Genomic DNA, 67399 nt, shown 5'->3' with positions numbered 1-67399 from the left:
CAAGTGAACTGCCAGCACGGGATTCTTTTTTGATGCATGCTTGCTATCGGCTGCCATAGTAACGGGGAGGGGAGCTTGGCATTTGGGTTGGGGAAGTGAGCTGGTGAGGTAACATCCCATGTAAACTGAAAGGGAGTTTTGTTCTCAAGAATTATTATCCCACATGTGGTGGGAATGCCCAAAAGATGCAAAATTTTGGCACCAGATAAGACAATGGATAGAGGAGATACTGACGCAAAATATAGAAACAAAACTGGAATTCTTTCTACTGGGTATCATAGAGGGCAAATACAATAAGAGCACAATTTACCTAATGTTGTATATCTGACAGCAGCAAGATTAGCTTTTGCACAAACATGGAAAAACAAAGAGACCAGAGGTGGGTTTCAGCAGGTTCTGATCAGTTCTGGAGAACCGGTAGCAGAAATTTTGAGTAGTTTGGAGAATTGATAAATACCACCTCTGGTTGGCCCCGCCCCCATCTCTGGAGGCTCCGGAGGCAGCACATAACTCCCAGATGGCCCTGGCCCCATCTCTGCCTCTGACATAGAGCCCCCATCCGAGCCTTCCCCAGACTCCAGGATTGGCCCATATTCTGTGGTGAAATCCAATTTTTTTTACTACCGGTTCTGTGGGCATGTCTTGGTGGGTGTGATCTGTCTTGGTGGGTGTGGCAGGGGAAGGATACTGCAAAATCCCCATTCCCTTCCCACTCTGGGGCCAGCCAGATGTGGTATTTGCTGGTTCTCTGAACTACTCAAAATTTTCGCTACCGGTTCTCCAGAACCTGTCAGAACCTGCTGGATTTCACCCCTGCCCATGTTCCTCCCCAGACTCCTCACTGTCCAACTCTGCTGCCAGCTCCCCAGGCCGCCAGTGGACCACAACACAACCACTCAAAACATCCACCTACACTAGACAGTCCCAGACCACCACACCTTAAGCAGACAATGCAGCGGTCAGTTTTCCTACTACCCCTGTTTTCCCAAAAATAAGACCCTGCCTTATATTTTTTTGAACCCTGAAATAAGCACTTGGCCTTATTGCCATGCGCGCAAAAACCCGATTGGGCTTATTATCAGGGGAGGTCTTATTTTGGGGGAAAACAGGGTAGTATTTGATGCTTGGAGAGAAACCAGACCAAGGAATTCCATCAAGCACTTTCTTCAACTTGTCCTACATGAGAAGAAGAGCATTACTGTCAGCCTAGCTTTGACTGTTAGTCAACTTAATTTATGTTGATTGCTTTCCTGGTTCAAGACTGGCATCTATACTATAACAGAGTCACTTGTCCATACTGTGAGCCATGGCATGTAGCTGTTTTCCTCTTGGCCACTCTGGCTCTTCATCCTTGATCGACCTGAAAGAGGCAGCAATGGAATTTTTATAGCGTAAAGATTGAAACTTCACATCAGTGGTCATTTCACAACAAGGTCTTAGCTAAACTTTGCTAGATGGGAGCTTATCCAGTGCAGGTGAGCATGTCAAGAGCACCTTTTTTCCTTCCAAAAATGGAAGCAGATGTTCAGTAATGATGCTGTGGCTAGCATTACTCACTGGCTCACACTATTCATAAACAGAAGAGAGAGAGTGTTACTTTCCAAGTTTGCAACAGCTTAGATTTTTTTTTTAATTTACTGAACACGGATGTTTTAGTGCTGTGCTTCCTATGAATAAGTAATACCAACAAATAAATCCCAGCCTCTGCATTGAATAATCCTTCCATTTCCTTTCCGGGGTTGTGCAGAAACCCCCCCAAAAAACAGCCTGCAGACAAGTGAAGTTTTTTTAAACAGATTAACAGAGTTGGAAGGGACCTTAGACTGTATCCAAGTAAATTAGGTAGAGGCAACACTTAGACGGCTTCACTTTGGCTGATCAATTATGAAATATTGCTCTGATGGTCAGATCTCATGAGGAGCTGGGTAGAAGATTGCCAAAAATCTCAGTATTGGCAAATCCAAAAGGCAGAGAAACTACTTCCAAAAGGCTATCAAGATAATGACACATATCTTATGCACAGAACTGGAAAAACGAGAACATACCATCAGGGGAAGAAGTGATAAGGAAAATTCTGGACTGTGCTGAGATGGACAAATTAACAAAGGAGATCAAAGAAAAGGAAGATACAGAATATTATATAGTATGGAATAAATTGTATAATTGGATAGAAATTAGAAATAGTAAATGACGAAAAGGGGGGAAAGATCACACAAAAAAAAAAGGTAGCGCATGAAAGAAAATGTATTGTTATAATGACAGGTATGATGGAATATATACAGAAATAAGAGATAATGGGACGAATTAAAAAAAAAGGAGAGGGGGAAAATGTAAATAATAGAGGATTACCGATATGAAGCTGATGTAATGAAGGAGTATATATTTTTTTATGTTAGTGTTTTTTATGTCTTCTTGTTTTGAAAAATAAAAAGTATTTCCAAAAAACAAAAAGGATAATGACAAAACTCTGGCCTTGAAGCCATCAAGACCCAAACTCAGTTTGAAAGTGGCTTCGCTTGTAGGTCAATTTTTTCTACCACAATCTTAAGACTTAATGGGCCAGAGAGCTGACTTACGTTCCCCAGAGTTATTAGCAACGTCCTTCTGATTCTTCAGCTCAGCCCTTTTTTTTTTTTGAAATTGCATGTCAGAAGAGATGCGCTTTTCCTTTCAAGAACCCTCCCTGTGTAACCAGCAAAATTCCCCGTAATTGAAAAATTAAGTGCCACATTATCACTGCATTTTCCCTGATTAAAAAGCCAACCTAACGCTGTTGGTGAGAGAATTTCAATCTCTTTCTTTTTGATGGATTTTCCCCCTCCCCCCATCTTCAAAACCACTTCCTAAGGGTAAAGGGGGGGGGGGAGTGAAAAAAAATGGGGAAAGAAATTAAAATGCATATTTATTAAATGAGTGGCAGTTCATTAAAGCTTGCTTGTTAATTACATGATTCATAAATTCCCCTGTATTTAACCGAGTGGCTGCATCAAACAGCTGCATGTCAGGTTTAAAAGGAGAAATGCAGAAGAGCTTCAGGGGAGCTGAGGAATGGGGGGGGGAGGAGGCTTGGGGGGGGGGCGCCTGGGGTGCTTGGAGGGGGCTGTGAGTGTTTCAAAGAAACCGAGATGCGAAGCTGACCTGAAGTCGATATTCTCCTCCTGTAAAAATAGAATGTGTTTGTCCCCACCAATTTCTTAGAGTGGATTTTATTCATTCATTCATTCATTCATTTTCCATTTTTTGAAGTGAAAGGTTCTTTTCTGTCCCCATCAATTTCTTGGAGTGGATATTTATTTATTTATTCATTCATTCATCCATTCCTGAATATCCTGGGCCCTATCTAACAAAATCAAATTCAATTTAGAGAAAAATAAAGTCCTACACTTAGGCAAGAAAAACCAAAACTACACATACAGACTGGGTGAAACTAGGCTTAATAGCAGGAACTATGAGAGGGATCTTGGAGTCTTAGTGGACAACTAGTTAAATACGAGCCAGCCATGTGCAGCGGCAGCCCAAAAAGCCAATGCAATCCTAAATTGCATAACAGAGTGATACAATCAAGATCAAGATCAAGGGAGGTACTAATACTACTCTATAAAGCCTTAGTAAGACCACACCTAGAGTTCTGCATCCAGTTTTGGTCACCACACTATAAAAAATATGTTGAGACTCTAGAAAAAGTGCAGAGAAGATCAACCAGGATGATTAGGGGCTTGGAGGCTAAAACATACAATGAAACGTTGCAGGAACTGGGCATAGTTAGTCTAGGGAAGAGAAGGACCAGGGGAGACATGATAGCATCTTCCAATATTTGAGGGGCTGCCACAGAGAGGAAGGGGGTCAACCTATTTTCCAAGGCACCTGAAAGCCAGACAAGGAATAATGGATGGAAACCGATCAAGAAGAGATTCAATCTGGAAATATTTATTTATTATTATTTTATTTATTTTGTCAAGCATGTATTTTATGGCAGATACAAGTGTAAACATACTTAGATCATTTGAGATGAGTACTCCAAGATCTTTGACAGAGTGAGGGTTGTCTGTTAGGTCGGAATTTTCTTTTCCTTTTTTTATTAATTTTCCTTTAGGTTAGGAATTTTCTGACAGTGAGAGCAATCGACCGACTTCTGGAAGGGGTGGGGAGGGGAGTGGCCAGCAATTTAACAACTGGTTTGGCTGAAGTGGTGCGAACTGGTTGAATCTCGCCACTGACTGAAGAGAGGTGGAAAGAATGAGAGGAGAAAGCTTCCCCCAAAATCCCTGCAGCCTTCTCACAAGAGATAGCTTCCTGACTGGCAACAGCTCTTAGGTTTATGCAGGCAGTCCTTGACTTACAACCAGGGGTGAAATCCAGTAGGTTCTGACAGGTTCTGGAGAATTGGTAGCGGAAATTTTGAGCAGTTCGGAGAACCGGTAAATACCGCCTGTGGCTGGCCCCAGAGTGGGGTGGGAATGGGGATTTTGCAGTATCCTTCCCCAAGGAGTGGGGAGGGAATGGGGATTTTGCAGTATCCTTCCCCAAGGAGTGGGGAGGGAATGGGGATTTTGCAGTATCCTTCCCCAAGGAGTGGGGAGGGAATGGGGATTTTGCAGTATCCTTCCCCAAGGAGTGGGGAGTATCCTTCCCCTTGGAGTGGGGTGGGAATGGGGATTTTGCAGTATCCTTCCCCTGCCATGCCCACCAAGCCACGCCCATGGAACCGGTAGTAAAAAAAAATGGATTTCACCACTGCTTACAACAGCTCATGTATGGACCATTCGCAGTGACAACGGCATTGAAAAAAGTGAGTTAGGACCATTTTTCACACTTAGGACCGTTGCATCCCCACGGACACGTGATTTACATTTGGATGCTTGGCAACGGACTCACATTTATGACGGCTGCAACATCCTGGGTTATGTGACATGGAGAGTCCAGGGGAAGCCCAGTTCATTTAGCAACCGTATTCCTAATTTGAATCACTGCAGCGATTCTCTTAACAAAGGTGGAGGAAAAAAGTCATAAAATGAGGAAAAACTCACTTAAATGTCTCACTTAGCAATGCAAATTCTGGGCTCAGTTGTGGTCGTAAGTTGAGGACTACCTATATAGCTCTTCCGTAAGTCCTTTTCTGTGTCCAGAGAGTGTTATTTGTGTGTGCAAGGAGAGAGAAAGAAAGAGGGAGAGATATGGAGGGAGGGAGAGACAGAGACAGAAAGAGAGAGAGAGAAAGAAAGAGAGGGAGGGAGGGAGGGAGAAATAGAGAGAGAGAGACCGCAAATGGAGGAGTTTGAAAAGGTGCCTTTTTCATCCCAACATATATATATATATATTTGCATTCTTTGCCGTAGAAGTTCACCAACTGGTAAAATAGCATTTTTCATTTTTTTCAGAATTTTGCTGCTGAAGCACTTTTATCGTCTCTTTTTCTTTTTTTCCCCTTGCTACTCATGAGTTATTCTGGGATACTTCTCTACATGTTTATTGCAGGAAATATCTTTTCGTTCCTGCTTTCCTGTCTGCCCCCAACAAAGACGCACTAAATGTGGGCCTGCCTATCCATAACATTAATTAAAAGCTATAAAAACAAGCCAGAAAGCGCACGAAAATGGAATTTGATTGCAATTTGAAGCCGATACATTATGCAGCATTAATTATTAACTCACAGGCTACATAATTTTAATGAAAATTATTATTAATATTGATTGCTTCCACTGTTTTACTAAAGCAAGTGTTTATTTCCAATAGGTTTTTTTTCTGTTTTTCGTGAAGGGCCTTGTAATACATTAGAACCCGAAATATACACCACAGCAGAAGCTTCCCAATAGATTTTTTCTGCTCACAGAAACCCAGGGAAAAGATTTGTTAAATTTGAGGATAGCCTGTGCCAACCAGGCAGAGATAGAAGCCATCGGTTTGGACTACATCTCCCATAATCCCTTGCCAATGGCTAAACTGACTGCTGCTATTAGACGTTATCTATCCACAGGAGCATTGTGACAAAAATACTATTCCTCAGCCTTCTGTTTTTAACTTGTAAATGAAGGTTCAATGATCCAAGCCCAGTTGCCTCTTGAAAAAGCACCTTTGGGACAACCAGGACCTGGAGGACTGAGAATCTCCGTAGACTTCAGTACCTTCCTTCCTTCCTTCTCTTTCTCACTTCCTTTGTTCCTTCTCCACTACAGTCAAAGGTGAAGAAGCTTCTTGGAGGAGAAATGAAATGTCTTCAAAGAAAAACCAGGAAGTCCAGTTGCCTCTTGAAAAAAAAAAACACTTTTGGGATGATCTCCATAAGTAGGTTCCCTATTTAAGACAGGAGCATCTGTCAGATCACATTGTTCTAGATTAGTGTTTCTCAAAGTTGGGAACGTTAAGACAGATGGACTTAAAGGCACATCCACCTGTCTTAAAGTTGTCAAGTTTGAGAAACACTGATCTAGATCAGGGGTCTCCAACCTTGGTCCCTTTAAGACTTGTGGACTTCAACTCCCTCTTAAAAGGACCAAGGTTGGAGACCCCTGATCTAGATGAAAGTTGGAGAAGACAGGCCATTTGTCCAAATATTTCAGCCTGGATGGACCTCTTGAATAAACCTTGTGATAATGTAACCTTTTAGAAAACATTTTATTGTTAGGTGGGTGGTGAGTTTACACTGCAGAAACATCATCAAAGAGCCTTGTAGCCCTGGAAATAAGGAGAAATTTTCTGACCATGAGAGCAACCAACCCATGGAACAGAAGTTGCCTTCGGAAGTTGTGGGAGCTTCATCACTGGAGGCTTTCAAGGAGAGTCTGGACCACCATCTGTCAGAAATGGTGTAGGGTCTCCTGCTTGGGTGGGAGGTTGGACTAGATGACCTACAAGGTCCCTTCCAACTCTATTAGTCTGGAGATCTGATCCCCTCTCATCACTACTGTAGATTCCCTTCGCAATCACTTCATCTGTTTTTCCTCACTTTCCTTTGATCACCACCATCCACATCTGGACTTTCTTAGGGCAAAGGTCTACTTAGACAGATGTCATTGGGAAAGTATTGTGTTCATGGATATCTTGCTCACTTAATTGAAATAAATACAGTCATAATCTCTCTAGGAGCTAGAAACAAGTTGCTTTATTCTATCAAGTCAGACAAAGCCACCCTCAAGTGGTCCATTGCAGGCAAGGTGAGACCAATTTGAGGCTATCTAAGAACCTCTTTGAACCTTCTGCCACCTGTTTCTTGGGAAAGGATTGAGACATCAAGTGTGAAAGACCAACAACAGGCTAATCTTTGTACCATCTGGAAAAGAACCAGAGCAATTAGATAGCCTTTTGTAGACGTCCACTGATTAGGATTACATGCGAGCCAAAAAATTAATTCCTTCCACAAACACTGGAAAATGGCAAATCCTTTCCTGCCCAGGAAAGTGGAAATGTCAAATTTGTGGAGAGCTGAAGAGGCAGGTGAAACATCTTGTTCTTACCAGCTGTCTGGTTCAGGTTTTGTTTGAGTCTAAATAAATGCACTCCACCCTACAAATCAATTTGCCACCCTCTTAATTAAAAGATTCAAACGCCATGGGTGTCAAGGCGCTTTGTTGTCTTCTTGCAATAAAAGCAAAGGACACGTTACCCCTTTCCTGCCTAGCCACTCCTGGGGGGCTCACTGACTTGGCTCCAAAGAGAGACAGGCCAGCCAAGGGACCCAGGAGGTGATTCAGCCTTCAGAGGCAACAGGAAGAAAGCCGAAAGATTTGGGCACCATATATATTATAAAGTCATAGCTCCCAGTCAAGGCTGACTCTTGAACTTTTGATCCCCCCCCCCCCCGCTCTTCTGAGAAAGGTTTTGGCAATAGATGGGTCTGCAAAACCATCTATTGACAAAATCAGCCATCCACAAAGAAGAGGGAGTCAAGCTATTCTCCAAAGCACCAGAAGGCAGGACAAGAAGCACTGGGTGGAAACTGATCAAGGAGAGAAGCAACTTAGAACTAAGGAGAAATTTCCTGACAGTGAGAACAATTAATCAGTGGAACAACTTGCCTCCAGAAGTTGTGGGTGCTTCAACACTGGAGGTTTTTCAGAAGAGATTGGACAGCCATTTGTCTGAAATGATATAGGGTTTTCTACCAGAACAAGGGACTAGAAAACCCCCAAGGTCCCTTCCAATTCTCTTATTCTATTAAAACTTTCCCAGTTCTCCAGGTGGTGGGCACACTATTCTCAGAACTTTTCAAAACTCTTAAATGAAGACCTTTCAATATTTCTCAAAGGAAATGAGGATGTGTCTATAGCTTTCTTGAATTTGCCACACAGCAACCCCTCTCCAGATTTGCTATGGGAAAAGAATCTAAGTAGGGCAGCCTAGAGAAAGGTTTGAGTTTCTGAATTCACAGAAAGCACTTAATTCTTGGTTACCCAATTAATATGGGTTTGTGCAATATACTGAATTATTGTTCGGTCAAACTGCCTGGATTTGTGCATCATCTAAGCCATGGTTTTAATGCAGTTTGAAACTGGTTAAGCCTGCGGTTGGCCTATTCCCATAACAGACACAGTTCAGCCAGCCTACTAACTAATCTAATCTCCTTATTCATAGTTTTGGCAGCACGCAATAACTCTTAGAGTCAAAAATCAATTATTTTGGAGAGTCCTCACTGAATACTTGTACCAGGAATGTCATGATAAAGCTTTGAAGTATCTTTGGCCCTTCTCAATTTCCAGGGAAACGCAGAGGGCATGGCTTCTCTGTTGCACTTCACCAGGATTTGAGAGAAGTTTCTTGGTGGCCATCTCAGTCCCACCTTCTCTAAGGTGGCTTTGGAGGTGCTTGTTCTGTCCAGATTTTTTCTTGGGAAACTGGGAAATGTAGGTGATCCCACAACACAAATGATTGGGTGGAGTTGACTTGATTCTGGCCATGCCTGAGGCATTTGCTTTTGAAAGTAACAACCTGCCGTAGAACTACCTGGCTGGATCCAACAAACCATATTTTGTGACCGCGCTACTCAGAAGTGGTCTAGCCCATCGAGACCATTACGTATAATGGAGGAACTGTTGGTACAAAGAGGTTCCGAAAGTCAAAGATAACCTAGGAGAGAGAGCCAGTGAGGAAGGTGAACCACAGCTTGAATTCTAAGTTATATGAGAAAAGTATCCTGGAAAATGGAGAAGGTTGCACAAGAACCTTCAAGTTTGTTCTTCCTAAGAGAGACAGCTATGGCTAGACTCCACTCTTACTCACCCCTCAAGTCCACAAATGAACTCCCAGAAAAAAACCCATTTCCATGTCATTTTATTAGTTTGCTTGTACAGTTTCTGCAGCATCTTACAAAAATACTGTGAATTTGGTAGAGGGTAACAATAACAGCATTGTCCGCAGATGGGCTGACCATTCTCGCTGATGACTTGACGATGGTTTATTTGTCCTAGAGGGAGACGTTGACAAGGTTTCAGCAGTAAGTGGTTCTCCCACCATCCCAACCAGAGCTAACTGACCAGAGACTATCTGGAATTACTCACGTCACCATTTTTGTAGAGAAAAGGTAAGACATTTAAGGAGACCTGGCTATCACATGAGCATTCAAGATAGAAATACAAGGAAGATGATCTATGTGGACTTTATTTGGTTTCCCTAAGAAATTGCCAGAAGTATATTTCAGGAAAGTCAAAGAAGGATGTCAATACCTTTTAAAATTTAACAGAAGATCTGGGAGAGAGAGAGCGAGAAAACAAAAACAAAATAAAATTCCTTCAACCTGGAACTGTGTTATATAGATTTTGCTGCCCTGAAGAAAATGAGTCTCTTTTTTTTTTCCCTGAAAAGCTTCTTGAAAAGACCAAGGCCCAGATGTTCTGCTTTAAGGGAAATACAATCTTGACAGGAGTGAAGGCAGCACGCCAGACAAAAATCATGTCTGATGCAGCTTCATCAAAATAACCTTTCCAATGACTTTTTTCTCCTGCGTGGGTTGACTTGCAAAGCTGCACTTGTTTCTGTTGGGAACAACACAGATGGAATCCGGAAACACACCGGTCTGTGTCACCTGTCTCAACAGGGGTGCCCACCAAGCAGCGCAGATGATGCAAGCTGGAGCTTTTCTGATCACCCAAGAGATGTAGGGTACATTACAACATTGAGGACCAGGGCTCTCCATCTGTGTCACCCCTTCTAGTCTTCCTTCCTACAGATGCCCCAGGACATCTAGGATAGTCTGGAATAGTCTAGAACAAGGGGGGGTCAAAGTCAAACTCAATTTCCTTGAGGGCCGCATCAGGGTTGTGTTTGACCTCGGGGAGGGCTGGGTTGGCGTGGCCAGGGTTGGCGTGGCCAGCTCAACATCACTCGTGTCAGGGGCACCTGTGGTGGGGGTCTTGGATCCTCCTGCAGCCCTCTGCCAGAGAAAACAGAGCTCGGGAGGGCCACACGCAGCCAATGGCCTCCTCTGTCACAGTCGGAAACAGTCCTTTGTTGCTTCCAGGGTGGCCCCACGGGCCAGATCTAAGCACCCCACGGGCTGGATTCGACCCACGGGCTTTGAGTTTGACACCCCTGGCCTAGAACAAAGAGAACCATATATGGTTTGTAAAAGAAAAAAGAAAAACACCACCAGGAAACTCTCTTTATTGTCTTCTAGTGGGTTTTTACAGCCCAGATAAGGTAAGCCTAAGCCAGGAGAGTGAGGAAAGACCATCCTTTGCATGCCTTCTAATCACAGGTCATTCAAAAGATGGCTTGTTGTCTTAACAGATCTACCTTACACTTAAAGAGCCAAGATCTCCTCCTCTTACTGGGAGGAATTTTCTTGGAATTTCAGAGAGACAATTTTCTTCTCCATGTGTTAATGGATTCTTTTAAGTCCATGGGGTTTTAACTTGGGGTTAACATGGATCTTCTGCATGTATGCAAACCACATAGTCTACCTTTGAGCTAACACTTTGGCTTGGTTGAGATTTCTCCAGACATCAGTTCCGTATGAAGTGCCTGACAAGGACCTTGTAGTCCATATCTTTCCATCCATCCATCCTTCCTTCCTTCCTTCCTTCCCTGTCAGATCTGATTAGTTCTCCACAAAATGCATTCCTGGCATCGGAGACGTTGCTGTCAACCACATATGCTGGTGTACGTGAGCAGCGATGGCTTTTTAATTACAATGCATTCCATGCAAAACGAGATCGATTGGTTATCACTTCTTTTTTTTTGGCTTGGGCTTCTGCTCAGTTCATTCTGTTTAATTGTATGTACATTGGCATCGCATAAATAAACATTCTCGCTTCTCCTCCCCTCCACCCTGAGATTTCATTCTCTCACAACCTCCTCCCCTTCCCTTTCACATGTCTGGTGGCAATGGTGTGGCAACTACTCTAAGCCTTGACAGCAGCAGCATGATTTAGCCTCAGCAGTTTGATGGACCCCACAGTGTCCCTGAAGTCTGAAGGCAACGCCAACGGAGACGATTCCTGGGAAAGCTGTTTCTTCCTCGAAGAAGGAGTCCTCCTCCTGGTGCGAAGCAGACAAGAACGGGTGTATCTTTGGTGAGAAATGGACCATAAGAGCAAGGCGTGAGCAAGTCATGGTCTCTCCTTCTTGAGCTCAGCTAAAATCGGTGATGGCTCCCATGGAGATCGTCTTGATCCCATGCAACCGTTGGTGGTCAGACTTGGCTTGCTGGCTTCTTCCTTTCAGCAGAAGGTTGCATTTGAAGCAAACTCTCCCATCCGAGTTTCAATGCTTCCCTGAGCACAAGGCAACCTTGGACCATGACAGCTGCGGTATTCCAGTTGTAAAAATATATTGGCATGGCACTCTCAAACTGGGTGCTCCAACACACAGCCTTAATCTGGCCAGGAGATTCAGACAACTGACTCCTCAGGCAGAGGTTAGCAATGAAGGATCTTCATAAAAGCTTTCCGGAACTCAATGTTGAAGGTGGTGTAAATGATGGGATTGACTGCGCTGTTCACGTATCCGAGCCACGTGAAGGCACTGTACATGACTTGTGGGATTTTACAGTTGCAGTGCATGTTCAGAATGTGGGTGATGAAGAAAGGGAGCCAACAGATGATGAAAACACCTGCAGGAGGACCAAGAAAAGAGGCCATGTTAGCAGTGCAACCTGTCAGGTCTGCCATCGTAATCACCTGAGCCTGTTTCATTTCGCTGGCATCCTGACATAAAATGCCAGGAGGGGGGTTGGCTGGATGACAGGAACCAGAGGTGTCGATGCAAAAGTCTACCAAAGGGGGCCAAACCTTAAGACTGTTACCAAAACACCTACTTTGAATACAATTGGACCCTTAGAAACTGGCCAAGGGGAGAGGATCTGGGAGAAGAGGAAAAAGCATGGTTTATATGGGAATAGTCAGATCCAGCCTTTTTTACATTGTAACCACTTAGTTTTAGTAAAATTATACCTTTCACTACAAATGGAATCAAGGGTCTTTCTTTCCTAAGGAGCCAGGCTGGGACAAGCCTGACACAACTGTTGAATACATGCATCTCCTACTTGGAGTCATCACAGCTACAACAGGCAACAGTAGCCAATGATCTGGGATTGGCAATTGGCACTTTTGTTGAACAAATACCCCATGTAACAACTAGCAATGAAGTTCTTTGTTTATGTGATGGAGTAGGAAACTCTTCCTCTTCCCTTTCCCAAATTCTAATGTGCCAGTCTATAAATCCAGTGAAATGCTGAAGCTGTAGCTTCCATAAGGGAGGTTGGACCAAACTCTTACCAAGCACAATGGCAAGCATTTGAGTGGCTTTCTTTTCCTTCTGTTGTGAAAATTTCCTTCTGCTCATAGTTTTGAGAGAAGTCCTGGTTTTGCCATTGGGCATCGTCTGAATCTCAAAGACCTTGGCTGTTTTGGAATTGTCTATGGTGTGCCCGTTCTTCTGCACGCTGAGGGGGCTGTTTTCAGGGGATGGTGGAGTTAAATTGGCACAGGGGATGGAAGCAGCTGGCTCAGCTGGTTCCATGTCACTTGGCTGACGTGGTTGAACATTGTTCTTTGGTGGGCTGGTACTGGTGGCCATCTCCATCTCTTCCATGTGATCCATGGCCTCCTGCATAATGATCAGAAACATCAGGCTCTTTAATCAAACAACCAAACAAATACAGAGACACGGAAAAAAAAATGTGTTCAAAGAAAATCAAGTTAGCCAATGAGCTGAACCTCTTTTTTTTAACCAAGGTGCAAAGTGGAACATGGCTAATAGCGCCCAAGGAGATGCTGATCTAGTTCTACAGAGGAATGATGGAGTCTGTCATCTGAACCTCTAGAACTGTCTGGTTTGGTTCTGCAACCCAACAAGACAGACACAGACTTCAGAGGATAATCAGAACTGCATAATAATAATAATAATAATAATAATAATAATAATAATAATAATAATAATAATAATAATAATAATAATAATAATAATAATAATAATAATAATAATAATAATAATAATAATAATAATAATAATAATAATAATATTTTAATTTGTATACTGCCCTTCTCCCGAAGGACTCAGGGCGGTTTACAGCCACAATAAAATACAGAAACAACGCATACAATACTACAATACTAAATACTAAAAACAAACATTAAAAAACTTATTCAATTTAAGTTTATGAATTTATTCAATTCATTGAACTTATTCAATGGCTACCAACCTGCCTTCCACTGAGGACCTGTATACTGCACGAGTCAAAAAGAGGGCTGTGGAAATAGTCACTTTCCCCTGCATTCAGGCAAAAAAGGAGACTGGAGCAGGGGTGAAATGTAAAATTTGCTACTACCAGTTCTGTGGGCGTGGCTTGGAGGTAATGTGACTGGGTGGGTGTGGCCAATTTTTTTTAACTTTTAAAAGCATTTTTCCTAGAACCTCTTCCGTCGAAGATGTTGTAAAAAAATGCTTTTAAAAGCCTCTGATGATCAGGCAACTCAGCTGGGATCACCAGAGGAAAAAATGCTTTTAAAGAGTTCAGACGATCCCAGCTGAGTTGCCTGATCGCCAGGACCTTTTAAAAGCATTTTTTCTACAACCTCTTGGTTGTAGAAAAAAATGCTTTTAAAAGACTCTGACGATCCCAACTGAGCAGCACAATCATCAGAGGCTTTTTTTTTTACTTTTAAAAGCATTTTTTCGGCTGAAGAAAAAATGCTTTTAAAAGTAAAAAAACCCAAACCTCTGATGATCGTGTGGCTCAGCTGAGGTGGGGACAGGGATTTTTGCTACCGATTCTCCAAACCACCCACTGCCATCGCTACTGGATCGAGTGATCCGGTCCAAACTGGGAGCATTTCACCCCTGGATTGGAGGCAACACAATAGTCTGAGCTTTGGGGTAATCTCCATGGGGTCTTTCTATGGGATCTCTCCCTGAAGGAAAGAAAGCCATCAAAGGACACAGCAGGGAGAAAGATTGACTATCTTCTTTTCTGTATTGGGGCTCCAGAAAAGCAAACAGATTTTGGGGAACATGAGGGAAATCACCCATGATTGTGGGAAGAAACTGAGGTTTGTCATGCGTAGGGCACAAAGTTCTAATACAAGTTGAAGGCTTGTTACATTGTTGTATACACATGGATATGCAACAAGCACAGGGGTGAAATGCTACCGTTTCGCACCAGTTTGGGAGAATCGGAAGTAATAAAAGCTACCAGTTCGGGCGAACCGGTAGTTTAAAAAAAGCTACTATTTCATCCGAACCGGTATTTCCAACAATCAGCTGTGCCGCGTGATTTATATTCACTAGAAAACAGGAAATCCTGCTTTCTAGAGAATCTAAATAGTGCAGCACAGCTGTTCCCCCCCTCTCCTGCTGTTCTACTTACCTTCCAATGGCTCCCTTTTCCATGCGAAGTGTGTGTTTGGCACGCACTGCACTTGAGCGCACATGCAGCACGCATTTGGTGCACACTGCGCATGTACACGCACACAGCATGCGTTTGGCACACACCACGAACTGGTGGCAACCCACGGAGGATTTCACCACTGCACCAGCTTCTATTTTGTGGTTGGTGCTTCAAGACTCTTATAAAACATTCAAAGCCAAGGGTGCCTATAATTCATCGTTTGTGTAGACATGGACACTCACCACTTTGCCCTTGTGGATAGGGAAGCTCCCGTTGCTCTTCACAAGGAGCGTGCAGAGCCTGACATCTCCTGGGTGAGTGCATTTCTCCTGAAGAAGGAGAGGAAGGAGAAAGAGAGAAGAAGAAAGTAGAAGGAGGATGGTTGGCATAAGACATCAACTATTCAGAATAGAACCAAAGACAAAGATCCGAAGATCAGGACAGGAGGCCATGAAGAAATCTGTAGAGATTTTCAGTCATCCAGGTCATGGTTGTCCCAAAGAGGCTTTTTCAGGAGTCAAATGGACTTACCATATTTTTTGGAGTATAAGACACACTCCCCCCCCCCAAAAAGAGAGTGAAAATTTGGGTGCATCTCATACACTGAATGTAGCCCTGCCCACCCGCCGGCCTCCACCCTTTGGCCTCTGCCTCCCAGGAATTTGCCTCCTTGCAGCAAACAGCCCGTTTCAGCTTCAGCACAGCCTGATTTGCACAAGCAGCTGATTGTCGGTTGGATCGGCCCCTCGACCCTCAACTGTTTCAGGCTGCAGGGATTGCCATTGCTATTGCCGTCTGGGCCTCCACTATTTGCTACAAGGAGGCAAATTGCTGGGAGGCAGGGGTTTTTTTCTTGTGCTAATCAGGCTGTGCTGAAAATGAAAATGGAACTAAAGAAGGCTGTTTGCTGTTTGCTGCAAGAAGGCAAATTCCTGGGAGGCAGATTTTTTTTTCTTGTTTTCTTCCCCCTAAAAAGGTAGGTGCGTCTTATAGTCCGGAGCATCTTATCCTCCGAAAAATACGGTACTTTCTTTCTTCTTCTTCTTCTTCTTCTTCTTCTTCTTCTTCTTCTTCTTCTTCTTCTTCTTCTTCTTCTTCTTCTTCTTCTTCTTCTTCTTCTTCTTCTTCTGAAGATGTTTCTGAAGACGAAGGAATGGATTTGCAGAGGAAAAAAATTTGCAGACTACAGGAACCAGGAGCATCACTCATGTGACCCTGAGGACACAGATCAGGGGTGAAATCCAGCAGGTTCTGACAGGTTCTGGAGAACCGATAGCAGAAATTTTGAGTAGTTCTGAGAACCAGCAAATACCACCTCTGGCTGGCCCGAGAGTGGGGAGGGAATGGAGATTTTGCAATATCCTTCCCCCAGAAGTGGGGAGGAAATGGGGATTTTGCAGTATCCTTCCCCTGCCACACCCACCAAGCCACACCATGCCCACCAAGCCACACCCACAGAACCGGTAGTAAAAAAAATTGGATTTCACCACTGACACAGATTAAACCCCCAAATGCTTCTACGACCCTCAAAAAGGATGCAAATGACCAGCTGACTGCAAGGAGTATAAATCCTTCCATTCCCCACCATCCAGTTAGAGCTGAAGAAACTTCTTGGATGAGAAGCGAAACGTTTTCAAAAGAAAAAAAACAAGGAAGTCCAGTTGCCTCCTGAAAAAGCACCTTTGGGACAAGGCCATGGGCGGGGAAGAGTTCTATCTCCCCCCACAAGGGAGAAACAATGCTAGAGATAAGTCTGGCAAAATACCCCATTGATTTCTGAAGCCAATATTTCCATGCATGACTGCTGCCTGTTGCTGTGCCCTGGAGCAGGGGTCTCCAACCTTGGCAACTTTAAGCCTGGCGGACTTCAACTCCCAGAATTCCCCAGACAGCCAGCTGGCTGGGGAATTCTGGGAGTTGAAGTCCACCAGGCTTAAAGTTGCCAAGGTTGGAGACCCCCTGCTTTGGAGAACGAACCCCGTGTAGCCACCTTCGCGTGAAACACCGTTAATTGGGGAAAAGACTGAGGAGTGAGGAAATCTTAGGGGGTAAACCCTAACTGGGGAAATGGGGCAGAGAAGACGGAGATTGGGAAGAGACAGCCGGGGTTACCTTCAACGGGGCCTGCGTGTCGGCGTCCAGGCCCACGTGGCTGGAGATGCGTTTGGTGTTGACCCGTTTTCTGCGTTTCCGCAACACTATATAGATCTGCACGTACACCAGCAGGGTGACAATGAAAGGAACGTAGAAGGAGACGATAGAAGAATACACAACAAAGGCAGGGTTGGCAATGATACACTCATTCTTCTCTGGAAGACACAAGAGAGGGCAGGAATGTTGCCCCAGCCATTAGGAGCTACAGTCAGCCTGGGTGTCCAGAGAACTGTGGGTGCAAGAAGGGCAACAGTTTCCTTTTGAGATGGAATCTCATCTTCACCCTTTCGTTCTGAGGAACGGACCTTCTAAGGGTGAGATTTTTCCATTTGAGGGAGAGAACTGAGGAACAGCTTTTATTCAGATTTAAATAAAGAGCAATGGTGAATTAGGGGAAGGGGCGAAAACTTCCTCAATTCACAAATAAGGCTTTTTAAGGGGTAGCAAGATACTCCAGGTTTTGAGCCCATCACCTTCTGTCAGATGCAAGCAACCAGGGCCACTTGTGGACAATAAAAGTAAAATCAGCAACTTTATTGTCTACCACCTATATTACAAGAACCCCACCAGCCTGCTTGCTTTCCCCTGGGAACATCCAGATAAGGTTTCATGAATTTTGGGAAGAAGAAGCCTATGTCACTTGCAGCTACGCAAGTGTTGTGGTCCGCCAGCAGCCTGCGGAGCTGGCAGCAGAGTCGGACAGTGGGAAGGCTGGGGAGGAACATGGGCCAGTCCTGGAGTCTGGTGAAGGCCCAGACGAGGGCTCTGCGTTGGAGGCAGAGATGGGGCCAGGGCCATCTGAGAGCGATGCACGGACTCCAGAGCCTCCAGAGTCAGACAGCAGAGAGGCAGAAGAACAGGAGGAGCCTGTTCCTAGTGCACACATGCACAGAACTGCCAGAAGGCAAGCAAAAGGGACGACTCGGGAGTAAGGTCAGGAGATGATTGGCCCCTCCCATAAGGCTTAAAAGTGAAATAAAGGCACTTGGGCCTTTTTGCAGAAAAGCAACATTGCTAACTCTGTTTCCAGTCGGCATCTCTTGTTTGTTTCTGAACTTCATGGGGCTTTGCCAAGTAAGGCCTTTGGCAGGATGTCAAAGAAGATAAAGGTTGGTGATTATCCCGAAGGACTTCTACCGAAGGACTTGTTTTGCAACTAATTTGGGACTCAGCTGGGAATTAACATAATTCTCAGCTGTTGCAATAAAATAGGTTTATTTGGGACTAATCGCGTCTTGTAATGACTCAATAAGCCTAGGTCACAAGAGCAAGGCCTCCAAACTACATCCTTGTTTGACTCCTCCTTCCAACCTGGCTGGCAGTTTCCCAAAACTTTCATGGATGGACAAGGGAAAGTGTCCCTTCCACACCCCACCCCATCATTTACATTGATATGAACCAAACGTAAACCTAGACTAAGAACATCTTAGATTGGATCAAGCTGCGTTTTCAACTTGAGAGGGTTAGAGCGAGTGGTGGAACCAGGGGCCTGGCGGGGGACACCAGGGAGTTTGGCAGTTACATCTCGGCATGACCAAAAGACTCAGAGGAAGTAGCAGGCACCCTTGCAAGGAGTCTTGATTTTTTTCCTGGCTCTGCTCTGCATGTCTGGGGATTTCCTCTCTGCGCATTTCTTTTCTCAGTTCAGTAAGAAAAGTGTGCAATATTCAGGGCAGAGACCGGAACCCCTAAAGGGGGAACTTTATTTCAACCCCGAGAGAGTATCGTGCCCTCTTGCGTACCTGTGTTGTTCAGGCCAAACATCAGAGGACAGGAGATGGCGAAGGAGAGGATCCATACCACGGCTATCATCCCAGTGACTCTGCGCTTGGAGCTGTAGCGGGTGTTGTACAGCATGGGCATGGCCACAGCAGTGTACCTGTGGGAAAGGACACAACAACAACAACAACAGGGGGGACAATGGGGAGCACATCCCATCTCTTGAAAACAAGCAAGAGAGAAGACCTTTCCTCTGAGACGTGGCTCCAGAGTTGGCGAGGTCATGGAGAGAGAGAAAAAGAATGTGGGGCCGGGGGGGGAGGGGGAAGCTGGAGGCCTGGCAGGCCCAGAGGGCAGGTCTCACCTGTCAATGCTGATGGCGCAGAGATTAAGAATGCTGGCTGTGCACATCATCACATCCAGGGTGACAAAGATGTCACAGTGGATGCGGCTGAAGCGCCACTCACCGACCACCTGGAACGAGAAGAGAGAGGAACAAAGGAGCACCGTCAGATTAGAAGCTCAAAGAGGGTGAGAGCGTAGATCAGTCGTGTGCATGGGTGTGCAAAAGTGCAAGGTTCATTCTCTTTTGCTGACTCTTTTATTCTGACTTTGGCTGCAATCTGCCAGTCGTGTCAGGCAAATATTTTATCAGCACTGGCTGGACGAAAGAATTTCTGCTGTGTGACCCTAACGGTCACTGGAAAAGAATGTGATGAGGGACCAGGACCTCCTCAGCCCCACCTCACCCCACCCACTGACCTGCCTTCTGCCCATGTCTCCAGAGAAAGGGGCATCTTGATTCATGGGATACCTTTGACTTTTAACAGCATTGCCATCTCTGGGAGCCCATCGTCCCTCGCCAGCAACGTCATGGAGGTAAGGCATCAAAAACTGTAAGCCATCCCACTCCCGGTTTAGAGCTTCAGGCTCTCATAAAAACCAATTTGCAAATATGGCTTGTAAACCCGATCTTTTGAAATGCAGAAAAACAGAATATTAATTGCTTATGGCAACGAACCCAGTGGTAGGTTTCAACATTTTTTGCTGCTGGTTCTGTGGGTGTGGCTTGGTGGGCATGGCATGGCTTGGTGGGCATGGCAGGGGAAGGATACTGTAAAATCTCCATTCCTACCCCGCTCCAAGGGAAGGATACTGCAAAATCCCCATTTCCTCCCAACCAGCCAGGACCTGGGAGGCAGAGAACAGATGGGGGTGGGGCCAGTCAGAATTTTTACTACCACTTCTCCAAACCACTCAAAATTTCCACTACCGGTTCTCCAGAACTGGTCAGAACCTGCTGGAACCCACTTCTGCAATGAACCTGTTGTTTTGTCTCCCTGCGTGTCGCCAACATCTGCATTCCTAATCATGTAACCACATCCATGTTCACTATGCTTCACGAATGCAACCAAGCGGATCTCAGCATGCATTTCCCCAACAAAGAACAACGATGGTTGAAAATGGACAGCCCCTCTGCGGAATAGTTGTGAGTGGGGTATGGATGCTTTATTAGTCTCAGCAGCTGGAGGCACCAGGAAACCTGGCCTGGGCTTGGAAGCTAAATAGGGTTAGCGTTCCGAAATCTGGTTACTGTCCCAGGGAAATCCCAGCCTGCTTGCTAGAAATCCCAAAAAATTAGATCACTTATTCCTGTCAAGAAAGATCCTGTTGTTTTCCTGAATTCACCAGAGGTTCAGCTCAGTTTGAGGGAACCTGACCTCTGGAGCTAGTCTTTCTCTCCCAAGAAGAACTTCCATGGATGCAGACCTGACATTTAATTGACAGCCTTCAAGAGACATTTTACATCAGCCTTCCATTTCTCTCTACGGTTGCCCACATTTTCTCTACGGAATTTCCTGCTTCTGAAGGAACCTCCATGGAATGCCTACCATGAACATCTCCCAGGCCTCCAGAAGACCTGAGGTTGCAACCATGGCCTTCTTACCTCCATGTAGACCACCCATGGCATCACCAGAGTAGCCACGAGCAGGTCAGCCACAGCAAGGCTAACAATCAGGTAGTTGGTGGTGGTCTGCAGGGCTTTCTCCTTGGACACGGCCATGCAGACTAGCACGTTGCCGAAGATGATGACAAAGATGAGGAGAGTGAGCAGCATGGCGTAGTAGTTGTAGTGGGTGGGCTTCTGCTCCAGGCTGGAGCCGTTGAGAGTCCTGTTTTCATAGCTGTCGTTGTACCAAGAGATATTTGGGAAATCCATGGAGAAGAAGCGCCCTCCGTTTGGACACCTGCTTGAGATGAAGGAATAAGTCAAGGTGTGTTTGGGTAACTGGACAGGTCTCTTATTCAAGACCAAACACAGCCTCCACCTTTCTCAGGTTCCAGGGTGTAATTATCGTGCACGACTACTCGGAACAGCTTACAACCTGCGATGATATCTGTAACACCGTCAAACATCCACATTTGCCTATCCCAAATCCTCAGGAAGGGCTCAATAGATGGGTTTAAAAAAAAGCCAAATCCAGTCTGAACATCTGCTGATTGTGCAACGAACCAAAATAATAATCCCCAAACATCTGGAGCACCACTTGCATACCAGCAGCATTGACAAAATCCCCATCGGTCAGTTGCAAAAGGCAGCTTGACTTGGAACAGCTGAAATCCTGTGATAGTATCTCTAACGCCATCGAAAAACAACATCTGCCTATCCTGGGTCCTTGGGAAGGTCTCAGTAGGTGGATAATGCCAAATACTGTTGTGCCTCATCCGCTTTCCCCGCAGCCGGGGCCTTCTTATCTGCTTCCGAACGCTGAGGAATGTCCTAGCATGCCTCCCGGCCCCAGCCCTGGTTCCATGCCCAGACAGGCCGAGGAAGAAGAAGCGCCTCCAGCCCCCAGCTCTGGCTCCATGCCCAGGCAAACAGAGCAACTAGACCCCTCCCCCTCCCCCCCAGCATGTGAGCCTGAGGAAGGTCAATTACCAACAGCTGCAGACTGGAGTGACCCTCGCTTCAGGAGAATTGATAAGCGGCGTCAACAGAAGGAAGGGAGGGACAGGCCTGGATAAGTGCTGAGTCATGGAGCCACACCCCATGGCCTATATAAAGGATCTGCTTTCTGGCATTCTCTGAGTCAGACAAAGTCTAACTTGGATTGCTGAAGTCACTTTCTGGTCTCCTGCCTGCCTTGAGGACTTTGCTAGGACTTTGGCAGAGCTGCAGAGGCACGCCTGATTCGGATTTCCCTGACCCGGCCGTCAGTGGAGGAGTGGGACACGACAAATACAGCCTGAACATCTGGCTGAGTGTACAACCACCCATCATAATAATCTTTATTACATGTATTTCTAAAATTTGTTGCATTCATGTAGCCCTGAAGCTAGTTACTGAATCCGTTTTCTAGATGTGTACAAGCCACTAAACCCGTGATGGCGAAACTATGGCACGTGTGCCAGAGGTGACATGCAGCACCTTCTCTGATGGCAGGTGAGACATCACCCCAGTTCAGCCCCACTGTGCATGCGCACATGCCTCCCGCTGGCCAACTGGTCTTCGGGTCTCTGCCGCGCATGCACGGGAGCGGAACACATGCAGGCTCATGGATGCATAGGTAGGGCTGTGCACACATGCATGGGGCAGGGGGCATGCAGGGGACCACACACGCATTGCATTTTGGGGGGGTTCGGGCATGCGCTTTGGGCACTTGGTCCGGAAAAGGTTAGCCATCACTTCACTAAACCATCAACACAACTGGACAGACTCAGTTCACACGACCTAAGAAAAGCTGTGTGAAAGCAGCCTTGAGCCTTTACCCAATCTTGTTAAGTTGTGAATTGTGGCTTCAATGCATTGCATTAATTTATTACTAGTGAGTGGGTGAGAGTAAGTCTCGTTAATTTCAGCTCCAAGGGACTTTTCTTTGAGTGTTGAGACCAGTGAAGTCATAGGAGACACAGATATATATATACACACACACACGCACGTCTATTATTACTATTACTATCACTCCTACTCTACTACTGTTGATGTGAGCTAGAAAATCTGTTAAATCTGTGATACTTCTTTACAAAAACAAAAACTTTTAGCTATACAATTTGGGATGTACACCCTTGGAATGGTGTGGGAGGAGGAATGGATTTCCAGAGGAAAAAATTGCAGGCTACAGGTACCTTTAGCACCACTCAGGTGGCCCTGAGGACACAGATAAACCTCCAAGTGCTTCAAGGACCCTCTAAAAGGATGCAAATGACCAGCTGCCTGCAAGGAATATCCATCCATCATTCACCATCCAGTGAAGCTGAAGAAGCTTCTTGGACGAGAAGCGAAAGGTCTTCAGAAGAAGAAAAAAACAAGAAAGTCCAGATGCCTCCTGAAAAAAGCCCCTTTGGGATAACGATGACCTGGATGACTGAGAATCTCTACAGACTTTTAGCTATAAAATTTGGGAAGGACATCCTTGGGATGGTGTGGGAGGAGGAATGGATCTCCAGAGAGAGAGAGAGAGAAATTGCAGACCACAGGAACCATTTGCACCACTCAGGTGGCCCTGAGGACACAGATAAAACCTCCAAGTGCTTCAAGGACCCTCTTAAAAGAATACAAATGACCAGCTGTCTGCAAGGAATATAAATCCCTCCATTCCCCACCGTCCAGTCAGAGCTGAAGAAGCTTCTTGGATGAGAAGTGAAACGTCTTCAAAAGAAAAAAATCAGAAAGTCCAGTTGCCTCTTGCAAAAAAAGCATCTTTGGGACTACTTTGCAAGTTTATATTGTTGCACGCAACCAGAATTTAGGGAATACTTTTGCATTTAATGAATAAATGCTCCAATCCTGTCTTATTCAGAAAGAAAGAAGTATTGAAACTTTTTTTTTAAAAAAAGTTTTCTTTCTGCTCAGAAAAGCAGATTCCCTTCCCAAAAGTTTAAGAAGCTGACATAATGGCCCAAAAATGTCGCCACCCAGGTTTGATGCTGTCTTGATCTAGTTAGCTTTGATGAGTTCAAGCACTAATTAAGCACTAGTCATTAAACAAAATTGTTTTCCAAAGGTTGACGCTATGACACTCAACGCCTTCACATAATTATAAGATGTAACCGGGGGGGGGGTTGTTGCAGGGTGGGATTATGTTTTGTTATTTGCAATTCTACGGCTTCGGTTGATGGGTGGAGAGCTGCTTTTGAGAAAGGCGTAGGATCACAGCCCCACGAAAGGTGGCAAACTCTGTTTATTTTTCTGCACCCCGGTCCAATTAATCAGGAGGCATGACAAATCTGTTAGTCTTTAGGCAAACATCCATTTGAGAATGGAAAAGCACTAACAATCAACTCTGTTTGGTACAGTGATTTTTTTTAAAAAAAACAATGCATACAGTACTTCAGGATAGGGCTAGTGGAAAAGAAAAGAAAAGAAACAGGCCTTCCAGTCCCACCGGAAGTCAGGAAATGTGCCATTTCCGGCCTCCGGAGGGCCTCTGTGGGGGTTGGGAAGGCCATTTTTGCCCTCCCCAAGCTCCAAGAAAGCCTCTTGAGCATTGGGAGGGTGCAAAACGGGCCTACCGGGCCCACCATGCCATCGTGTGCCAAAAGTGGGGGGGACTGTGGGGGGGCACGCACCTACGCGCGGGAGGCATGGCGCAATGAATTGTGGGTGTGGGCATGCGCACACGTGACCCCCCCCCATGGAACCCCCGCTTTTAGTACGCAACGGCAAAAATATTAGCCATCACTGCCCTAGATGAAGCATGTCTTGGTGTCCTTTCCTCGTCCTTGCTAAAAATGTCTTCCAGACCGTCTACGACCCCATTCCCTTCTTCAGCTGGCCTTTCAAAATATTGCATAAATAATAGACGGATGCATAATTAACCTTCCTTTGAAATATTCCCTTACCCAGACGGGTCTTAACTTTCTCTTGAATTAATAAATTGGACTGCTTTTCACATCTCCTTCGCAATCTAATTGCATCTTTGCTCCACATTTAACTGTCAAGAGAGCTGGCATATGAAGAGTCGGGCAGGCTATGAAACAAAGGATCGGATAGCCAGATAACAATTGGATGTAATTTTTATGTTTCTGAAGTTACGCTAAGCACTTAACCCTAGACCTCCTGCAAATGTACGAGGAGCTCTTCTCTTTAAAGAAATGGTTCCGTCAGTAAGGAATGGCGAATCAAACGTTTAAACTGCAGGAGATAAAATTTGTATTATTTCCTTATTTATTTGATGGAAGCGTTTGTACAGCACTTCTCATCACCAACAATACCTAAGCAATTTAAATTAATAAAGCAGTATTTTGCAATGCAAAGAGAATAAAAAACAAAGGGCTACTTTAAAAAGATCTTTGCTGACAAGATGTCGGGACGGGAGAAAGCTGTCATAAGAAGGAAGACATAAAAAGAGATCTAGAACATCTTAACATTATTAAGATCTAAATGCATTATTATTATTAATAATAATTAACATTATTATGATCTAAGTGCCAGAGCTCACTGTAACAACACTGCCAAAAAAGCACTAAAAGTTGTTAACCTAATCTTGCAAAGCTTCTTCTCCAGTAATATTGAACTGCTGACCAGGGCATACAAAACTTTTGCAAGACCAATTCTTGAATACAGCTTATCTGTCTGGAATCCGCACTGCATATCAATTGAACGAGTCCAGAGATATTTCACAAGAAGAGTCCTCCACTCCTCTGCTTGCAACAGAATACCTTATGACACCAGACTTCAAATTTTGGGATTAGATAGTTTAGAACTTTGATGTCTTCGGTCAGACCTAAGCGTAGTACATAAAATTATCTGCTACAATGTCCTACCTATTAATGACTACTTCAGCTTCAACCACAACAATACACGAGCACACAATAGATACAAACTTACGGTAAACTGCGCTAACCTTGATTGCAGAAAATATGACTTCACAAACAGAGTGATCAACGCCTGGAATGAACTACCTGACTCTGTAGTTTCTTCCCCAAACCCCCAAAACTTTAAGCTTAAACTGTCTACTGTCAACCTCACCCCATTCCTAAGAGGTCTTTAAGGGGTGTGCATAAGCGCACCCGCGTGCCTACCGTCCCTGTCCTAATGTTCCTTTTTATATGTGTCATTTCATTATTCATAATTATGTTTATACTTATATCTGTTACCTATTACATGCTTGATGAAATAAACAAACAAATAAACAAATAAATAAAATTTTTTGGGAGGAATGAATCTGGCAGGAGGGGGACAGTCTTTGCAAAGTTTATGATCTGTAGTCTGTCCTCCTAAAGAACTGAACTGCCTAGGGGAAGCCACTAAAACTGGAGGCAGATAACTTAACCACCTAGCACTGATGATATTACCTAGTTGGGTAATGAAATGTCTACAAACAAACAACCAAGCTTAGAGAACATCAAGGATCCCACAGTTCAACCTTGAGCTACAAACGTTCTCGTTAATTGGTAAGATAACCTTCTCTGAAGTCCCTTCAAACTTTAACTGCTGCTCTCTACAGCTGCTCTAAGAACTTTATGGAAGGTCTCATTGGTCCATGAAGCTACCACGAGTTGAGCTTCATTTGTGGGAATGTGCAACATCACCAATCAGGTTAGAAGCATAGATCACAAACATTTGACAGTCAACAGCTGTTCAGGATCTCTCTTCGGGTGCCTGCCAACCAGCCAACAGAAAAATGTCTCCTTCCTTCTACGTGGAGAAAAACAAATGTTTCAGTGTTGATTAGCAACTGTTAAAATGTGGACCAAATTCCAGTACTTGTAAAACTTCATTCCAGCATCAGAAAAACTGCCAAGGTGGTCTTCTGCTTTAAACCAAAACTAGACTTTGTGAGCAATTCTGACATGTCCTCACTGAACCTTATGTGAGAGTTCCGACAGATGCCCTAATGAAATCATGAGCGTCGAGCCAAGCTTCAAAAGAAATCCAGTTATTTATTAGAAGCTTCATGTTGGCCCGTTCCAAATGAAGCCAACTCTGACCCCATGTAATTTACGCTCCAATCATGATCCTCCCCCCAGGGTGTGTCATCAACCACATTCAGCAATTTCACAGGTTGTAGAGATCACTCCCCTCCGGCTGCTGTGGGTAACCCTGGGAGACAACCTTGAGAAAGATATGCCTGGAATGTGCTTCTGTTTTTGGCTGCCAGGCTGCTTCATCGGTTTCCCATCCCCCTTGTCCATGGCAACTCGAGAGCAGGCCAGGGATGTTTTTTGTGAGTTGACACCTTAAAAATAACAACAGGACAAGGACAGAGCAATGGCTACTCCATTGGCAGTAGAAATGCAAACTGGTAGGAGGTTGAGGGACACCTGCTGCACCTCCCAAACCACCAGGCAGTCTGTATGTATTGTTAGGAGCCTCAGTGGTGTAGTGGTTAGAATACAGTACTGCAGGCTATTTTTGCTGACTGTTGGCTGCTTGCAATTTGGCAGTTTGAATCTCACCAGGCTCAAGGTTGACTCAACCTTCCATCCTTCCAAGGTGGCTAAAATGAGGACCCAGATTGTTGGGGGCAAGAGGCTGTCTCTGTAAACTGCTTAGAGAGGGCTGCAAAGTGGTATATAAGACTATTGTTCTTCCTTCCTTCCTTCCTTCCTTCCTTCCTTCCTTCCTTCCTTCCTTCCTTCCTTCCTTCCTCTTAGAATACAGTATTGCAGGCTTATTCTGCCCATTGCCAGGAGTTCGATCCTGACTGGCTCAAAGTTGACTCAGCCTCCCATCCTTCCGAACTGGGTAAAATGAGGACCCAGATATTTGGGGCAAGAGGCTGACTCTGTAAACTGCTTAGAGAGGGCTTTAAAGCACTGTGAAGTGGTATATAAGTGCTAAGTTCAAAGCAATGACTATGATCACACTACTGAAGCGACACATTTTTTTACACAGGTAGCACATGTAAAAAGGGGTGTGTGTTTTATTGCATTTTGGCAAATATGATCTTATCTCATTTAAACACCTCCAGCAGATGTTCTTAGGGTCGACGTTATTCTAATGCATCCTTCTAGCATCATTATTTTTAATCTTCTGTTCGTTTTTTTCCCCCTGGCATATGCTATTCTGAACCATTGGGAACAGAACAGGACAGAAATGTTTGTGAATAAATAAGCTAGTAAAAAAATAGCACAACAGAATAAGCAAAGAATGGTTGCAAACATCAGGAGGGAAGTGTTATCGAAAGTCTTGAGGAAAGGATTTTGAATAATTTAGAACACGGCGTACTGCTTAGCATTTTCCTCCAACTTCAGCAAAATGGGAATAAGTAGAATGTATTTATCCTGCAAAAACCACGGATAGAGCTGCGGCTGATCTTTTCCTGCTCGGGTTAAGAATCAAAGGGGCTGAAAAGAATTACTTGGAGGTGGGCTTTTGAAGGAACAGATGCCTGTAATTGGGACTTTCTGTCTTCTAACGAGAAGTTGGCAGTCTTGGAAATTAAGACCATCGGTGGTTGAAGAACCTTTCCAAGATATTGGAAAGGATCCAAAAGATAATCTTGAGTTTTGTGCCCTGGCTGGGGGGGCTGGCAAAGTTATTGTTTGGAAACAGGAGTTTTGACAGCAATGATTTTGGTTTGGTTAAGCAGAGATAGCTAATAACATCTGTATAGTAGCAGTAGCACTTATATACCGCTTGACAGTGCTTCACGGTTCTCTCTAAGCGGTTTACAGAGTCAGCAATTACTGCACTTGTGAGGCCACACTCAGAAAGCTTCATCCAGTTCTGGTCACCATGATACAAAAATAAAATAAAAATAAAAATGCTGAAGTCCTAGAAAGAGTATATAGAAGAGCAATGGAGATGGCCAAGGCTCCAGAGGCTAAATTGTATGATGGATGGCTAAGGAAACTACCGGTAGTTAGTTCTAGCTTATGGCTTAGGTTGTAAAAAAATGCTTTTAAAAGCCTCTGGTGATCAGGCAACTCAGCTGGGATCACCAGAAGAGCCTTTTGAAAGCATTTTTCCCCAGCCTCTTCAGCTGCAGGGAAAATGCTTTTAAAGGGTTCTGATGATCCCAGCTGAGCCGCGCAATCATCAGAAGTTTTTTTTTTAATTTTTACAAACATTTTTTTCGGCAGAAGAAAAAATGCTTTTAAAAGTAAAAAAAAACAAACCTTCTGATGATCATGTGGCTCAGCTGGGCATTGTGCAGGTGGGGGGGCAGGGATTTTTACTACCAGTTCTCCGAACCACCCACTGCCACTGCTACCGGATCCAGCAATCCGATCCGAACCGGGAGCATTTCACCCCTGGTGGGAGTACATACACACATTTTAAAAGGGGAAGGCAGATGGTAAAGATAGCAAAACATTTGCCAATATCAGATTCTACAGTGAGTAAGGAGGGGGTCTCTGAAGTGCTTTTGGGCAGCTCTGTCAGGGAACCAACAACACGGCACCTTTTAGAAACGACGTGGTGTGTAAGTGTTAACTGCTTGATAACTTCCAAAAACCTTTGCTCAATTGTATTTTCAATGACAGAGTTCCTAATCTCCTTGCCATCTGTCAAAGTGTCACAAATTAATTAAATGTTAGGTTGGATGATTCAGTGCACGGAGGGCGGGACAGGGAAACCGAATGCCAAGAGAAGATGCCGCATTTGTTTACACTCAGAGCAGAGAGAGCCAGAGGTGCTGCACCCACACCGTGTCCCCTCCCCCGGCTCCACATCTGGAGGTTGTGAAAGCAGATGCCACGGGGGGGGGCACACAGTCCCGTGGGCCTCCATTCCAAAGCTGGCTGTTGTGCCTCGCCCACCCTCCTCTCCTCAGCCGGGCCCCTCCCATCTCCTGCTATCTGAGCCAGAGACTGATAGTGAAGAAGAATGGCCTGGCATGCCTCCAGCCCCCAGCCCTGGCACCATGCCCAGAAAGACTGAGCAAACAAACCTCCCTCCTACAGCGTGTGAGCACGAAGCCAGCCACGAGCTAGAATTGCCGGCAGCTGAGCAGGAGGACGAAAAGTGAACAGATCCCCGGTTCCGGAGAATGGAGAGGCGACATCAGCAAAAGGAAGGGAGGGGCAGGCCTGGATAAGTGCTGAGTCATGGAGCCACACCCCATGGCCTATATAAAAGACCAGCTTTTTGGCATTCCTTGAGTCAGGCAAAGTCTAATCTGTTTGCTGAAGTCACACCTTGGATTCCTGCCTGCCCTGAGAACTCTGACAGGAATTTGGCAAAGCTGCAGAGGCTTCGTGGCCACGCTTGATACAGACTTCCCAGACCCGGCCGTCAGAGGAGGAGTGGGACACGACATTGGCCTTTCTGGAGTTGCTGCAGAAGGAAGCAGAGCTATGGAAAGAGGAGAGGCTGGGCACCGGGAGATGGATTCGCCATGGTTCAATTGTCTTTCAACCAGAATTTCTTAACATTGGCCACTTGAAAATGGGTGGACTTCAGCTCCCAGAATTCCCCAGCCAGCCACGCTGAAATCTGGGAGTTGAAGTTCACACATCTTCAAGTGGCTAAGGTTGAGAGACACTGCTTTAGACAGATGGCCAACTTGGTTAGGTCTATTTTAGTAGGAGTCCAAGGGCCAATTTGTCAAATGCCAATCAATGGTGCATCCATGGAGTTAGGATGCACTGGGCAGTGAGATGCAAGTTAATCCCAGAAATAGCAAGATTAACTGCTTCTTGCCAGACATATGAACACTGGTGCATCTTTTCTGGACAGGTGCCTCGCTAGCATGCTGTTGTGGTCCACCAGCAGCCTGCAGAGCTGGCAATGGAGTTGGACAGCGATGAGGCTGAGGAAGAGCATGGGCAGTCCTGGAGGTTGGGGAAGGCCCGGATGAGGGCTCTGCGTCGGAGGCTGAGGTGGGACCAGGGCCATCGGGGAGTGAGGTGCGGACTCCAGAGCCTCCAGAGGCTGACAGTAGTGAGGCAGAGGAACAGGAGGAGCCTGTTCCTAATGCACACATGAGAAGAGCTGCTCAAGCAAAGAGGACAACTCGGGAGTAGGGCCAAGAGATGATTGGCCCCTCCCATAAGGCTTAACAGACCAGCAACAGCATTTGGGCTCTTTGCTGGAAAACAACGTTGATAGCTTTGTCTTCTTGCATTTATTTTTGTATCTGTGTCTTCTGAACATTTGCCAAGAAAGGCCTTTGGCCGTTTGCCTAATTGGACCAAGGTTGGTGACAGGACTGAGGAATTTGTGTTGGGAGGAATTTGCTGTAATTTAGTTGGACTACGCTGAGAAGGAATTCTCAGATGTTCGAATAAAGTTTGTTTGTTTTTACACTGACTGAGTTTCCTACTACCTACTTGGGCCTGGGTCACAACAAATGCCCCAGTGTTAAGGGTTGGGGTCTGGTGTCTCCAGGAATGAGGCAGAAGCCCACCAGAGGAATCTTCTCCTGATTCCCAGAGCAGAGAAACCCCAGCGTCAACCTACCTGTGCAAATTTAAACCCCAGTTAAAAGCAATTCTCATCGTAGGGAAGGCCAGCTAGGAGGATGCTGTCCACCAGGGTGGATTCAGCAAAGCTCTGCCAACCAATGCACGAACGAGCATGAAACAGCTTCAGTGCAACGCAGAGAGAGGCAAAAATTCCTCCTATTTATATCGCTGGTGCTGAAAGTGGCTTGCAGCTGAAGACGTGGCTGGCTGCTTGCGGCTCAAGACGCTGCTGATTTGAGGGGTGGGATGGCGTCTCTCTCACCTCTTCCCTGCAGACCCCAAAGGGGTCAATTGCTTTCTGAAATGCTGAGCATACTTGTGCTCAGCAAGGAAAAAAATAAAATGGTTTTCGTCCCAGAGGTCAAAATCAACGGTTAGAGGAGAGATGCTATTCTGCCTTTTGCATTCAGATTTCTTCCAAAATGCTCTCGGTGCAAGTCTAAATTAGTCAGCTTCCTTTCCAAAAATGGGAATTGAGCATTTGAAACCTGCTTGCTTTTCTTTTTCATTTCGGAATTGGGGCCAGGTGGCTTGAGCGCATCGAGTTTAGTGTCACGTTCGGTTCCATCAGTCCGCTGACGTCTTTTCTCCTGATGAAGGCACGAATGGCAAACACTACAAGAAAATGCAACGTTCCGATGTTTTTCTGTATGATTCGATCAACTCTTTCAATCACTTTCACGACTAATCCAGTCGTGATTGGTCAGAGCAAACACACACACACACACGCACAAATATTAGTGATCTTATCTACGATGAAATCAAAGCAGCGTTTTCTTCACCACCCTGGTGTTTTATCAACATGTGTTTTCAACACCCAACGCACGTACAAAATGCTAATTAAAGTTGCAGCAAAACAGTTTATAACCCTGACCTGAAATTACTTTTGGAAATTCCAAGAGTTAAAGCAGAACTGAGGAACAATAGCATGCAATAGAAAGTGATGAAAGGAAGGAAGGAAGGAAGGAAGGAAGGAAGGAAGAAAGAAAGAAAGAAAGAAAGAAAGAAAGAAAGAAAGAAAGAAAGAAAGAAAGAAAGAAAGAAAGAAAGAAAGAAAGAAAGAAAGAAAGACAGACCAGAATGGAAAGCCAAATTGTTTATCTCTGCTGGGATATTTTGGGACTCTGTAACCTGGTGAGTTTCAGGGTCTCTTGAACCAGCTCCCAAATCTGCAGGAAAATCCACCAGGATGAAGGACATGGAAAAGGAAGGTTCAAATAATCTTCATTTCCTCCCCCCACCCCCAGGAATGGTTGCCAAGGAGATTGGAAAATTGGGAGAAAGATGGGTAGAAATTGACCAATGGAGAAAGAGCAGGACGGTGGGAAGCAGGTGAAGCTACCTTGCACAGAACAGCTGAGTTTGAACTTTGGCATCCAGTTGACACTTTCAATATTGGTTCTACTTTCCAATTCTTGCCTTGGGATCAATTTACAGTTGAAGCACAAACTCACCCAAGCTACAAAGTGCCAGTATTAGAGGAACTGTGCTGAAAATGTCCATAATCACGTAGACCAAAGACAAAACTCTCTGTCTTAGACACTGGACACTTTTCCACTCAAGTGAGGAAGGATAAAACAAAAGTAACTCTCCATCAAAGATAGAATGGGTTAAGCAAGGATGAGCGGTCCAAACTCCTAAACTAATTTCTCTACCATTTTCCTCCTCTTCCATGTTATTCTGCCATCAACGGAGACAACTCCACCCATCTCCCATGTCCTGGGGAGGCCCTGAAGCTCAGAGACCTTCGTGGTTGACATTCTTCACCCCTCTCATCCCAAATCCCAAAACATGGCTTCCTACCTGTGGTTTTTGGATATGAAAGATTGATCCCTCCAAAGGTAAAGAAAGAAATGCACCATGTGTGTGTGTGTGTGTGCGTGGGTGGGTGGGTGCGTGCGTGCGCACACTTTTCTTTCCGGCTCAAGGCACCTCCAGCTGTGGTAAGCTGGCTAAACATCCACAGGCCAGCTCGTTGCTACAGCTGGTTGATCCTGTTCTCCACCCCCAGCCCTGGTCAGCTTCAGCTGCTGATTTTCACTCTACAGCGGTCAAAAGCGGTGAATGAGGAGGGGGAAACGCGAGGAGGCAATTTGAAGACTCGTGGGCTTCAACTCCCAGAATTCCCCAGCCAGCAAGGGAGCCTGCTTTCCTATAACCATTATTTGGGGGCACTCAAGACACCTAGAAAACAAAGAACTTGGTTTCTACTTTCAGGCTGCTGAAAAGTGCAACCATCACCTTCTCCCCAAGGCTCAGTCTGCCTCCAGGGAGGCTCCTGATCAGTGGTGGGTTGCCCCCGGTTCGGACCGGTTCTGTAAAACCGTCAAAACTCTTCTATGCCTGCACGGGCATGATGCAAACTGGTAGCAAAGGTAAGTAGAACCCACTCCTGCTCCTGATCCCCTTCATTGTCACCTTTCTTGGAGCCTAATCCTGTTTGTCTGAATCCTTCTGGAAGGGGAAGTGGGTACTCCAGATTAGAGGAGAATGCCGGATCTAAGTGATGCTTTTCGGGGACTTCTCACCCTCCAACCTGGATTTCTCTCAAATGCAACAGAGAGGAGGCTGAGAAGAGGAAGGAGAAAGAGGAGCTGCCTCTCACAGCAGTTCCTGCTGAGGCATAACTGATACGCATGATTAGCTGAACAGCAGGCCTTTTCTGCTTTCTGGCACCAAGATACATCCAAATCAATTACTAACGGAGCCTCTCGGGGCCGAGGTGAGGGTGGGGGAGATGGGTTTTCGAGAAAGACAGCTCTGCAACAGCTGCGAATCAGTTTTCTGCTCAAGCAGACTTCAAGAGATGCCTTCGTCCTCCCAGATTGTGCCTGGAAGAGTCGGCCCAGACCGGAGGCTTCCTCTCTGCAAAGTCACTCTTGGGTTTAGCCGAGAGGTGGGTTTCATCAGGTTCTGACCAGTTCTGGAGAACCAGTAGCGGAAATTTTGAGTAGTTTGGAGAACTGGTAGTACAAATTCTGACTGGCCCCGCCCCCATCTGTTCTCTGCATCCCAAGTCGCAGCTGATTGGGAGGAAATGGGGATTTTGTGGTATCCTTCCCCTGGAGTGGGGTGGGAATGGAGATTTTACAGTGTCCTTCCCCTGCCATGCCCACCAAACCACACCCAGCAAGCCATGCCACGCCCACCAAGCCACACCCACCAAGCCATGCCACGCCCACCAAGCCACACCCACAGAACTGGTAGTAAAAATTTTTGAAACCCACCACTGGTTTAGGCCATAGGTTTAAAATACAACATCCAAAATTCTCTTCCCCACCCACCCCTGCACCCCTATTATCTCATCACAAAGAAAGCTATTGTCCAGCATGTCCTGGTGAGGCCCTGAAGCTCAGAAACCTTCATGGCTGACATTCTTCACCCCTCTCACCCCAAATCCCAAAACGTGGCTTCCTTCCTGTGTTTTTGAATATGAAAGCTCGTACAAATGAAAGGATGTTTGTAATTTCTTTCATCCTTCATCGCTAGTTACACAATGGGGTCACTTTGTCTTCCTTCGAACCGAAATGGCTTCTAGGTACCTAAGGAAACACCCCAAACACATCCCACTTCTACTGATACGGTATTCCCAACCTCAAAAAAATGTCTTTTAGAGTAGGGGTCTCCAACCTTGGTCCCTTTAAGACTTGTGGACTTCAACTCCCAGCACAGCTGGCTGAGGAACTCTGGGAGTTGAAGTCCACAAGTCTTAAAGGGACCAAGGTTGGAGACCCTTGTTTTAGAGAAGACTAGAGGCCAACGCAGGAATTGGGGAGTGGGTAGAATTCGGAGGCAGATCCTGACTGCTTCTGCTGCCTCCCCTTCCTTGCCTCCCCACCCACCCTCACCCACCTTCGTAATGAGAGAGGAATTAGTGGTAGGCAAAAGGTTATATAAGATGCAGCTTCTTAACTTAAGCCGTTGGACTCAAAGCCCCTTTTTATTTGATCGGACCAAAGGCGGACCAGGGTCGGCGCTGACATTTAGACACTGTGGGTGCTTAAATAAGGAAAGATTGCCGTTAAATACCAGCTGGGTTCTCGCCTTTTTTTTCACATGGCGAGTCCATCTGAGCTTTCAAAAGCTGCTGGGCTATTTCATGCCACCAGGAGACAGATGGCGGGAGAGGGCGTGGGTGGGTGGTGGTGGGGAGACCTTTTGGGAGCAGGGAATATTTCTGCGGACCATGTTGGAAAAGTGGGTGCTTCAAGGATGGAGTCAGATTCTCCCTTCCCAGAGATTTTCCATAGGGCATTCCCTGTGTGTCTGGCTGGGGGGCCGTGTCTGTGGCAGTGATGAAATCCAGTTTTTTTTTACTACTGGTTCTGTGGGCACGGCTTGGTGGGCATGGTGTGGCGTGGTGGGCGTGGCTTGGTGGGTGTAGCAGGGGAAGGATATTGCAAAATCCCCATTCCCATCCCACTCCAGGGGAAGGATATTGCAAAATCTCCATTCCCCCCCCACTCTGGGACCAGCCAGATGTGGTATTTGCTGGTTCTCCAAACTACTCCAAATTTCAGCTACCAGTTCTCCAGAACCTGCTGGATTCAGCCCCTAATCCAGATACTGTACTAAGCCATGGCTTAGCCATAGTTTGTTAAGCAGAGTATCATGCCTGGATCCATCCACAATCAAACTAGGGATAACTCAACGTACTAAGGCCTGACCAAACCTGGTTGAGCAGACATCAGGCGACATGGAACACATTTGAGCTCTGCATTCAAAAAAAGGGAAGGAGCAGCAGTGAAATTAAAAAAAAAAATTACTATTGGTTTTGTGGGCGTGGCTTGGTGGGCGTGGCAGGGGAAGGATATTGCAAACTCTCCATTCCCACCCCACTCTGGGGCCAGCCAGAAGTGGTATTTGCCGGTTTTCTGAACTACTCAAAATTTCCGCTACCGGTTCTCCAGAACCTGTCAGAACCTGCTGGATTTCACCCCTGCCTCCCCTCCCTCTTTGCATGCCAACAACAGAGATGGGCTGTGCCTATTTTGGGATGGGGGAGTAGATCAGTAGCTGAGTAGGGTGGGGTTTGGGGTTTGTTTGTTTTTTTGCATTAAAATGATTAATAGGATTTCTCTGCCAAGCATGACTGTTTCTCCTTCCCACCACAGGAAAAAAATATTTGGCTGAGAAGCAGAAATCAGAAATGTTCTGGGGCAACTTTTAGTGGGTGCTACGTTTAAATTTGGGGATAAGTGGGTATCCCTGGTATGTACTCTACATAGACCTATGATGGAGAAGGACCCTGCTGAATCCTTGAGTGGCATCTACAGTCATGGCCAACAAAATATAAAGGTTTGGTTCTCTTGAAGGGAACGCTCTGGGTTTTACTCATTTGAACTAAGAAGTTTAGATGTTCTTCATGCTCAAAGAAAAGGTTCAGTTGGACACAACTCATTGGGGGTTGTTTCTTGGGCTTCTGTTAGGCCAGTGAGCTTCCCAAGAGAACAGATTTTGGCGCAATGGATTCATACATGTGTATGAATCACAATCTGGATGTTTGAGACAAGGCCTTTCGTTTGAATTTCTGAACCGACAAGAAAAAAGCCATTTCATGGCTTGGAATGGAATTAATGGGGAGGGCTTCAGTTGGATTGTTTAATCAACATTCCGATTTAGTTCAGAAAGCGCCATCAGTTCAGAAATCCCATCTAATTGCCCTTGAAGCAAGATCATTTAACAATGCTGGGTGCGTTGATTCAAGAAGATTCATTTCTCACATCAAAGAGAACTTAAAGGTGCCTCTCTCTAATCAGGCCAAAGAGAATATTATGACTGTCTTTTGGTTTTAGACTCCCCAGATGGTTGCTTACTATTTGGGTTTTTCTTTTATTGTCATAGAGTGGTGGTGTCTTGTTTGTCCCCTCAAGTCTTCTGACAGGCAGCTTTGCAATCAGTCAATCAATCAAACAAGGAAATGTTACTGTCATTTGAAATAGGAGGGGGGGGGAAAACCTTGACGTTCCCAACAATTTTGGGGTGGCTTCTTTAGACCAGATCCAGCTCTGCAAAAATTATCCAGCTCTTCTTCCTTAAAAATGCTCTTTTTCTCATTGATCTAGGGTGCAAGACACAGTGCCCCTCCCCCAAACAACTGAGTAGCACAGCCAGCCCCAGTAAAATGTAAGAAAGATTATTATTGCTAGCCTCTGAGGGAGACGCTATGCTTAGGAATACTTTTCGTAACTCAGTTTAACGAATGCCACAATATTTAGCCAGCTCCAGCAGTTCATTGCTGGATAATTGCAATCATTTGCAGCAAGGAAGTCTTCTTCCATAATACAAATTCATTTCCTAGAAAGGGAAGCACTGAAAAGTTATAGGAAATGATTGGGAAAATGTTGAATATGTAAGCTTTGGTCCACTCAAGGGGCCCTGCTGGCTTTTTCTACACTGTTCGGGGATGAGAAACCTTTCAGGTGTCATCAGAAAGAATTTTCCAGAGCCCAATCCACCATGTTCCAAAAAGTACAAGAAAACTAGAAGAGAAACACCTTTAGCGGGCAATTTTCAGAGTAAGTGGAGATGTTGAACTCATGTCAAACTCTAGGTGCCTACAGAACAAATCTTCCTCGGTCAGAAAGGAGGGATGAGCTAAGGAGACTCAGCATTTGTCTACTTTGGATTCAGTAGCCAAATGGGTCAGACATGGACATCCAGGGGTCTGTTGTGGTCTGCCATCAGCCTGCGCAGCTGGCAGTGGAGTCAGATAATGAGGAGGCTGGGGAGGACAATGGGTCAGTCCTGGAGTCAGGAGAAGGCTCGGATGAGGGCTCTGCGTCAGAGGCAGAGATGGGGCCAGGGCCCTCTGGGAGCGATGCACAGACTCCAGAGCCTCCAGAGGCAGACAGCAGAGAGGCAGAGTATCAGAAGGAGCCTGTCCTAGTGCACACATGCAGACCTGCCAGAAGGCAAGAGCAGCTAAAGCAAAAAGCACGACTTAGGAATAAGGCCAGGAGATGATTGGCCCCTCCCATAAGGCTTAAAAGAGCAGCAACAGCTCTTGGGTTCTTTATAGGAAAGCAACATTGCTACAATTGTTTCTTGTCGGCGTCTCCTGTTTCTGAACTTCGTGGGGTTCTTGCCAAGAAAAGCCTTTGGCAGGGTGCCAAAGAAGACAAAGATTTGTGATAAGGCCGAAGGACTTTTTCTGAAGGACTTTGTTTTGGACTTAATTTGGACTAAGCTGAGAATGAAGTAATTTTCAGCTGTACTAATAAAATATGTTTGTTTAGGACTGATTGTGTCTGGTAATAACTACTTGAGCCTAGCTCACAACAGGATCCTTCAGGGAAGCAAACTACTGAAGGAATGTTCTTTGTTGTTGTTAATTGCAAAGTCATGTCTGACCCATCACGACCCCATGGACAATGTTCCTCCAGGCCTTCCTGTCCTCTACCATCCTCTGGAGTCTATTTAAGTTCACGCCTACTGCTTCAGTGACTCCATCCAGCCACCTCGTTCTCTGCCGTCCCATTCTTCTTTTGCCCTCAATCTTTCCCAGCATTAGGCTCTTCTCCAGTCCTCCAGTGAGGAATGTCCTACCAGCAAGCTAAGCCATCCCAATTAGACAACAGGAAGGAGGGTGCATTTTAATACCAACTTCTTCCTTTTTCAGACCTTGTCCAAGAATTTACATAAATTAAAGGACAAGAGGACACTCAACATCTCTGCCAAGCACAAGTTTTCATCCATTGACCAGAAACCAGCTAGAAGGGCATCTGATCAGAGCACTGTTTCTCAGTCTTGGCAACTTGAAGATGTGTGGACTTTAACTCCCAGAATTCCCCAGCCAACATGAGGTCTTTCATCTGATGCAATGTTTCCCTGAAGCAGCGTTGTTTTGGACTATCATTAGAGCCAAATGTAGAGTGATGGGTTGTTGTTTTTTTAATCTACTGAACAGCTGTAAAAGTCTGTGAAGAGAAGAAAAGCTGCCACATTTTCAAAGCCATATCAATCATCAAGACTTTGGAACTAAAGTCCCGTTTAAAATCTTTGTCCAAAGTCGAACAAGGCCTTCAAGAGATTCTCTCTTTTCAACTTAAAACTGTAACTCTGCCATTCCAGGATTCTGAATATCCACCCTGACTGGGAATTCTGGGAATTGTAGTCCAGATTTCAGGAGGTTCTGTGTTGAGGAAAGGGTAACTCAGCAGTTTTCCTTTCTTTCTTGCACTTGAGGACTGTTAATACATTCCTTGAGGTACAAATAATTATGGCCTTCTGCAATTTGTTATACAAAAACTTCTCAATCTACAACCATTCATTTAGCAACGGTACAAAGTTACAACAGTGCTAAAAAAAGTGACCAATGATCGTTCCTCATACTTATGACTGTTGCCATATGCCCAATATCATGTGATTATGGATATCCCTGCCTCCAGAGGTGGGATTCAGCTGGTTCAGACCAGTTCAAGCAAACCGGATGTTAATTTTAATCTGGTTTGCTGAACCGGTTGTTGCAAGAACTGGCTGACACCACCCACCCTGCCTCTCCCAGGAGTTTCCATGCAGCCCATTTTGGATGCGAGGTAAGTGCAGAGCCCATGCGGAGGTTCTGGGAGGATAAAAAATGAGCATACTGGAAGTTCTAGAAGTCCGGAAATGGGCCCGTTTCCGGCCTCCAGAGGGCTTCTGGAGGGCCTCCAGAGCCCAGGGGAGGCCATTTTTACCTTCCCGGAGACTTGAGGAAAGCCTCTAGAGCCTGGAGAGGGTGAAAATGCCCCCCATGGTGCAGGAGACTGAGTAGGCCACGCCCACCATGGACACACCCATCAGCAATCAGACAGAGAACTGGTTGCTAAAAGTTCTGAATCCCACCCACTAATTCCAAATTGATCTTCAAAATTATTCTCATACCTTGAGAACCCACTTCTCCTTCCTGCCCAGCTGAAAGAGGTGGACCTTCCTGGTTCACATCTGCTCCGACTTCTAGGGAAATCACGTCTTGGTGAGAGCTGAAGGGAATAAACTTGGCTCATCCTTCTCTCTGTTTACCTCATTAGGACAAGGAAGTGCAATTAAGATTCATGGGCTGGCTGTATCCTAACAACCATTTCCCCAGCCACCAATCTTATAGCATAATTCACCCCACCGAAGGATGATCAAAGCAATTTAGCTGCAGTGCCCTGTTAGGTTTCCCAGGGAGGACTTCAACAACGGACCTTCCTTGAAGGAGAGATGGGCTAGGCTCTTTGAAGAATTTATCCCTATACGCTTCTAACATGACAGAAAGAATAACAGGATAACAGAGTTGGAAGGGACCTTGGAGGTCTTTTGTTCCAACCCCTGCCGATGCAGGAGACCCTCTACCATTTCAGACAAATAACTCCCCTGGAGCACCACAACTTCTGAAGGCAAGTTGTTCCACTGGTTAATTGCTCTCATTGTTGTGAAATGTCTCCTTAGTTCTAGGTTGGTTCTCTCGATTAGTTTCCATGCATTGCTTCTTGTCCTGCCCTCAGGTGCTTTGGAGAAGAGGTTGACTCCCTCTTCTAGCACTTTCTGTAAGTTGGAAGCCTACAGAATCTACAGAAAAGTTATCCATCACGTCTAGCTTTCCATACTATGAAGTTGCCAGAGTCAGAAAAGCCAGCCCTGTTTTGTGTTTCCACCACACTGCTTGAGTAGATCTCAGGGGTTTTTCTTCTAGAAGATCATTTTTGAAGTGCCAGAAAAGGAAAAATATGAAATACATGACTAGAGACCAATCTTTGTTAAATAACTAACTGTTACTCATTTCGCTGTAAAGGAGATCAAATCAAATTGAGAGTCTGGTCCCATCCAGGGAGAATAAAAACTGTCTTTCCCATCTTCTACTCTTTGATCCTGTTAAGGAGAGAGAGGCTGTAGAAGAGACCTGGACGTGCTTTTGAGGTCTTGAAGACAGATGTGATCTGCACATTCCAAAGTTTCTTTCCGAAGTGGAATCTGAGGAGTCCCACAGCTCTTCTGGGGTTTGAAATGGGATCTTTTGGATGCAAAGCACATCCTCTTGCCCTTAAATTGTAGCTCCTCCATTTTCAGGTCGTCGGGAAATTATGGGAAACTTCAGAAAGTTGTCAGAACGGCATACTCTCAATGCTGCTTTTCCAACAACCAGGGAAATTATATAAGGTCCTCATAGCTGGAAGGATTTTGAGTCAAGCCCCCAACTAATCCTACCTCGGATGTGGCAGTATCAAAGCAGTGAAGAATCCCAGATCTTGGGATTCAATAAAACCATTTCTGATTTTTGTAATATAGCCAAAGTCTTGTGAATGAAACCAAAGATTGGAAAGAGCTCAAAAAGGGAATGCATCGTGACCTTTATGGTCCCAGAGGTCAACCCCACATCCTTCTAGCACTGAAAATGTTAACTAGGTATGTCATGAAACATCTGCAATAAAACAACCAAGAATCCCACAGTTCAAACCCTGAACTATAAATTCACCTTAAGGACAATATACATATTCCCATACAAACCTAACATCCGAAAACTCTCATTCCATAATTATCACACAGTGGTGCCAACACCAATTCAAACATAACAGCCATGAAATGGAAGCAAGACGCCAGCATCTGGTGTGTGCATCCATTTGTGCAAACGTGCGATAAAGTCTATATTGAGTTCTGAAATTATGATTCTACCCAGCCAGGGAGGGGCTTAATTTTGCATATGAATGGGGCAGTTTCCCCCCCCCCCGGGCAAATTGTCCTTGGTCAGCAGGAGAATTGGAGCTACAGGTAGCCCAACTGGTTTTATTGCCTCATCAAAACAACTTTGTTCTTCTCCAATTCTCAACAAGCCTTTTAAAAACAAATAATTATGGAGTCTTTGCTGTCAGCAACCATTCATTTTGAAGCGGTGGAATGAGAGAAAGAATAGACCATTACACTGCTTAATTCTAAATTAGCACCTTGAGGATGTGAAGCTAACATTGTGTGGAAGGATTCAAGCAACGGAACTTTACCCCACATCTTGTCTCCCTCCCGTCAAGAGATGGAAACCGACTCTGCCTTCACTTAATTCCAAAAAGTCCTTAATGAGCTTCTATATATTCATTGAAAGTTTCCATCCCATTATTGGGGGGAAGTATAATCTTTCATTACGCAGGTGTCAACTGGAACATTAATGTTTTTAATTAAGGGAGGTGGATTAGGGGTGTGCAGGTAATGGAGGTGAGAGCGTGAGGGGAAGAAGTTGGGGATTCTGGAGGAGAGGAACGGAGAGATCATGCCAACTTCATTACGGTTTTGCCGTTAAGGACAATTATGCAAAGGAGAAACACAATTTCTGTCAATGGTCACTTTTTCTGCCTAAAGGATTTTGAGTGGGGAGATTGGTCTCAAACCACGGGATGCTCACTGAGAGGGCTCTATTCTGGCTCGGTCCAGGAGTTTATTGGCTGCCTGATGTCGTTATGTTTTTCCATTTTTTTCTTAAGCTCCACTTTAATTCATATCAGACCTGAAATAATTTTTCTCCTTGCATAAGCAAGGTGTTTTGCTCGGCCTTTAAAGCTCAAAATTTGCTGTTAATTCCCATTCGAAGAGCTGATAGTCCATTTTATAATACCAAGTATCCTAATCAATCAGATTACTTTTTGGGAAGTGCGCTATGAAGAATACATATTGTAGCCTCATTTTCTCAGATGGACAGGAATGTGTCTAGTTTAATGAAAAGAAGGAGTGGGGGTGACATGAGAGCAGTGCTCCCATTTTTGAGGGGCTGCCACAAAGAAGAAGGAGTCAATCTATTCTCCAAAGCACCTGAGGGCAGGACAAGAAGCAACGGGTGGAAAGTAATCAAGGAGAGAAGCGGCTTAGAACTGAGGAGAAATTTCCTGACAGTGATTAACCAGTGGAACCACTTGCCTCCAGAAATTGTGGGGGCTCCATCCCTGGAAGCTTTTAAGAAGAGACTGGACAGCCATTTGTCTAAAATGGTCGAGGGCAGTGATGGTGAACCTTTTAGAGACCGAGTGCCGAAACCGCAACCCCAAACCCACTTATTTATCGCAAAGTGCCAACATGGCAATTTAACCTGAATACTGAGGTTTTACTACCTAAAATAATGATCAACAAGGCAGAGTTCAGCTAATTGTTCTAAGAAAAACGTGATAAATGCACTTTTATACCCCTTCATTTTTTTTCTGCTTTTGAAATATTACGTTTAGCCACAATAAAAAAGAAAAACTTTTGTAATATCATTTCTCCCTCCCTCCCTCTCTCTTCCCCCTCTCTTTCTCTTTCTTTCTCTCTCTCTTTCCCTCCCTCTCTTTCTCTCTCTCTTTCCCCCCTTTCCTTCTCTTTCCCTCCCCCTTTCTCTCTCTCTCTCTTTCCCTCCCTCTTTCTCTCTCTCTCTCTTTCCCCTCTCTCTTTCTCTTTCCCTTCCTCTCTCTCTTTTTCTCTCTCTCTTTCCTTCTCTTTCCCTCCCCCTCTTTCTCTTTCCCTCCCTCTCTCTCTCTCTCTCTCTCTCTTGCTTTCTCTCTCTTTCCCTCCCTCTCTTTCTCTTTCCCTCCCTCTCTCTCTCTCTCTCTCTCTCTCTTGCTTTCTCTCTCTTTCCCTCCCTCTCTCTCTCTTTCCCTCCCTCTCTTTCTCTCTCTCTCTCTCTCTTTCCCCTCTCTCTTTCTCTTTCCCTTCCTCTCTCTCTTTTTCTCTCTCTCTTTCCTTCTCTTTCCCTCCCCCTCTTTCTCTTTCCCTCCCTCCCTCTCTCTCTCTCTCTCTTGCTTTCTCTCTCTTTCCCTCCCTCTCTTTCTCTTTCCCTCCCTCTCTCTTTCTTTCTCTCTCTTTCCCTCTCTTTCCCTGGAGAAACCCAATGGAGCTGGGCTGGAGCAATGGTGTGCATGTCCACAGAGAGTATTCTATGTGCCACCTCTGGCACGCGTGCCATAGGTTCGCCACCAGGGGTATCGCGTCTCCTGCTTGAGCAGGAGGTTGGACTGGAAGAGCTTCAAGGTCCCTTCCGACTCTCTTATTCTGTTATTCTTGGATGTCAAAAATGTTGTTTTGACAACAAAGAGAGGCGGACAAAATTCTTGAGTTATTGCTAACGTGACATGCTGACAGAAACCTTCATTTATGTTCCAATTTTTCTTCCGTGATGGGTCAAAAAAGGAAAACTCTCCTGTCTACAATCAAGCAGGAAGCTCCGAAAGAACCATTGTCTCCTGCGTCAGTTGTATGTGCCTGTCTTCACTGTGACAATCCAGCTACTCTCAAGAGACCACTCTATTGTCGTCTGGTGGTTTTCACTCTTCAAAGCAGGGTTAACTGGCGCCTTCCAGTTTATTCATTCTTTGCAAATCTGAAGAGGAGCAGGAAGGAAAAATGAGGGATGAATGTCTAGCAAAGCTCCGTGCTCTGAATACGCAACGCCTTGCTTATTCAGGGAGGTCTCAAATGACCAAGGCTTTCCAATCCATTACAAAATCACACCAGAATGCCATTAGTTCCCAACTATGTAGAGGGCAAATGGAACTGAGGTTACGGGAAAGAATTCAAGACAAGAACTCTGGCTCAGTGACTCAAATCCAATTGTGCAAAATGTGATGCGTACTTCACTCAATGGGGACCCACACAGGGACTAGTTGTGGAGTAAATTAGGAAAACTCTGCACAATAGGAAACAAGGTTCACACAATTCACCAAGCAGAGTCCAGAAAAGAGGCTAACCAGCTTGCAAATGCCTGCAAGGAATGCAGCTTGAAAGCTTTTACACAACCCCCTTGGACAGGAGCTATTTTGAACCCAAATTGGTTTATTCTAGAATGCAACTCAACCCAGGTCAGATTGTCTTGGGTTGAGAGAAGAGTCAATCTGATTTACACATTTACAAAAATATTTCAAGGGATACCTTTTTTTCTGGAGGCACACATCTGGTACGTAACAATCAGGACAAAGTCAAGATGGTGACCACAAATGATGCAACTGAAGCTCTGCCGGTTTTTCTATGCATGACACACCGTTGGGTCAGCAGGTTGGCTTTTGGGGCCATACTCTGAGGACACCTCTGACTTGAATAAAGGCCTTCCAACCTCCAATACTTGCAACTTATGGCTAACATATTTGTTGGGGGGGGAAGGGGAGGAGAGGACAAGGGAAGGGGAGGGAAGGGAAGGGGAGGGAGGGAAGGGAACGGAAGGGAAGAGGAGAGGAGAGGAGAGGAGAGGAGAGGAGAAGAGAAGAGAAGAGAAGAGAAGAGAAGAGAAGAGAAGAGAAGAGAAGAGAGAAGAAGACTAGGGAATGGAATGGAATGGAATGGAATGAGGGGAGAGGAGGGGAAGGGAAGGGAAGGGAAAGGAAGGGAGGAGGAGAGAAGAGAAGAGAAGAGAAGAGAAGAGAAGAGAAGAGAAGACACCAAAGACTCCAAGTTGCCCTCCTTCCTGTAATCTTCTGCTTCTTTCCTGAGATATTGTCAGCAACCAATATCTCACCAGTTGCTTTTTTCAATCTGGGTTTGCTTTTGCATGACACAAGAGGGATCCCTCTAATTAATTCTTGCCGTCCCACTTCCCAGCAAAAAAAGCCAGTCTGACCGGCCCAGAGAGATTGGACCACCTGGATTTCAGGGCAGCCCCTAGTTTGTTTTTCCTCAGCTACTACTGAGTTTCAGAAAATTAAAATGTTAAATAGTGGTTTAAAAACCGCATGTTATGGAAGCAGGAGCCGCCTCGAAAAGAGTAAAAGGATTTAAGGTTTTGTTTTAAAACCAGACTCGCTTTTTCATTTTTGCATCCTTTTGTGAGTCTCACAACATGTTGTCAAGACTCTTGGCCTCCTCTTTGTATCCCTGCCTCTATTTTAGCACAACGTGTCAGCTACCTGGAGAGAAAGAAGCTAGCGCTTTGCAGCTCAGGTACAGATGTAATTAACAGATCCTTGTTTTAATTAAAGTCACAGAGGATGCCCGCTACGTTTCTGGCACCCCACCCAGGTGAAGCAAATGACATGTGGAAATCCACAAGTCAAAACACAATGGATGTGCCAGATATCCATTGACCCAGCCTGGGATGGTTGCTGAATCCCCTCAGCGCGAGAGCTAGGTGGGCTCTAAGCTACAGGTGGGAGGGTGGGAACCTGCAAAGGACGAGGGGAGTCCTGTTCCGGCTGGATCGGGACCTTATTCTGTTGTCAGGAAAGAATCGTCTTCATGAGAACAAGGCAAAAACAAGGGCAGAGCAAAAGCTGGGGTTCTTGGCTCCAAAATACCAACAGATGTTCCCTCTCTGAAATGGAAGATCTGAAGACCAAATGGACTCTGAGAAACCCATTTTTCATTCTATTAGAAATAGCAATAGCACTTAGACTTATATACCGCTTCACAGTGCTTTTACAGCCCTCTTTAAATGGTTTACAGAGTCAGCCTCTTGCCCCCAACTATCTGGGTTCTCATTTTACCCACCTCGGAAGGATGGAAGACTGAGTCAACCTTGAGCCGGTCAGGATCGAACTCCTGGCAATTGGCAGAATTAGCCTGCAATACCGCATTCTAACCACAAGGAAGGAAGGAAGGAAGGAAGGAAGGAAGGAAGGAAGGAAGGAAGGAAGGAAAGAAGGAAGTTTGGTTTACAGGGAGCCTCTTGCCTCCCAATGGTCTGGGTCCTCATTTTACCCACCTCAGAAAGATAGAAGGCTGAGTCAACTTTGAGCCTGGTGAGATTTGAACTGCCAAACTGCTGGCAGCCGGCAGTCAGCAGAAGGAGCCTGCAGCGCTGCACTCTAACCACTGCACCACCAGAGCTCTGTATATATATATATATATATGTACACATATAATATATGTGTATCTCCTATCTCTGATTTCTCTTCTGTATATATAGAGAACAAAATCTGGAGTTGATTTACTGGAAAACGGATGTAATAAGCTCTGTATTCAGGTGGGAGACACAGAAGTTCCAGCCGGGATTGTGTAAAACCAGACAGCTGTTTAGAAAAAAAACTGCAGCCCCAGTGTTGTGTTATAAATTTAAAAAAAATTAATAAAAATAATAATAATTTGGAACAGATGGAATTCCTGGCTTGAGAGTAAGTTTAAAACTTAAGGGATATTTTGTTATGAAATTGAATTTTAAATAGAAGTTAATATAATTCAAATAAGGATGTAAGTTACGATAGAGATATATAGAAGTAGAATTTGTGTAAAGAGGTTAATTAGGATAGAGATACCGCTCTAGAAAAGCTGTTACTAGTGTTGAAGTTTTGACGTGTTTGCTTTTGTTTGCTTGTTTTCTTTGTGTGTTATTTTTTTTTTTGTACTGTGTATTTTAATGTTTGGAAATTTAATAAATATTATATAAAAGAAAAGAAAAGAAAAACTGCAGCCCTCAAATAATAAAGAAGCGGTTGCATGTTATCTCCTCCCATTAAAAAGAAGCGGGGGGGGGGAGAGCATTGCAGACTTTTTTCCTTCCGAGATGATGTCACGGACCTCATCGAAAGCAATCCTGGCTAACTAGTTTTATTGTGTCTCTTTCCAGATGCATTTTGGAGACTCGAAGCTACCAAAATGGGGCCGGGCCTTTGCTCTCCAGTGCAGCTGCAAATCATTAGGTTTGCCCAGCCAAGCTAATTGAAAAAGCTTTAATTGTTATTACAGGGAGGATGAAGCTCAAGAAGGAGAGGCGGTAAAAGCTTCAAGCAGTCCATTTGGCTTAATTGCGAACTGAAGGGCCCACAGCTTCCCTGCAGCCACATTATGGTGAGGCTTCCTTAAGCTCCAAGTGGAGAAGGAACTGCTCACCTGCCTCTCTGGCAAAGGGACTTCAAGAGCCACATCGTAAGTAAGTTCGTAAGATATGGAACCATTTGGGGTCCTTGAGTTGGTGTGAACCTCTGGTGGCTGCCTGCAGGTTTCTTGGCCAGGTTGTTGCCTTTGTCCTGGCCTTCGTCTTGCGACTGAGGGAGAGGGACTGCCCCAAGGTCACCCAACTACCTTCATGGCCAAGGCAGACAAGATCTCATGGTCTCCAGGTTTCTAATATGGTGAAGCTGAGGAAGGGAACGGTGATTATCAACTCCTTCTATAGCTACGTATAAACAGAGAGCAAAGCCACCCCCTTCTGGCACTGAGAATAGAATAGAATAGAATAGGATAGGATAGGATAGGATAGGATAGGATAGGATAGGATAGGATAGGATAGGATAGGATAGGATAGGATAGGATAGATATTGGAATATAGAATAGAATAGAATAGATATTGGAATATAGAATAGATATTGGAATATAGAATAGAATAGAAGAATAGAATAGAATAGAATAGAATAGAATAGAATAGAATAAATAGAATAGAATAGAATAGAATAGATATTGGAATATAGAATAGAATAGATATTGGAATATAGAATAGAATAGAATAGAGAGTAGAGTAGAGTAGAGTAGAGTAGAGTAGAGTAGAGTAGAGTAGAGTAGAGTAGAGTAGAGTAGAGTAGAGTAGAGTAGAGTAGATATGGGAATATAGAATAGATATTGGAATATAGACTAGACTAGACTAAAACAGAACAGAACAGAACAGAACAGAACAGAACATAATTTTTTTATTGGCCAAGTGTAATTGGACACACAACGAATTTGTCTTGGTGCATCTGTTCTCAGTGTACATAAAAGAAAAGATACGTTCATCAAGAATTCTAATGACTTAATGATAGTCATAGGGGACAAATAAGCAGGAAACAATCAATATCAATATAAATCTTAAGGATACAAGCCACAAAGTTAACAGTCATACAGTCATAAGTGAGAGGAGCTGGGTGATGGGAACGATGAGATTAATAGTAGTGCAGATTTAGACAATAGTTTGACGGTGTTGAGGGAATTATTTATTTAGCAGAGTGATGGCATTGGGGAAAAAACTGTCCTTGTGTCTAGTTGTTCCGGTGTGCAGTGCTCTGTAGTGTCGTTTTGAGGGTAGGAGTTGAAACAGTTTGTGTCCAGGATGTGAGGGGTCTGTAAATATTTTCCCAGCCCTCTTTTTGACTCGTGCAGTATACTAGTTGGGCAATAAAATGGCTTCAAGAAAACCACCAGGTTCAGAGAGTATCAAGGACCCCACAGTCCTCCTCCTCCTCCTCCTCCTCCTCCACCACCACCACCACCTTCACAGACCCCATTCCCTTCTATCACTGATGATGCTACCTACTTGATCACAAAATATCTGCAAGAAAAGAACCAAACGCAGTGGGCACCAAAGACCTCACAATCGACTCCCTGGTTGGCATCTGAATCCATCCCAAAGATAGTCAGTCTGGTAGCCACTTCCAGAAAACTGATCAACAGAAGGTCTTGTGTGGCAAGTGTTATTTACCACATCAAGATATCCATTCAGTGTCCTGAAGCAACATCTAGATCAGAGGTCTCCAACCTTGTCAACTTTCAGCCTGGCGGACTTCAACTCCCAGAATTCCCCAGCCAGCTTTGCTGGCTGGGGGATTCTGGGAGTTGAAGTCCACCAGGCTGAAAGTTGACAAGGTTGGAGACCTCTGATCTAGAGGCTGTGGGGAGGACTTGGTCAATGCTCAACATTTGTATCTTTCAGGTAATACACAAATGACTGGGGACAAGCTCTGACAATTTTGTTTTTCGTGGCTACCTTACCCAGGTCCCTCCCCTCCTTGTAGCACCCACCGTGGCCCAGAAGGTGGGGTGCCCCTATCTTCTAGGATCGTGGCCTTTCTATGGATCAGCTGTTTGGGATTAGGGGTCACGGACAGCATCCTATTAGAATGAACACTGAGCGGGAAGAATGAACTCTTCCTAGCGTCCCTTTCTGCACCTAGCAAAATATCCTCAACGAGGATGTGATTTTATCCTTGGGCTGCTGACTTAAAAAGACTTCTGTTTTTCCACCCTGGATTAGCACTTTTCATCTTTAACTATCTCCGGCTTGAAGATCACAGGTTATGATGTAAAGATCAGCGGTTTCCTTTTTTTTTTTTTATTTGCATTTATATCCCGCCCTTCTCCGAAGACTCAGGGCGGCTTACACTATGTTAAGCAATAGTCTTCATCCATTTGTATATTATATACAAAGTCAACTTTTATTGCCCCCAACAATCTGGGTCCTCATTTTACCTACCTTATAAAGGATGGAAGGCTGAGTCAACCTTAGGCCTGGTGGGACTTGAACCTGCAGTAATTGCAGGCTGCTGCTGTTAATAACAGACTGTCTTAACAGTCTGAGCCACCAGAGGCCCTTTTTCCCCCCAGCTGCTCTGAATAATCCCTGCTTCTGTGCCTCTGGAAGAAAAATAATCCTAACCACAAAAGGAATTCTTCACGTGCTTATATGTGGCAGCGTTGCTAGAGTCCTCACTCCTATTGCAAGGACGTTCAAGGAGGGCCTAAGGGAGGACCTTGCTCAATTCCTCCCTTTGGGCAGGACGATTGTTCTGTTGCTACCCTCAAGACACGAGGCTGACCGCAGAAGGTAAGAAGGGTGGATAGACCACCTGCTCCCAACCATAGGAGTTCAGAGGTAGATTGAACCTGATCTGGGAGATCCCATGTAGACCTTCATGAATTCTTCCAGTTCTTTTCAGCAGAGGGATGAAGAGCAGCAGCTCAGCTATAACAACTGAAGGCCTTCCTTTGCATCTCCAAAACTGGCTGGGAAATGGTCTGCTTTAACCCTGGAGAGCTGTGGAGAAACACTGCTGACAATCCATGGCTCTATCCCCTACCCCTCCATTAGAAGTCAGCCACCTCCACCCCGTTTTCCCTATAGGAAAGCCAATGGATGTGTAGCCATCACTCCATGCTTCCAAGCAGTGGTGAAACCCATTTTTTTTACTACCGGTTCTGTGGGTGTGGCTTGGTAGATGTGGCATGGCTTGGTGGGTGTGGCTTGGTGGGCGTGGCAGGGGAAAGATGCTGCAAAATCTCCATTCCCACCCCACTCCAAGGGAAGGATACTGCAAAATCCCCATTCCCTCCCCACTCCTGGGGGAAGGATATTGCAAAATCTCCATTCCCACCCCATTCTGGGACCAGCCAGAGGTGGCATTTGCCAATTCTCCGAACAACTCGAAATTTCCGCTGCCAGTTCTCCAGAACCTGCTGGATTTCACCCCTGGCTGCAAGGGATAATCGTAGGAGACCAGGAAGAAACCTCCTTCAACTGTGCCTGATCTGTATACTTGACTAAGGCACACCATTCTTTGTCTGCTGCCCAAATTCCACCCTTTTTCTTCTATGGAAACTGTTCCAACTCACTGCTTGTTTGGGTAGCCTCCAGTTGACCTGCTGCTTCCTGCAGCCAAATTCTTTTGCCCACATTTGCTGGTTCAAGGAAGGAGCCCATTTTAGCTTAGCTAACTCCCTCCACCAAACCTTGAGCGAGCAATCAACTCTGATTACCCAAAGCCGACCCTGAGCAACAGACAATCATCCACGGTTCAGGCAACACCAACTCAGCTGCGGATGTTCCCAGCATCTTTCAGGAAACAAGGTGTCCTGACGATCGTTCTGGGAACGGATTCAAGATAAACGAAGGAACTGGCTGGCAAATGAGGGCGACAGGGGAGGCAATATTACTAAAGGTCTATCAGAATAAAGGGGGTGGGGGGGAATTGCATTATGCTCAAGCTAATAAGCTGCACCTCAGTTGTTGGTTCCATTATTTTGGCTTTTGCAAGGGCTTGGTTGGCCACATTGCAGTCTCAGTTGTTTAAACTCCGTGCTGTTAAAAAAATGACATTCTCTGTCTGTGACTGATTTATAGGTTTTGTCTCTCTTTCTGTTCCTCTCTTCTACCCCACCCCTGCGTGCCACTCAGGCTAGAATAGAGTTGGGGAGGGGGGAAGGCATTTACATTTCCTGAATGGGCTAATCACAAGTTTGTACTTCCCACATGCGTGGTGGAAGGCGTAGGAGGAGAAGGCTGGGGAATCAAAAATACAATATTGCTTTGGGAAGAGAGAGAAGATGGGGGAAATAATTAGGGAGGCATATAAAGAGCTCTGTTGCACTGGCAGCTCCTGCTGTTGTGTTTGGTGCGCTTGTGTGTGCGCACATGCATGCAAGGGGTGGGGGTGGGTAGAATCAGACAGAGCAAAAGAAGAGGCACTTGGGGGGCAGGCCAAGAAAATACAATGGAGACTAACAATTGGGATAGGAGGGGATTCATGCCAAGAATAGTTCCAAGTAGAGGGTGAACTGCTTTAGACTTTCTCAAGGTGGGTTGACTTTGGAAGAACAAGGAATTCTTTTCTGTTCTTTCTGTTCAGTATAATTGAAAAAGAGCATCTCTAATTTGATGTCCTTGCACTGTTTCAGAGCCAGGTACCAATCGAATGTCACAGTTTAAATTCTCCCTGACTCTCTCTCTCTCTCTCTCTCTCTCTCTCTCTCTCTCTCTCTCTCTCTCTCTCTCTCTCTCTCTCTCTCTATCACACACACACACACACACACCACAAAAAAAACACACACAGACAAAACATGCATAGAGACAAAACATGCATATGCACACACCAAATTTCCCCTGAATATACCAACAAAGCAAGCAAATGGGGCATTATTCTTCCAGACTAGATTTCCAGCTGCAGGAAGGTGGAGGGTTTTTTTTAATCTTATAGGAGGATCACTAGAAACAGCCGGGCCGCCTGCCATCTGCAGCCTGAACTAGGCCAATCCAGGCAAAGGTGAAGCCAAGGTCCTTTGAGCCCACTTCAAAGAGGCCACCTTCTTATCTCCCTCCCATTCTACCGCTTGGACCAACAACGTTAGGGAAAGATTTGCTGCCCCGTCCAGGCCATTCAGTTCTGCTCTCTTTTATCCGGCAGCTCTTTCACCCATGGAGTTTCTAGTGCTCTGCTTTCACAACAGGAGTTTCTGTCTAAAGCACTTTTGAATAGCTAATTATAAGGCCCAGGTAAAGAGAGAAGCTCCTTGATCCTACAGGAGCTGAAAAGGACTTTTGCTGATGCAACCCCAACTCTGAGATTTCCACCCCACACCCCATTGCCTACCCTACTCTATTGGCTTTCTTGAAGTCTTTGAAAACATTTTAAGGAGGCAAGTATTTGGAGAGAAATGGCGTCCTGCAAAGCCTGTCCTGCAGCAGACTTTGTGATGGGAGCGCCCATCATGGATTATTTTACGTGGGGCTACGATTTCGTAGTGGCTGTTTTATTATAGGGAGCTGGTTTGAGTCTAAGGGAGAAAGCAGCCTCAACAGCCTTCATGAAATAATCCAGGTGTAGCCTTCCAGGGACATGATGGCTCAGTGGCTAAGACGCTGAATTTGTCGATCAGAAAGGTTGGCGGTTCAGCGGTTCGAATCCCTAGTGCTGCCGTGTAACGGGGTGAGCTCCCGTTACTTGTCCCAGCTTCTGCCAATCTAGCAGTTTGAAAGCATGTGAAAAAATGCAAGTTAGAAAAAATATAGACCCCCTTGGTGGGAAGGGAACAGCATTCCGTGCGCCTTTGGCATTGAGTCATGCTGGCCACATGACATGGAGACATCTTTGGACAGCGCTGGCTCTTCGGCTTTGAAACAGAGATGAACACCACCCCCTAGAGTCAGGAACAACTAGCACATATGTGCAAGGGGAACCTTTATCTTTACTAGCCTTCCTTATCAAACAGGTGAAAAAAAATGGAAGTAAACGAACAGGAGAACAAGGGCAGCCCCAGCAGGAAAGGAGTTTGGTGAGACGGCCTTGACTCTGTTGGATTCTTGTCTGTAGGGTCTTGGTTTCTGTGAGCACAGTGGCTCTGACACCCAGCCAAGTCTGGCACACGTTCACCAGCCGCCTCAAACCTTCGTTTCACCTTCGACAGACCCATCAGTCAAGTCGCATCAAAGCCTTTTTAGCGGGGCTCAGGCTCCAGTCATCACAGATCAAAGGCTGGAGAGAAATCTCACATGCCTCAGGGATTCACAAATGAAGGGCGATTGCTTGACCAACTCCTTCCTTGGTCTAGGATTCTGCCAGAGGCAGCAGGGGAGCCATGCTACCCTGTGGTCCTGCGGTGGGGGGAGGGGTGATATTAAGAATCTGCTAGCATCTTTTCAGATTCACTCCTCCTCCTTTTATTTAAAAGGCAGCAGGTTTTGTAGAAGCCACGCAGCTCACTTGATCAGAAGTTTGGCGTGACTAAAAGGATTTAGGATTTAAATTGGGATAAGGCTAGTCAGTGGGGGGTGGGGGCGCAGGAAGGGTGATTATGGGCTGAGGCAGGTCAGAAGAACCTGGTTAATTAACCATTTTAAAAAAACCATTATGTTTATTGAAGCTTCCTAAGATAGAGCAACATCTTCCCACATCTATAAAATCAATACTCATTCACTCAACTGCCCTGGTCAAATAATCTTTGTTCCCAGCCATCTACTTTAAAATCCATAATTTTGTGTTTGGGGAAGTTAAAGTGCTTTGATAGTATTACGTTGGCCTTCTTTTGAGTCTGGAAGCTTTTAAGGAGAGATTGAACAACCATTTGTCTGAAATGGTAGAGGGTCTCCTGCCTGGGCAAGGGGTTGGACTAGAAGACCTCTCAGGTCCCTTCCAACTCTGTTATGATGTTTTCCTTCCTTCCTTCCTTCCTTCCTTCCTTCTCCATCACTGGAGCTTTTTAAGAAGAGATTGGACAACCAAGGGGTTGGAGTAGAAGACCTCTCAGGTCCCTTCCAACTCTGTTATTCTGTTGGGTCTTGATGTCAAAGTTGTGCCCACGAATTCTCCTGTGAGAAGAGCTACCTAATGCAACCATTGATTCTTCCAGCAGCCGGCTGTTAACATCTATTGGACAAGAAGTGGATTTTTTTCTGCTGTATTTCACTAAACCTGATCTATTGGAACAGCTCTCTTTAAATATTTACTAACTACCAGGCAGAGCTGTTTTACTTCGACAGCAGTTCCTTCGCCTGCCCTGAGAACTTATTAACAGCCTTTTGTTGCTGGTATTAGGGGAAGCAATCAATTGGCAAATTAAAATTATTTCCATTATGAGCGAGGTCTTGAGCCAGCGGGTGCTTCCTCCTGAAAAAACGGGTTAGGTACAGTAGTTCTGTACCCTTTGTTTAATTAATAATGTATTTGGATTACTGAAGAGCAATCATTATGCACCTGAAACCATTATTATGGTAATGAGGTAGCTTCTGGGACTAAGCGAGAAAGTGTGAGGTATGGTGAGATTCATTTTAACTCAGTGAAAAGACAAGTAGCCCCTTTCTTCAAAATGCATCAATAGGAACAAGGTTGGATTCTTTTTAATTTGGTGATGTTTAATTAATTGCCGCTTGATTTTTCATCTGGTCTGGAGCCTAGGGAGGATAAGCAGGATGGGTCACCACCAGGAGAGCAGGGCTGTGGGCCAAACTGGGGAAATCAGACAATTGCCAGTAAGAAGGCAACGACACTTCCACACAATTCCATGGGCTTGTCCATGTAAGCCACCGAGAATAAATGTGACTCAAGGCCATCTGTTCCTGTTTACAAGCTTCTCGAGCAGAAGGCACAGAGGACACCAGAATCCTACATGGTGACCGGGAGTCCTCTTTGCTGCATAGACTGATGCCAACCAGCACCTCTAGAAAGAAGTATTGAGTAGGGAGGATCTAGAAATGTGGGGGACAGACCTGTGCCTGGGTGCTTGGCCAGGATGTTAAGGAAACTCTACAGAAAACAAAGGGTTCTAGGAAAGTCAGACTCAGACATGTCGTATGCTGAAGCTTCCAGAGGTGGAGGGTATTTGATATCCACCCTTAGCTACGATTCTGAAGGCAACCCACAATCTTTCTCATCTGAGATACGGAATCACAGAGTTGGAAAAGGCCTTGGAGGGCTTCTAGTCTAACTTCCTGCTCAGACCGGAAACCTTGATTAGACAACCATTTGACTAAAATGGTATATTTTAGTCAAATGGTTGTCTAATCTTCTTCTTAAAAACTTCCAGTGTTGGAGCATTTACAACTTCTGGACTGGAGGCAAGTCCTTCCATTGATTAATTGTTCTAACAATAAGGAAAATTCTCCTTAGTTGATGGTCTCCTTGATTAGTTTCCATCCACTGCTTCTTGTCCTGCCTTCAGGACAAGAGGTGGACCCCCTCTTTTTTGTGACAATCCCCTAAATATTGGAAGACTGCTGTCAGTTTTTTCCTGAAGGCCATCACTCTGCTAAACAAATAATTCCCTCAACACTGTCAAACTATTGTCTAAATCTGCACTACTATTAATCTCATCGTTCCCATCACCAATCTCTTCCCACTTATGACTATGACTGTAACTTTGTTGCCGGCAACCCTTATGATTTATATTGATATATTAACCATCATTTGTGTTGTATATGTTGTACCTTGATGAACGTAACTTTTCTTTTATGTACACTGAGAGCCTATGCACCAAGACAAATTCCTTGTGTGTCCAATCACACTTGGCCAATAAAAAATTCTATTCTATTCTATGTTACTCCTAGCCCTACCTGATTCTAGCAGCCGTTCTTTATAAGTTTTAGCCTTTTAGTATCGCATCAAAGCTAATGAAAGCCATTTGGTTTTTCCTGGTCCTTACATAAGCCACGTTATATGACTTTCAGCTTCATGCAATCATTTCTGCATTTGCACCCTAGAGTCGCATTGTGTCATCATCGCATTTAATCCTCTTTATGGAGGTGCTTGTTCGCCTGCTTGCCTTAAGTCACCTGGCACCCGAGTTCCGATTTTCTTTTGCTTTTTAAAAAGTTGGCATTTCTTTTCTTTTTTGAAACTCGCATCAGCTGTCCTTTTTCACAGGCCAAGAGGTTTCGTCTCCTTCCTTTGCTTGGGAAGAAAACACGCCCTGTCAAATCAAGTCAGCCAGTGCCCAGAAAACTGAAGGCACACAACTAGGCTTACACAACACGCTAAAGCCTAAGCCCAGATAAATAAAATATGCTTCTGCCCAAATATAGCCAAATCAACATGGTTATGGCTTAACATAATAGCCTTATTTGCCCAACATGGCAAAATGATACCCATGTTTCACAACATGTTGCGCCACAATTAACCTTGGTTTACTTTGACTAACTTGTATGAAGGCAGCCAAGAATTCGTGAAGTCAAAAGACCCTGCCCCCACCAAAAAGGACCCATCAGAGACTTCAAACTATATCTCGTCTTTCCCAGTTGCCATCCTTTCAGATAGCATGGTTGGCTAAGGTGAAGTTTTGTTTTTTAGAGAACTGATCAATTTAATAGGTCGATAAGAGTCCGTTTTCCATTTTCTCCTGTGCTCCAATGTTTTTGTTCTGTATCGTTTTGGATTCTTGCTAAGTGAAACAACAACTGATTGGGTTGGTATTTAAGACAGGACTCCTTTAAAGCATCATGAAAAATAACATGGAAAAAAAAATCCCAGGTAAGGAAATAAATCTTGTATGTTGCTGTATGTAGTGCAGAAAACCACAGTCTTCTAGGGAAATCATTGTTTTAGGCTTTCTAACATTTTTCAAATATTTCCTTTTTTTATGAACAAAAGGGCAAACCGAAAGCCACCAATTTAGGTTGCCATTAGCAACCGACAAAGATTCCTCTGAAGCCCATAAACGTCCTTAAATGGGAGATGCCTTTGCTGTAAAGAGTCTTTGAGGGATTATATTTACATGAAGAAAAAAAAATTAGATACCTACAGAGGTTCCCACAGAGATGGCTACGTATCTGCAAAGAAGAGAGCAACTTCTGATTAGCAACTCCCCTCGCTGTGCACAGAACTTCTGTGACTTCTGAACTAGACTCTTCAATCCTACCAGCACATTTTCACTCCATCTTATATCAGAACATTTTAAAAGTGTCCTAAGGCATCCTCCACTCTGCTTCAGGCAATCTTCCCAGCCCCATAGATGAATATCCTACTGGAAGAATGGGACAGGATTACAGATGGCATGCCAATCAGGTGGCCCTTTCTCAACAAACGCAGCTTTAGAAAGTCTCATGGCCACTCAGCTCAGAGGGGACATCATCTGTGCCGGTGGGCTTTCCCAGAAGTAGCCAAGGCTGGTGGCACGAAAGCAGAATGACTTAAAAAATAAATACAATGAATAACCAAAACAAAAACAAAAAACCCTACACCACCTCAAAAGTATTGCAATATTTTGCCTGGTTTGCAAAGAGAATTCTGCACTCCATTTGGGCCAGACTTATTTTACCCTATAGATGACAACCGCAATCAACTTTCTTCTGATTTCTGGAGAGAAAGAAGCAGTGGTAGAGCGGATATAAATACCAGAGAGATGGTTTGGCGATAAAGTTATCCTTCTGCAAAATGGGAACAAAGATCAATGACCTCTGGAGAATATTGAGGAAAGCAAACTGAACAGCTAAAACCTTGGAGAAATCTAGCAGCATCGTTGGGTATAAAAATTTAATGAGAATAGACACATGTGCATAAATAGGATTTCATTCAGCGGCTAGCCTGTCTAAAGATGTTTGGGCTGGCCCAGTGGTTAGATTACCTCATTCCCGTGAAACAAAAAGATCAGGGGCAACAAATCCTAACAGGGAGAAAGAGCTGGGATCCTCTCCTATATCGGTACTAAAGAATACAGAAACCCCAAGGCAAGTGAAAGAACCCTATAAATATCAGAGCCAAGGTGCCAATCTATCCTCACATCTATTTGCACGGTTAAAGAAATGACTTGACAAGGCAGGAGGTTTGCCGTTCTAAAAATTTGAAATTTGATAGATTGGCATTTCTCCACCTATTTCGGGAAACGGTTCCATCGGTCATTTATTGAGCGGCTCTCTGCGGATAAATTATTGTACAATATACATTTGAAGGGGGAACAAAAAAATCTGTGCATCCCAGATATTCTGTTGCTCTCCAGCCAGCCAGCCCAAACTCTAGACATTTTCCGTTCTGCAAGGCAAACTCATCCACAAAACTTGACAAATAAACCCTGCCGTTCTTTGCCCTTACCTTCAAGCCATAAGAGTCCGGAGAAGGAGGCTTCCTGCGGACTTGCTCTAACTATCACTTTCCGCCTTTCGGTTCTCCTCTTCTGAGCTTGTTAAGTGACTTCCCGTTGTCTCTGGCTCTCGGAGCGAGATCTTGGAAAGATGGACAGTTCTGGGTCTTGCCAACCAAGCATGGATTAAACCCCCGTGGAGAAGAGATGCCCCCCCTCTCCCCAGTTTCACCCTCTCCTCGAAAAAAGGATGGGTCTAAGGATTGGGCAGAAGCTCCTGCGCCGCTCTAAAAGCAACTAAAAGAAGAGAAAACGAGGCGGGGATTCTGTCCAAAGTCCAATAACTAGGGGTCATTCTCCCCTGGAGTCTTCAGCCCAAATGGGGACTGACAATCCCTTCTGCTACCCTGTTGTTCCGACTCCCCCCACCCCACCCCTACGCCCCGCACGCTTTATTTTCTAGCAGTGTTAAAATACACGCACACGGAGGAGGTGGCGCGTGAGTGGCGGGGTCTTGGAACGAAGCAGCTAAGTCGCCGGAGCGAGTCCTGGCGGCGGGATTGGGGGACGATTCAGCACCAAGAGGAAGGACAGCTCCGCGGGGATGGAGGGAGAGCCGGCGCCAGGCAGCGAAGGGGGCGGAGGCGAGGGAAGGGAGGGAGGGAAGAGGGAGGGAGGGGAAGGGTTGGGTTGGGTTGGATGTCAGCTGGGTTGGATTGCATTGTGTGGTGCTGAGTGCCCTCCCGAGTGAAAATGTGCCCCTGACCCGCCTGTCCCCGCCATACCCAGCCAATAAACTCCTATGGGATGCAGCTGTTGGCTCTGCCCCATCCCCGGGCAGAAGAGCCTGCCACCCCCACCCCATCCCCGGGCAGCTGACTTGGGTGTCTGTGTCTGGCAGATGCTCACCACAGAAGAAGGAGACGCAGAAGCCAGACAGGCGGAAGGTGGGGGTGGGGAGCAAGAGGTTGGGACCAGATTGAGAGTAGAGATTGGATCCCAATTCGAGACCCTGGACAAATGCCAAGGGATGTCAAGATAAAATCAATCAGGCCTGACAATGAAACCTCTGCCAGTAGCATGGGTACATCCTGAATTGTTCAGTCAAGAATTTTTTTTGGGGGGAGGGGATGTTTCTAGAGAACAAAAACAGAAGGGAAAAAAAAGGATCAGATAGAACAGAAGGCATTTGTCAGAGAAAATGCCAGGAGGAGGAGGAGGAGGAGGTAGGTGGAGAAAGGATGGCACGGAGCAGAAAGAAAGAATTGGACTAGCAAAGCAGGATGAGGAGAGAGAGAGAGATTCTTCAAGAACAGTTACTATCTCCATCACTGTTTGTGAGTGCATTGATCCCTCTGTCAACGACACAGAATAACTCGGGCCATGGTATCAAACATCAAAACATCTGCCAGGCTATCTCACTTCACATGGACGATCCGAAGCTGTATGGCAAAACACCATCTGAAATAGAATCACTGCTCAACACTGTCCATACATAGAGCCAAGACATTGCAATATTGACATAGTGTAAGCTGCCCTGAGTCTTCGGAGAAGGGCGGGATATAAATGCAAATAAAAAAAAATAGAGTTTTGACTGGACAGATGTGCCACGGTCACCATCAAATGGGGGAAAAATAGGAAAACTGAAAGAATCAAGATGCCCCATGGAAATGACCTCAAGCATCTGGATGAAGCTGATCCTTACAAATACCTGGGCATCCTTCAAGCTGACAACATCAAGCACACTGAAGCTAAGAAGGAGGTTAGTAGTGACTACATCGTAAGAGTGAAGAAGATCTTAAAGTTCAAACTCAATGGAGGAAATACCATTAAAGCAATTAACACCTGGCCAATTGCAGTCATTAGATGCCCAGCTGGAAGAGTGGACTGTACTCAAGCAGAACTAAATGTCCCCGATAGGAAGACCAGAAAAAATAATGACAATGAGTCATGCCCTTCAGCCACACAATCATGTTGACACTCTACTTGTACCAAGGAAACTAGGTAGGTATGAAACATTGCATCAGACGGTTAAAGAACGTGGGGAGGGGGAGGGCATTGGAAGAATAGTGAAGGACAGTGAAGAAGGCACACTGAAGCAATATTGGCCTTGAAGTTTTTCAACTGTAATTCATCCATTTGACCCTAGCCACCAAACCAATCAACCGAATTGATTGATCTTTGGTTGTTATAAAGAAGCATTGGGAAATCAAGACCACAGTCATTAAACGATGACCTTGTGCTTTGATTTGCACAATAAAATAAATTTTGTCAAGCCTGTAAGCCCTGCAGCAATTTTCCCATGGTTTACAGGAGTGGGGAGAAAGAGGGACCATCATGTGCTAAGAGAGAAATCTCCTCCAGTGTTTTATTTAACCTGAGCCCAGGTTCCTGGCGTAGGCATTTTCCCCTTGCCCTTTCCATCTGTCTAAGATAATCTGCCTTCCTTAGAAAACTGCATAGCTATAGGTCAACCTTTATTCCATACTTTTTAATAAAAAAATAAAAAAATAATAATTCTGGAACATATCTTTTTCTGTTTCATGACAAAGGAAATGTGTAATTCCCCCCCCCCAGTGAGCAATCAGTTGTGCACGGTACAATTGTTGCTTTCAGATTCTTTAGCTTCTCATAAGCTCAGAAAAATCAACCTAATTATTTTAGACTACAGAAACCTTTAGCATCTCTCTGATTTGCATTCTAAGTCCTGGAGCAAAAGACGGAGAAGAAAAACAAAGGGGTGAGGCAGAGGCAAAAATCCTGTGGCCCAGGAAGGTGGTTTGGCTTGCAATTGATTTGTTCTTGTGTGCCAAGATGCTGCGCCAAAGTCAATATGATCCTTTTGATTTACAAGCTTTCCTAATGCAAGGGAGGTGTGGAGTTGCCCGCCCTTAATAGCCTTATTTATATTGGCTCTCATCCTATTTTTTCCTCTCTCGTTAAGAGCAATCATTTAGGTCTTTGGATGGAATGGATTGCGATCTGGCCAGCTCCCTGAGGGGGTTGCACCAAAAGCAAGGGAGACCAGCGACCTGTTTCCACCCACGTGGAGCAGCCCCCCAAGCAGAAGAGGACCCAGATGGGGGAAGCTCAACGTCCAAAGATGATGGGAGAGAATCTAATTATGGCACGGAGACTTACCTTCTGCAGATTTAAAGAGGCAAAGGGTTCGAGTGTTGGGCTGCTCTATTTGTAGACTCAGTTATTGGGGTGAGATGCTCGTATTTTTAAAATCTCTCCTTTAAAAAGAATGAGGCAAAGCAACAGACTAATTAGTCATGACAGAGATAGTTGCTGAGGAAGGCAAACAGTGGGAGAGAGTTTTACTTTTATCATTATTATTTTTAAAGTGTGTAGGCTGCACTTTCATTTAAACTCACACATTCTCTCTCTCTCACACACACACACACACACACACACACACACAGAGAGGGAGGGAGATTTCAGAACGTATGCACCGCACAATCATTTGATTCAATAAAAATTCACTGCAATAAAATTAGGAGTATAAACACCCAAGCAACTCCTAAAGGGTTTTTGTTTTTTTTAATGTTGAGGTGGAGTGAAGACTTTTAATCTGGCCATTGGCCACCATAAGAGACTATTCAAAGTTCTGGCTAAGGAGGACTTCTAAAGTTGGGATGCTGTGGCCGAATCCTCTGCTTTCCCATCCTGATTTTCTAGAAGATGGAAGTACTAGCCTTTCCATGCTTGTGTCCTCCAGATGTTTGAGGTGACCATTCCTGGCCCACCATCAGCCCCGTCTCTAGGGAGACCGCAGCCGAGAGTGATGGGTGAGCAGATGAACCTACTGCTGTTCACTGGGCAATTCGTGCACTTGCAATTTGCAGCCTTCTCAAAGCTTCTGACTGCCCATTGACCTAGTTCTAGTTGCAGCTGTATTGATGGAAATGTCATGCCCAAAAGGCAGCAGTTGGTACAGTCCAAGGATTTTAGCTCCTCCATCTAAAGATCGATCAAAGCGGCACCATCACAGTCCTCGGAGTTTGCCCTGGAGAACCGGGAAGGGGGACAAGACCAACTAGAGCAACTCAAGATAGATGGCAGCCTCAATGTTTAGAGAGCAGGGTCTTCCCACAGAATGCATAAGCCCAGATTTTCTCATTGTGGCTGTTGAACAAGCCTCAGGGACTTCATTGGCAGATAATGCTAAGCCATAAACTGTGATTGATTAATTGTGTGCCTTCAAGTCATTGTCGACTCTTATTAACCAGATAGATAGATGATTTTTTTTCTCTGTGACCTGGTCTTCTAAGGTCTTCCAATGAGGAGGAACAAGCCAGAAAATATATATATATATACATACACATGGATACAATACATACTACCATCTTTATTATTATTAAGATGTTGACTGTATTAACTCTCAAAGACTTTCTGGAAGATCTTCATTGAACTGACTTCCAGAACATTTTAGTAGACATGATTGATGGGTCAATCTTTAATTTAATGCATGTATGTCTGCATACACTCTATTCAAGAGGACTAAAACTGCAACAGGAAAATAGGACTTCCATGTGCAACTTCACATCTACAAAATCAACCTGGAACTAACTTTAACTTCAGTTGGAAACCATTTATTTACAGTTAGTCCTTGACCTATGACCACAATTGAGCCCAAAGTGTCTCTTGCTATGTGAGATATTTGTTAAGTGAATTTTGTCCCATTTTATGGCTTTGCTTGTCACAGTTCTTAAGTGAATCATTGCAGTTCTTAAATTAGGAACACGGCTGTTAAGTGAATTTGGCTTCCCCATTGACTTTGCTTTTCAGAAGGTCACAAATGGGGATTGCAGGACCCCCGGGGACACTCGACCGTCGTAAATATGAGTCAATTGCCAAGCATCCAAACTTTGATCACATGAACCGTGGGGATGTTGCAACGGTCGTAAGGGTGAAAAAAGGTCATAAGTCACTTTTTTCATTGCCATTGTAACTTGGAATGGTCATTAAGTGACCTGTTGTATTGAGAACTGCCTATGCTATAATTTGAAACATATACTACAGCCATATTCAAAATTTGAATTTCTTTTAAGGTTTTAAAGCATTACATTTCCTCTAAATTAATTAGAAATCCTTGTTAATCCTTAATATAATCTTCTTAATTTGATTGAAAGCTTACTGTCTTGACCATTGCTAACATGATTTTAATATTGTTTCTTAATTGTGCTAAACTGGTACACGATTCTCTTTAAGTCTGTTCCAATTCCAAGGAACAAGAATAATAAGAATAAGAATAAGTATAAGTATAAGTATAATACCTTTTGTTTCTGTTTTCAGTTCACATCTTGTAAAGTCTCATGTAATTTTTATAGTTTGCAAATTCTGAATACGTGCTTTTTTTATTATTATTTTATTTTTGTTCTGTCTTACCACGTATATTTTTTTCTAAAAAATAAAAACAAATAGTGCAAAAAAGAGAGAGAAAAGCAGTACTTTCTGGAATTGGCATTTGAATCAAAATTTGCAGGAGGAAAGGCACATTAATATTTTGCAACAAAAAAGAGGAGAAGAGGAAGGAAGAGGGGTAGAAGAGGGAGAAGGAAGGTGGAGGGTGGAGGGAGGAGAGGATGTAGATAAGAGAAGGAGAGGAAGGTCTGGAAAGTAAAAGAAGGTAGAAGAGGGAAGAGTGTTAAAAAGGGGGGTGGTGACTGGGCAAGCCCGACTAATTGTATATAACTGTACATTGAATGAGTTGTTTGACATGATTGTAAAAATAAAACTTTTTTATGAAAAAAAAAATATTTTGCAACAAAAGAAAAATCAGACAGATGCATTTCTGCTAACATCACTAGAATAAAACATACACATTCAATTCTCCTGCTATAAAACATCTGAGGGTTTTTGGGGAAATCAATAATGTTAACTTACCTGCTGCAGCCTGAAGGTATGTCTAATGATGAATTAAGTTGACATTATTCTACGTAGAGACCTTTAAAAAAAAAAAACCTCCACCTTAAATCTGTAACTACTTACTTTAGAACAATTTATTATTCCTTGTGAATAATTCTCCTCTACCAAGGCAAGCTCTCTGCGTGTCCCTGGTCAATTAACTGGACTAATTTAACTGAGACGGTGGCTGCCTTAGAAGTCTTTTTTTTTAAGGACCTCCGTCAAGGGCAAGTGGAACGTGATAAATGTAAGTTGCCAAGCGGGCATTTTTCTCCCCCCTTTTGGATGATGGGGTCCCATCTTTTTCTTTTATGGGTCGCCAGGCTGCATACGGCCATATATCTAAGGCGGGAATTAATTTCCTTCTTGTGATAAAAGCCCGACTGGATGTTAACAAGGGCAGCAGATACCAGCAGCACCATCTCTGCTGGCTTTCCTATCTAGCAAGATGAATGTTCTCCTCGCTTCCTGCAAGACTTGCCAGGAATGATAACGGCCGAGTCTTTGGTTCCCCGGGAGAAATAAGATGGCCCAGTACATAAAACCCAGCAATCATTTTGGGAGAACGGAGAGCCAAAGAGCTGCTTTGGTGAACAATGGGGAAATGCTCTCGCCTTGAGAAAAACTGAACCTTCCTGTAACCCTTGGGTGGCTACAAATTGCAAGAAGAAACAAGTTTCTAAGAAAGTTGCAAGGCTCAGCCAGGGGAGGAGATTCTTGTGTGACGGAAAAGGGATGCAACAAAACAACGTTCACCTGAGCCCCACAGGTTTTCTGAATTCACCTATTACTAGCACTGGAACAACATCACTCTCGTGGGTTACCTCCTTCCTAAGACTGCCAAAGGTTCCATCCGTGTTTGCAAAATGGACATCAAAAATTAGATCAGCCCAAATCTTTTCTCTTCTTCTTACACATCGCATTGACCGTCTTCTTGTCTACCCTCTGTAGACACCATGACGGTATTGCCTTGAATCCCTTTGCAGGTTCTTATGCAAAGTGAGAAAGGTCTTCTTTCCTTCCTTCCTTCCTTCCTTCCTTCCTTCCTTCCTTCCTTCCTTCCTTCCTTCCTTCCTTCCTCCCTCCCAACCTACCTACCTACATCAAGAGACCAGATTATGGCTGAGAAAAGAGTCTGTGCTTCATACTTAACAACACATCAGGTGTTGTGGTCCACCAGTAGCTTGTGGAGCTGTCAGCAGAGTCAGACAGTGAGGAGGCTGGGGTGGACAATGGGCCAGCCCTGGAGTCAGGGGAAGGCCCAGATGAAGGCTCTGTGTTGGAGGCAGAGATGGGGCCAGGGCCATCTGGGAGCGATGCGCGGACTCTGAAGCCTCCAGAGGTGGACAGCAGAGAGGCAGAGGAACAGGAGGAGCCATGCAAAGAGCTGCCAGAAGGCAGGAACAACTAAAGCAAAAAGGATGACTCGGGAGTAAGGCCAGAAAATGATTGGCCTCTCCCAAAAGGCTTAAAAGAGCAGCAACAGCTCTTGGGCTCTTTGTAGGAAAGCAACATTGCTACATCAGTTTTTAGTCTGTGTCTCTTGTTTCTGAACTTCGTGGGCTTTGCCAAGAAAAGCCTTTGGCAGGGTGCCAAAGAAGACAAAAGTTTGTGATAAGGCCAAAGGACTTTTTCTAAAGGACTTTGTTTTGGAATTAAATTGGACTAAGCTGTGAATGAAGTAATTCCCAGCTGCCATAATAAAATAGGGTTGTTTAAGACTAAGTGTGTCTTTTCTGCCTAAGTGAGCCTAGGTCACAACATCAGGACAGATGTGTCATAGCTGGAGCTACACAAACTACTGTAGCAGCTGAACAAAATAGGTCCCGATGTGTGGGTCTCCATCAAAGCCACCAATTGGAAGAGCGATTCCAAAGCATGGAAGTGGGAGATGACCACCTGACCAGTCTGTGCGAAAGGAAAGCTCCAAAATCTGGCAGGGGAGGGGAGGGGAGGGCTCCTTGACAGGTTCCCCCAGAAAGAAATGACTGTGAGAAGAAAAAGCCTCCAAGTTTGCCTCCAGTCTGGACATGATTGCATAAAAATTAGAAAAAATGATTTGATTCAAATAAAGAAACGGGAGGTGGGGGGGAGAACATCCATTGGGAAGAACAGGAAGTATGTACTCTGAGATATGTTTGGTTTGCTGACAGCTGATGTTTATATTCAGAGAAGACATTGGGTGGAGGAGAGAACTCCAAATCCCTCCTCTTGTTACCTCCAGAAAAAAGTAAGTTGTATGAATAAATCGTGGCTTTTTAGGTTTATTTTTATTGACTTTGAATCAATTTTTACTACCGGTTCTGTGGGTGTGGCATGATAATGACTTGGTGGCAGGGGAAGGATACTGTAAATCTCCATTCCCTCCCAATCAGCTGGGACTTGGGAGGCAGAGAATAGATGGGGGCGGAGCCAGGCAGAATTTTTACTACTGGTTCTCCAAACTACTCAAAATTTCTGCTACTGGTTCTCCAAACTACTCAAAATTTACACTACCGGTTCTCCAGAACTGGTCAGAACCTGCTGAAACCCACCTCTGCTTCAATTCCCTTTGTTCAAAGGGAAAATGCTGAG

At 44.8% G+C, this 67399-nt stretch overlaps 1 protein-coding gene across 2 annotated transcripts; it reads right to left on the bottom strand.

The window, feature by feature from the left end:
* Positions 1-9342: 9342 nt before the first annotated feature.
* On the bottom strand, positions 9343-20915 carry DRD2 (dopamine receptor D2). 2 transcript variants are annotated; one of them, XM_058194454.1, is made up of 7 exons: positions 20640-20915; positions 19056-19165; positions 18715-18851; positions 16931-17127; positions 15061-15147; positions 12708-13038; positions 9343-12043 (listed from the first exon to the last, which is right to left on the bottom strand). In XM_058194454.1, the coding sequence occupies exons 1-7, from the start codon at positions 20910-20912 to the stop codon at positions 11850-11852; spliced, it is 1329 nt and encodes a 442-aa protein (XP_058050437.1). In that variant the 5' UTR covers positions 20913-20915; the 3' UTR covers positions 9343-11849. The 2 variants fall into 2 exon arrangements, with proteins under 2 accessions (XP_058050437.1, XP_058050436.1); XM_058194453.1 differs by lacking the exon at positions 15061-15147 and having other exon boundaries at positions 20640-20912.
* Positions 20916-67399: the final 46484 nt, after the last annotated feature.

The sequence above is a fragment of the Ahaetulla prasina genome, chromosome 9 (assembly GCF_028640845.1).
Source record: "Ahaetulla prasina isolate Xishuangbanna chromosome 9, ASM2864084v1, whole genome shotgun sequence".
Taxonomy (NCBI): domain Eukaryota; kingdom Metazoa; phylum Chordata; class Lepidosauria; order Squamata; family Colubridae; genus Ahaetulla; species Ahaetulla prasina.
This window is presented reverse-complemented; position numbering and strand designations above follow the sequence as displayed.

What these genes read in the sequence shown, in the direction of transcription:
- DRD2 (XM_058194454.1), bottom strand. Translation starts at nt 20,912, where the DNA reads ATGGATTTCCCAAATATCTCTTGGTACAACGACAGCTATGAAAACAGG. An exon ending in CATGGGTGGTCTACATGGAG is followed by an intron (nt 19,166 to 20,639) that starts GTAAGAAGGCCA and finishes TTCTCGTTCCAG; the next exon opens with GTGGTCGGTGAGTGGCGCTT. An exon ending in ACACGCAGGCCCCGTTGAAG is followed by an intron (nt 15,148 to 16,930) that starts GTAACCCCGGCT and finishes CTCCTTCTTCAG; the next exon opens with GAGAAATGCACTCACCCAGG.